Here is a 53,144-nt window from a genome sequence, read left to right as displayed (position 1 = left end):
TTTTCATTGTTTACATGGAAATGACAAGATAAAATCAGATCAGAGGAAGCTGGAGCCAAAGATGCCTTGGATGCCACATTTAGCATGTTTACAGTTGTCAAATATCTTGGAGGCTGTTTTCATTTTTTACCAGTGTAAAATGAACATTTGTGACTTTGCTGGAAAGCAGATCAGATTAGAGCACACAGTGCAGATAAAGCCCACATCATATAAGGGGAAACAAACTAATGCCATATGGAGGTTGGGATGAATGTGTTCCTTTCAGGGCTCTTGTTGTGCATTCAGCTTTCTTTGATGCCTACCACATTGTGCTCATACAAACAAACTTGTGGGCACACATATACACACACATAATGTATTTAAACTATACGCTGTTGCCTTGTCTTCAATTATCTCTAATACACAGCACAGTTCAGTTTTATGTTCTTTGTCAATCACTAAGAATAGCAAACGCAACATATGTGGAACAACTGTATTTCTACATGGTGATTATTTGCTAATGGTGTTCAACCACTGTGAGCAGTCAAAACGGCCAGCTTTTAGATTGTTTTAAAGATTATTGTTAATGTGGCTTTTGTTTTGTTAGGAAGCATATGGTCCAGAGCAACAAAAATCATCTGACGTCTGAGGTCTGGACCAGATCTGCCTCAGATCACAACTTAGGAAACTGGGAGCTGTTTACTGCAAAGTGGGAATATTTTTGTTTCAACTTTTCACAAAAAATACAGTTTAATAATAGGCACTTACATACACTACAATTCAGAAAATAAGAAGAACCTGCTACTTAAATGATAATTAATGAGTCTTAATTCACCTACAGGAGAACAGTGAAACACATTAGCAAACGGGCTAATTGGAACAGACAAGGCAAGTCAAGCAGCAGTCTGACAGATGAACTGGTGTCGACATCTATAAAAGCTTCCTGGACTGATGTGGATACCAGTCCTAAGGGTCGGGTCATCCTGTCATGGATCGCCGTGTGGAGACCTGACCCCTGGTCCACCAGCTGACATAACCCAGCACTGCTTATGGCTTTTGATCTCAGAGACTCACCAGTGGCTTCTTTGTTGCCTCGGAGAAATTAGAAAAAGGGAAAATTGAAAAAGAGACAAGCCCAAGCAAGTAAAGATCATCGTCACTTCCTGCCAACACCTTTGGCTCACGCTCATTTTAAGGTTAAAATGGAACAAATAGTCATGGAATTGACTGCATGGTGTAGACTTTGTGACTTCCTCCATAAAAGTAACCATCCAGGGACTTTGACTATATTTCAATGAGAGAGAAAATAAAGAGGAAACTGTATAACTCCGCTTTATTGTTACATTAATGACAAATCATTGCACTGAAATACATTTTCTCTGCATGATTTTATCTTTTTGGGTCGAAAAATTACCTCCGTTTGAGATATCTGATTTCAGCTGACAGTGAAAGCAAAGTTAAGATAGCCTCTGACTGACCGGCCGAGACCTTCAAGTCTCCACTGGAAACGGGAGGCACACAGTTACAGAGAGAGTGAAAGTGACAAATAACACACCAAGCATGTACTTATTGTTTCATAAACAGTTTTAAATAACTAATTTCCTTCCTGTTTTTATGTGATTGAACCACAAACATGGAAAAAGAGAGGTCAGATGAATCTACACTTCCTCAAACCGTGACATGAAGGAAATTACTTCAGCTTTGTAAAACAGCACCAGGAGTTACCCTTCATCTGATTCTCTTGGGTCAAGAAACATTTGTTTTCAAAGCTTGCAGACTACACTTTCCAGAGTGTTGGTGGTCCCATAACTAAGTATAATCACAGATGTGTCTGTATTCCTCTCTCTCTCTCTCTCTCTCTCTTTGTCTCTTTCTCTTTTTCTCTACCCTTCAAAGTAAGTGCACTCATTTAAATCCAGATCTTATCATCTCAAAGTCCATCTGCTCTTCGCCTTGACAATGGCATTAACACCTGATCATAAAATCAAGGGGATACAGTTTTGACTGTTACAAATATCCCTTTATATCCCCTGAAAAGTGGGAAAACGGTACTGGGACAAAACACAAACCGGATAAAGATATTCTTTTTGAGGTTATGCATCACTCACTTTATTCACACAAATAGTGCAGCAGTGCTTGAATCATAGAGGGAGAGTTGATGGTTTTCGAAAAATGCTCCCCTCGGCAGAGCATAAGTGAATGCACCATATCTGCAGATGGGGCTCATCATTTTTACTCAACCCAAAAGACTCAGTTCCAAGTCTTACAATATTGTGATTGATAATCTATCTGCCAGGACAGGAAAAGTCTAAAACTGATGGTATGAGACAATCACACATCACGCTACTGCCCCTGATATTCAGCTTTAAGAAATTAATGATGAACACAATTTTTCAAACATTGAAAATGAGGAGCTCTTGCATGTTGGACAGTTTCTGGAAACATCATATACTTGGAAAGCAGAGGGAATCTAACTTTTTTGAGTTAGAGTTTTTGTGGATGGAATTACATGTGTATACTATATTTTGATATCCATGTACTTCACAGACCTTGCATTTATGAAATCTTTTTTACCTGAAGAGAAATTTTTAAATATGATTTTTGGCCATGATATTTTTCATATATGATGTGTGATGCATTTTTTTCACATTTGCTCAAAAACATTCACAAGACCATTGATAAAATGTGTCATGTACTGGTATTAGTATTCATAATTAGTCATTGTCCTTGGCAATTTTTATATTCCAAATATTATTTGAAACATAAGAAATTATTCATGTTTTAATTCTATACTTGTCATTAACCAGAAGAGAAAGTATCAGCAGACCTAGTATTATTAATTCCTTATATGTTAATTAAATTAGTATCCAACCCCCAGATGTCATTTTATCAATCTGTACAATGCATCAGGCGTAACAATCCATTTTCCAGAGAATTCCCTGTCCTTTGCACTCTCAAATAAACATGCCTCTGGCTAAATGTACTGTAGTAAAGAGGGTTTTCTTTGTTGTCATAAATTGGCTTAAGCTTTTATTTGTGTTTGATTCATTGCCCACAAATGTGTGAAATGTGTGTGATGGGAAAGTGTTTATTTCTCACTTGATTATGTTCTATTTTTCCTTTAATGTGTGTTTCCCCTTCCTGTGTAAACGGCTGACCCATGTCCTGTCAACTGAGGCCGATGTTCTGTCTTTTGAGCTAAAGTTGTTTGAATGAACTGTACGAACTGATTCTGGCCAACAGATGCAGGCCGGAACTTGGTGATCTTCTCAAAGATTCTTGAGGACAGGGACTGGAACTTGAACTCTTTGTCTAAACTCATGCAGTGCCTACGTGACCACAAGTGTATTTAAAGACAGGATTCTTTCATTGACAGTGTCCAGTCTGTGAAACCTCTGTGGTGGAGAGAGACTGCACCCTATTTGGCCAAATTGTACTGAAGGGCTCGTCTCTTTCTCTTTTTGATGATCCTTTCTGATTATTGCTGGTTGTTCACTTTCATTCATTTAATATACTGTAATAAATTCTTAGAATCTCAGTAGACTCATTGTTGTCTTTACTTCCTCACCATAGAGGAGATTTTTGCCTCTACAATGGGCTTATTCACTAAGGATGGATGTGTATTTACCTGCCTACATGCATGCCACAAGTTTGACCAAGCTCTCTTTCTCTTTCTCATTCTTTCTGTCTCTCCTGGGGAAATGCTGAACATTCCTAGGGGCTGGAAAATGGGGACCTCTGAGTCAATAAGGTCATGGCCTCTTGCTAAATGAGCTGTATCTGGTTCAAATGGACACTGATTACTTAGAGGAGAAGGAGTTCCCATGCGGACAAGCCAGTGAAGGCATCGTAATGGCTAAAGACTGCTGATTCAGTGCCCGATACCTAAAGTCTATGTACCAGACCCAACAAAATATTGTTGTTACAAAAGTACGCACTTCATGTCACCAATCTGGGGACATGAAGACTATTTTGAACTAATAACAGAGGTTTCAATGCTCTATATAAAAGGAAACACTGTGGAGCTAAATTAAATGCATTTGTTTCAATAGTATGTTTAGTTATAAAGTGCTGGAAAGCACAGAGGATCTTTTTCTCCCCTAATTTTTGCTGTCTCAGTTTCTCCCCACGTGCACTTATAGAGTGTTAAAATATACTTGCACTGCTGCATGAGTTTTCCATGATCAAAAATCCAGTCTGAATGGTTTGCTCTGTTAATGATTTATTAAAGCACCTTTAAATACTGTAACATGTGCTTGGTTCTTTTCATTTGGCATAAAAGTTTGTCAGAGACGTCTGGTGCAGAATAAGGGACCACTTGAAGGCTCAAGAACTGTGGCTCCGCTTGTGATGTTTACGACATCTTGAGGAGGAAAATTTATCATTTACCCACCGAGAGAAATACAGGAAATGTCTCACTGTTAGATTTTTCTTCTTTGCACCAGGTACTGTATGCATTTGATTATGGTTTCATAGAAATGGTATAATATTTAAAACTAACTGTAAGCACTTAACCACTTTTGTATAGACTGGTCGTCCAAGATATATTACTTTTCTTAACATTTAGTGACTATAATGTGTCTGGTGTAGCTACAAATAGGCACACACAAGAGGCAAAAAGTGAAGCATTTAAAAAAAAAAAAAACAACTACACATATTTATAGACTGACTCAACATCAGAAGAATCTTCTTCACATCTTAAAATGAAAAGCATTGTATTAAAACACAGCCTTTCCATGTGGTTCTTGCTTAACTCTTCGGATAAATACTTGGAATTTCTAAACTGCAATGAAACAAATGGAATTAATTTCTCTCCGTTGGCAGATTAAAAAAAGGGGGAAAGATTTAAAACAGACATTACTTGTGAGTTAAGATATACCTAGATGTTAGATGTGCCTGTGTTATAAATTGTAACTAGGTTATGTAGTTTAAAAAAATACCAGGATCATGGCAAAAGTTTTCCGAGAGGCATTAAATCTCACTTTTCTGTGCCAAATTCCATCACATCATGGCGCCATATAATATCATGTTATTGTATAGAAATATAAGGAACATTTTGTTTTGGCAGCTGGAGATGACTGCGCTCCAAACCGATTTCAAATATTTGAACTACCAGAGGCATACTGTACATGCTGAGCTGGGATGCTATACTCTAACCATTGCCTTGAACAGTCCCAACTGAGATCACATTCTCACCGAGATGCCAAAGTTAAGCTTAGTTAAGTTTTATTAATATATATTTCACTCTGATTTTGCTGCTGCCTGGTACAGTCTGATTATGTGGACTCTGTATGATTCATGTTCACTGGTCATGTCGTACACAATTAGCTCAAAAGCAGGCAAGCCTGCCCACTGAGAAAGACAGCACTATGTTTATTGTTTACAAGTTGATTTGTGCCCATAAAAATGTCACTGACAGACATGGTCATGTCAACCCTGGAATTTAGACTTGTGTCAGTGTGTGTTTGTGTGTGTGTGTGTGTGTGTGTGTGTGTGTGTGTGTGTGTGTGTGTGTGTGTGTGTGTGTGTGTGTGTGTGTGTGTGTGTGTGTGTGTGTCTGTCTGCATCTTTCTAAAATTTCATCAACAAAGGCGTGAGATATGAAAAGCAGAGGACCCAAACATCTGCCAACATATGCCATCTTCCCTTAATCCGTGTGAAATAATCTTCTGTCTGGTACAAACACCCTCAAACAACCACATGGATGGGAAACATATTGTTCCTGTCACATATTCAACTCCATGTGGTATGTTGGTAATGAGAGCCACAGGATCCTTGTTTATAATAACCATCTTGTTGACGGTGGAAGACTGATTGAACAACTGTAGCTGAAAGCACAGCTCATGACTGAGCCATCACCGTGACTCATGGTGATGGCTGTCCATGTGGGACATTTGAGTGGAGACAGAGAGCTTTCCTTCAGTCTGAATGTGTCACATGCAGGTACGGGCTAATCTCCTGGTTTTTAACATGTACAAGCTCTTAAGGACTGTACATCTACTAAACAGGGCACTAGTGATGAAATGTAACTAGGCACATTTTTCCATTAACTTCTACTTTACACTTCAACTCCACCAACTTTCAGATTGAAATATTGCACTTATAGTATCTCACTGCCATAGTTACAAATTACATTGAAAAAATACGTTTTTACAATACACACCTATAAACATAATATAAAATATAATGAGTTCTTAATGATTAACCAAGCACTTCAAGCATTTTAAGTACTCTTAATTTTGATGCTTACTTACAAGTACATTTTACTGATCATAATTCTGTACTTATTTACCTGAGTGACAATTTGAATAGAGGATCTTTACTCGTTATGGAGTATTTTTATATTGTCATATTCCTACTTTTGCTCATGTAAAGGATCTGAATACTTCTTTGTTAAAGGCAGCATTAAAGATACAAAATTGATGGGACAGTTTATAAAGTTTATAAAGTCTAAAATTCATAGAACATGACCCACCCTGAGGCCTATATATGTCTTTAGTGTGAAAGAATATGTGTATGCTATATGGATGCAGACAGGCCATGAATGTACTAGGGCATTATTGGATGACAATAAGGTTAGTAGAAATAGCTTGTCATGTGGATTCAAATTCTACACTTGGCTTGTGCTCTAAGGGGAAATCGGTCTCAGCCTCAGTTACATAATGTTGACCACGTTCACTGCACTGCTGTCATTTGTATGGATGGGGTTACTGTGACACTGAGTAATCTTTAATTACCTCAGTGACAGATCAGTTTTAAATTGCCTGGCTTTGTTCCCACATCTCCCAGGTTCTTTGCTATGACCCAGCCTGAGGTGTCATCCTCTGTAAGGCACACAACTGTGCACCAAATTTTAAAACACCTGACTACAAGACATCTTTATATTTAATTGCTCCTTTGTTGCCGTCTAACAGAAAGCTGCATTGTTACTCTACTGTCATTTGTATTATCTGCTGGTAATCTCTGTAAATTACAAGGTATAAAAACATCTTTCTCACCGTTGCTCCCTTAACACAAAGCACTCCGGGCTATACACAACAGCTCAAATGTTTCTAACTGCCAACGTCGTTGGATTTCTTAATGAGCCACAGTTAGCCTCATGTGCCTGTTTTTTATGCTGTCAAACGGTGAGGCTGCAGAGCTGTTCATATTGAGTAACTGGGGATAGACACCTTACTGAAGGAAGCATTCGTGACAAAGGGCGCACTCGCTTATGGCAGTTGCTTACACCCCATGTTCTCACTGATTTAATATTTTGTCTAATATTGTCGACAAGCGTGATTATTTTAAATGAGTTTGCTCAACAACAACTACTGTAATCAGGAAGAGACTTTTTATTTACTACAATCAAGTTGTTTAAGGTCCAACAGAAGAATATTTGAACCTCTCCAGCAGAAAGGCTTTTTTGCAACTGACACAAAGCTTCATTTTTGCTGTCACACGCTGACATTTGGCATTTATCATAAATTTTAAAATGTGGAAATCTAGAAGGTCACCTATCAGATCCTCTCCAGCCTCTGACACATGCATGATATGGAGGTAAAAAAAGTACAGAGGGAATTATTTTTCCTTCTTGGTGATTTTGGAACAACCATGTTTGGGGTTTGAACCATGAGCCAAAACCACATGAGGGCCAAAAAGCAGTTTAAAAACAATATACTGCTGCTGTCAAATGATAACGCCATTTTGTCCAAATCTCAAAAACTGAAGAAAAAACATTTTTTTCCTTGTTGACAACCATGTAATTTTATAATTACAGTGATCGGAAAAGATTTGTGGTGGTTTGTATGAAGACAGATTAATTGTCTTCACTGTCATCCATTCATATTCAGTGTCAGGTTTACAAATAAACCTGACGTTGATGCACTTAGTCTACTGCCATTTATCATTTAATTCAACGCTCAGAGGCCTGTACAGATATTCCAGCCTGCTGCATAATGTTGCTCTTTATAGGGGTAACGCTGCCCGCAGTTTGTCATGTGTTAACATTTATCCAGGAAAGCGCCCGCTCAAGGCTCCAAAATAATGGGGATTGTTTAAGAAAACTTTAATGGAATCTGCTGCTATTGTTAAATCTCATTCTATAAAAACGTTTAGAACAGTGTCCTGCTGAACTATATGTTGAAAGAAGACCACAGTGCACCATTTTATATACATGTACTGACCTCAAACATACAAGTTTTACTGATGGGGGTGGCGGGGGAGAAAAATGGGTCTGGGTTTCAAAAGATTTAAGAAAAGGATTTCAGTCAGACATAAGGTTTAGATTCAGTATGAGGAGGGAATCGCTCCTTCAAGGATTGTAAGAGAGTGAGCATGAGCTTCTAATCATGTAACAAGGCTGCCTCCTGTTGGTTTTTAAGTAGCACCACAAAGGTTTATAAATCAAAGCCCCAGCCATGGACTGACTCCTTCATTAGTCAAATTAAAGCTTGGTAACGCTGGAGCTGAGCAAGCATTCACGTATGCCATCATTGTTGTTCAAATCCAAATCTACTCCAGCACTCAAATGTCTCTGAATAAACTTGTAATGGTCAGACAGTCAGTTCGCCCATGGTGTTAGGTGCTTAGTCTTGCAGCATAATCTCTTAAAATGTAATATCAACCTTCTCGATTATCAAATACCTGAAAGTTCAAACTCTAACAAAGCAGACAAACACCACCACGATTGGCCAAAGAAAAACCAGCTACTTTCAAAGAGAGTTTTCTGTACCTAAATATTGCCAGATCAGAATTTATTTAAATGTAATAAAAATGTACCATTATGTGTCCTCAAATGTTCCTCAGATGTTTCTTGAGGTTTATAGTTACGTAACGTGATATTCATTTACACTATGGACAAAATAGGAAAAACAGAACAACATTCTCCAACACAATAGCAACATTGTAGTGACTTACACTGGTCACAAAATGCTGGCAGAAGTTAAATACAACTTTATTCTTGTCTTTGAATCGAAGCTTGAATCATTTGTCAGAATATTCTCTGTGTGGCATGTGTATTCTTTTTGTTTGTTTGGTTTTTTTTTATTCTAATAACCCGATTGCAACTTTGATTTGGCAGAGATGGGAGGGAATAGAGCTGCAGGGATTAGTCAATTAATCATTTAGTCGATCGACAGGAAATTAATCATAAACTATTTTGGTAATCGATTAAACGTTTTGAGTCATTTTGTTAAATGAAGAAATGCTCTTACAAAACAAGACAAATGGAGACATCGTCTTGGGCGCTATGAATCGAGAAAAAAATTTTGAACAGATTAATCGATAATGAAAATAACCCTAGATTGGACTGGTCCACACAATTTGCAGGTTTGGTTCCGTTGCCTCGGTTATCATTTCACACTCCGGATCAACAGGTGGCGATGTTGTCAGCGTTTCGCCGCCCTCCCTTGACGGTTTTGCACAACAAAGCAAATCCAACATGGCAGCCCAGAGGATAGCATGTTCAGGGTTAAATGCCCTTTATTTCACTGTCTGCGCCCCAAAGCAGGTAACGTAACTCGTTGTAGTGTGGTATTTTGTGGTTCACGGTGTTTTTATTAATACTGCATCGCATACCTGCTACAGAAGTAAAGAGAAATCAGCGCTGACAGTTTTGGTGGTTTAAGTAGCTTTCTGGCATTAGCTTCGCAGCTAATGTTCAGTAATACATCTGATATACTGTATATATCAGTTTATATTGCTGCCAAATAAAGATATGTTTGTTTATAACTAAAAACAGTGGAACAGTCTGACCGGGTTAAACCTTTCTCACGGGTTGTGTCTGTGGCAGCTTATATAAGAATTTTAACCACTTGTAATGCTAACGGTGACTTTAACGCCTCCTTACCTCCAGCTTTCTTCACATCTGTCTCAGTCCGTTTTTTCAAGTCAACTGAACGACTGAAGCAGATGTCATCAAGTCCTTTAGAAACTGTTACTGTCTTAAGTCAACGAATGTGTCTCAGAGACTCCTATTGAAAAGTTAACATAGGGACATACACCCACTGTCCACTTCATTATCATTTTACTATCACCTGTACAATCTGTTGCAATTTAATGCAGCAACTTCGCAATACATTCTGCGTTTGCGAAGAAATTTCAACTACATGTGTGTGAGGTCATAGTTAGTGGTGTTGGACTGGACTACATTCTTTCGAGAGGTGTTCCTAATTTTTCGCCCTCCCTATTTCCAGACATGCGCGCAGCAGAGTAGAAAAGAAAGAAAAAAAGTCAACAAACATAAATACACTAACTAACTCTAACTTGACTGACAGCGTCAAAGAATAGCTGAACATTATAGACATTATGAAAGTAGACTTTATGGCAGAACAGTTGTACTGGATTTTAGTAGATTGTACAGGTGAACTTAGTGAAGTGGTCACTGAGTGGTCACTCAGGGGAAAACATCTAAGGGCATCCTTGTAGTAGTGGGTAGGGACACAAGTCATGGGTGGAATATGTCAAGGAGACAGGTAAAACGGAGACTATGGTACGGTTCAATTATAGAAAAAACCCTTTATTTCCTTTTTTTTTTTTTTTTAAGTTTATCTTGAAGAAGTACAGTGCACTATATAAGAAGGTGAAAATTTGCACTACCAACAATCAGTTACTCCCTCCCCCTGATCTCAATTTGGACAATACTACTACAGCACAAAGGAGTGTTTAATAAAAAGAAACATTGTCATCCAATGGCCATTTTAGTTTGATAACATAGATGTACTGTATAGCCTGCTGAATGAGCTCTATGGTTCTCTTACTTGACGTAACTGTCTCCCCTTACTTCCATGAACTAATGCCAATAAAATCAAGTTTATTTGTCTAATTAAAAGACATATTTTCTCCTTTAATTTCTCTCAGTAAACTCTTGACAAATGACAGATTCTTCTCAATTTTTAATTTTGTTGCCATCAATGTTGGGTATACATATTTGATAGCTACATGTAATATTAACTGAGGCTACAATGCAGATGAGGGCTGAGGAGATGTTGTCCCAAAGAGCATGCTGCTTCTGTTTTTGTCCATAGCACATAGTAGTGCGGGTGAACCAAAATTATTAGATTTGTAAACACAAGCAAACAATGTTGTTGGGGATGTTTCTGTAAGTTGGTAGACCTGTGCTCATATTACCGCTGGGTAAATCTATGCCCTTGTGTTGTTTTCAGTCTACCACCTGCAAAAGGCTTCAAGAACAGCCTGTAACATTAGGCTCAGATCTTGTTGGACATTCACTTTTAACTATTCACTGCGTGTGTGGTGCACAGGAACACAATATTAGCTTCCCATCAGTAACAACTGCTGGAACATTGTGTGCAGGCCCTGAGGAGCTGCTGGGGAGCCGTGGAGCAGGTGAGGGGTTACTATGTTGACTGGAGGATGCTAAGGGACGTCAAGAGAAGGCAGATGGCCTTTGACTATGCTGACGAGAGGCTACGGATCAATGCACTGAGGAAGAACACCATACTACCCAAGGAGCTTCAGGTAGACTGCATTATTTTTATCTCTACTTGTATGAGTGACACACCAAACAAGTTATATATGATGTGAGCAATATACCTGAGTAAGTATGTTCTGATCATGTTGTAGTGTATCGACTTTATCAGTCGATTTAAATGGGACCTTCAGGTTGCTATATTGTTGTTCTTCATTATGTTATAAACCACATTTGTGCTTTCTTACATTTGAAACATCTGTGCATAATAGATAATTTAATAAGCATGCTGTCCTATTGATGACTTTTGGTATATCCCATTGCTAATGTGGGATGAAATCCCACTCAATTTTGATATCGTTAGTTGAAAAAAAAATGCAGCCTGCATCTTTGTGCACATCTCAAAATAGCTGAATTTTGTTAATTGTCACAACTGTGTGTCTTTTGTGGTTATTATGGGAGATAATAAATGAAAGTCAAATTCTAAAGTTATTACACATTATTTAAAATACAAAAGAAGACTGATTTTATTTCTAAAATCTTTGCAGGAGGTGGCAGATACAGAAATTGCAGCACTGCCCAGAGACAGCTGCCCTGTGAGAATACGCAACAGGTGTGTGATGACCTCCCGACCGCGGGGAGTGAAGCGGAGGTGGCGACTGAGCCGGATTGTCTTCCGTCATCTCGCTGATCACAACCAGATGTCTGGGATTCTGAGAGCGAGGTGGTGACTCAGGATCCATTGGACCCTACAGACGGATTGGATCGTGAAAAACAGGCTGTTTCATTGGTTATGATCAGAAGAGCAGGACATCAGCATTCAATACTGATTTGTTTCGGGCCTGTTAGTGTCTGGAGTCTTTAGAGGTATTGACTTTAGTAACAGTTCCACCACCACCCACAAAAGCCTGGAAGGTGTTCATTTTTAAAGTGAATCCACTGAGGTTACTGCAGCAAGTTTTCAGTATTTTGTATATGCTGAAGAGAACATGAATATGTCCTTTCTGTAGATTGTTTTTCCTTGTTTCCTTATGGCTCTTTTAAATATGAAGAACAAAAACTAACATTTAAAGAGAAAATGATCAAGTGCATTTTCAGAGGTGCAAATGTCCATGTTACTTACTATACTAAGAAATGGATGAATAAATATTGTTGCACATTACTAACCTTCTTCATGACTGTCTTAGTTTATTGTAGAATGTAGAAATTGATGCAGAGATTAGCAATGTTTTATAGTGGTATTTGTATAAATATGGTGGAGAAAAATGTGGTTTTCATTTCCTCAGCAAGGAAATTAGTTAGTTACCCTCACTGTGTGCTGACTGCCTAGGCATCACCTAAACAGAAAGCTGTTTGTCTTGTAATAGTGCAATATTTAATGCTAGCTAGGGTAAAGACAAGGAAGTTTAATAATTCTTTTCATTGACTTTCAAATATACTGTGTTATTATATCAATTTTAACAATATGTACATTCATTATATTCGATCATACTCTATATACATAGTGTAAAAAGAATAAATAGAAGTGTTTGGTGAATGGCAAAAAACTCTGCATCCGTCCAAATTATGTTAAAGTGTTAAATCTGAAAGGCATAGTAGAAAATAAAGTCATGTAATAACTACTTAAAAGAAGACTTAGTGAGGTAGTTTCATTCTTATATTGTATGTATGTCAACACATCGGTCCGGCAGATGGCGGTAGTGCACTTACAGACTGGCTTTACGATCACCAATACTGAAAAGAAGAAGCAGAGGAACGCGCAGCATACTCAGAGTGGTGGAGAGCCAAGCTAACATAACTGACCAAATCAAAGCCTAAATGGATCTAACCGAACAGGTAACCAGCATGTTTTATTTAGCTTTGTATGCACCAAGAGAGCAACATCAGGGTTTGTATGGTATAAGCTGAGATGGCTGATTTTACATGATTTCACTTGGAGCAATGCTACGTTAGCTAAGGTGAGGTAAGTTAGCTAGTTAGCAAGCCACTACTAACCAGCAAATTGATGTCTGTTATTTTTTATCTGTAGTTTCGGGAAGCTTGTACATTTTTTAAACTAAATTTGAACGCAGATTTGCCAAAGATGAAACAGTTCCTAGTCATTTTTGGCGGTGTCTATCAGTAGCTAGCTAGCTAGCATTAAGCTAGCTTTGAGTGGGGTTTACCAGAACATTCTAGAAATGTAATACTAACATAGCTAATGATACCTAACGTCAAAGGTAGTTATTTGTCATTATGTCGTCGAGATGAAAATGGAGAGATTCAAGATACTTTTTGACTTAAAGGGTGTACAATTAGATCTAAGATTGTATCAGGTAACTAAGCATGTGGGGCCAGTCTGTGGCATCTTCTGACTACCAACTTCCTTAGCCTCCCTCACGTGTAGTAAAAGGATAACCGACTTGTTTCAAGCATAGCAACTCCAGAGAGGCAGTAATCTTATTTCAGTGTTCAAAACTAGAAATATCACTGTAAATAACTATGATTTACCCTGATAGGTGCTATTGTGAATGGTGCCAGACATTCTTCCATAGTGGGATAGTAATGTTGGTGTGATAAACGCTTGAGTGTGCAATTTTATATTTACAGTTGCAGGCTGTTTTGCATTAGTTAAGACACTGGGAAATTATAAAATGTAATTCATATAAACAATTTTCTAAATGATTATTTAAGACAGTACAGTGTCTAAACGATTAAAATGCTCTCCGGACGCTATAGGGTCATATTATTGATGTTTTGTTCTGACCAGTAACAAATCATACCCTTGTATTCTAGATACAATGAAGTGAATGAATTAATGCAATTTTTATTATTGACATGCATGTAACTATGCCCAGCCCACATTGGCTTAGAAGACATGGTGAATTTATATTGAGCCAGGAGTACACGCAGTATTGTTTACACGTTTTCAAAAATGGTGAAGCAACTTATCCATCTTTAACAATCAGATCTTCAGATCATCATTGTCTATAACAGAATTTTAAAAAATCACCAATAAAAATATATATAGTACTGGGGAAATCAGGATAAATACTAATTGAATAATCCATCTTTCCTAGTTTTTCCAAGCTTTCGAGACTGTTAGCAAACGTAAACACATCAAAATTCTGTTACCACTCCAGTTTTTGATCATCTGTACAGCAGGATATTTCAGTTTAATGGTTGAATCGGTCTTTGAACCATTTCATGAAAAATTAATGGATAATCATCATCATTATAATCATCATCATTTGTACAGTACAAAGGAAAATGGGAATCGCTTTCCATTCCACCGAAATCCCATAATCGGTTTTCCTCCGGAATATTTTCTAATCAAACAACCTCAGTGGCCAGAGGAGGACTACCAGCTCTCAACTGTTAAACTAAAGATGGTTGGAGCTAGATAAATGAAATGTAACATGATTCAGGACCCTTTTTTTTTTAATATGCATACATCCTTAATTTTGAATTTGACAAGATATTTTCAAACCATTTTTCTTCAAAACTTCAATGAAGGTTTTCTTTATCAAAGCGAAATTAAAGCAACGCTTTGTGCAATCTTTGTAAGGCAAATATTAGGCAAGTATTTTTAACCTGCGATATGATGTAATTGACTAATTATTAAAATTAATTTTCTGTTGATCAACTTATGGAGCGGTTCAGCTCTGGAATGTTTACTGAAGTAAAGTGCCCTGTTTGGGGTTTGACACCTTATCTAAATAAGGTGTCAAACTGCTTATAAACTGTTTGATTCGAGGATGTGCATTTCTCAGTGGTCCGATGCTTTCCCCAATGCAGATCAATCAGTTGGAGGCAGACTTGCTGGAGCTGGGGTCCCTCTTGGAAAAGTCAGAGAGGAAAAGAGTGCAGGAACTGCTAAAACAGGAGCAGAAGAAGGTGGAGAAGGAGCTTGCAGTCAAACAACAACAAAAGGAGCAACAGGCCAGAAGACAAGCTGATCCATCTGCAGCTTCTAAAGCAGCGTACACAGTCAAGATCACCAACTATGGTATGGTGCCATTGTTCACTAAGACTATCAGTCATTTGTGAGAGAGTGCAACAGTGAAGCTGTGTCTGTGTCTGTGTCTGTCTGAGTTTGTGTAAGAGCTAAAAACAAAAAAGGATTTGAGTTGTTCACACTATGGCATCTTCTATGCAGCTTGGGACCAGTCAGAGAAATTTATCAAAATTTATCTTACACTGAAGGATGTGCACAAAATTCCATCGGAAAATGTGGAGGTCACCTTTACAGAAAGGTAAGATGATAACCAGCGACATATATATATATATACACACACACACACACACACACACACACACACAGTCTTTATTATTCATCATGTTTTGCTAACCATACAGTTGTATTTGCTCATTCACTCTGTTGCAGGTCATTTTCTGTTCTGGTAAAGGATCTGGATGGTAAAAACCATCAGATGACAGTTCTCAATCTGTTATATCCAATCGATGAAAAGGACAGCTACAAAAAGGTGACTAAAGCAGATGCATGTGTTTAAAGGGATAATTTGTATTTTTTTTGGCATAGACAAACTAAGGAAGTGAGTCTTGAATTTGCTGATGAATCTGCTGGTAAGACAAAAATAAGCAGCATTAAATGATTCTAATTAATTAATTAAGTAATTATGGCATTTTAAATAATAACATTTTCCAAAAGGTTTTACTCTTTCACAACAAAACATCTTAAATTAATTTCAGACTCTTGGTTGCCCCATCACACCTTTTTACATATTCAAGCTGTTTTGTTTTTAAAGATTTTTGCCATATTGTCATGCACACAAACATGCTTTTGTTATTGCTTCAACTCGGTTTGAAATCTACAAAACATGTTGTGCTCTGATGTGGCTCACGTAGAATTGTTTAGCCACTAGAGGGCAGAAAGTAGACTCTAATATACTGTATTGACTTCTCCAGGTCTAACATCTAAGGTATTGGCCAGAGCAAATCAAGATGGCCATCTTGATGTCACTTTTCTTGCCAGCTGTTGAATGTAGTCTCAGTGTTCACTTTGCATTTTACCCTTGGCTTTGATCTACCAATTCCTCAAGAAAGTATTTGGTTATCTTTGTCTTTCTGAAAGGCCCGTAACAACCTTTTCTCCCCGCAACAGATAAAAACAGACATGGTCCTGGTCATGTGCAAGAAGCAGACAACAAAGAAGTGGGAGTGCCTAACAAAGGTGGAAAAGCAGTCTAAGGAGAAAGAGTAAGTTCAAAAACTATTGAAAAATTTTAGTTCTTGGAAATTGCATTAATCTGGAATTTTAATTGAGGTTACGGCCACTGCGTGCGCAAATGAATAATTTTATAAAAACAAAAGTCCAAATGCATCATCAGCAGCTAATGACACATTGGCAGGAGTAGTTCCAGGAAAGATGAACTGAACCATAGTTTTCTAAAAGGTTCAGACTGCTAATTTTCACATCTACATCTGGTCAGTCACTCAAAACGGCACTCGTTGTGAAGCACATTGAAATGCAGTACCAGATCTACAGTATGTGCCAGGTGTTGCTGTGTATTAAGCTATGAATACTCGTAGCTTGGGTGCGCACACAAAATGAGAATTAGAATCCAAAAAATTCAGAAAAACATGCACAGATTCTTACTGTATTGCCCTATTGCCTCTCAGTAGTAAACCCAGTCTTGACGAGAACGCAGACCCCAGCGAGGGCCTAATGAGCATGCTGAAGAAGATCTACTCGGAGGGAGATGACGAGATGAAGAGAACCATCAACAAAGCCTGGACAGAGTCCCAAGAGAAGAAAATACGAGGAGATGACATGATGGACTTCTAAACTGGGCTCACTGCTTTTCTACGGCAAGACCAAGTGAGATCTTCCAGGGCTGCAGTGGAGATGACTTGAATATTAAAATGTAAAGGGTTAAAACTGAAGTCTCAATATATGAATTATATTTCTACAAAATCAAAAATTTAGGTATACAACTCATAAATAAGGTGGCAGGAATAATGTGCTAAGCCCTGGATGACCTCATTTTGACCCTGCTTTAAAAACCAGGCTGCTGTCATAATGCATAAACCTGTCAATAAATTATATGGAAAAGTCCTATACAAACACAAGGGTGCTGTTAACCAGATGTCAACCTAGACAGAGCAAGAAATCACAGTTTGCTTTGGTAAACTTTGTTTTAAAGAGTTAAAGGACCACAATGCAGGAGTTTGTTTTGTTTTTTGTTATTTTCAAGATAAATGTCTGTCAGTAGTACAAGGTTTGTATTGGACCAAGGTAATTGAAAAATGTTCTGTAAAGTCAGTTCTGGGCAGAATTCAGTGTAGCCAAACGGAACTGATATTTAAGATGTTTTCAAGCATACATTTGCCAAAGTCACGCACATACTCCTTCAATGAAGACAACCAGAGGGCTCATCAGACCGTTTTTAGTCTACATATCAGCCTTTGATGTTTTTTTTTTGTTTTTTGGGTCATTCCATAAATAGATCAGATGATAGCTGCAAAGACAGTACTTCCATGCATCAGTCCAGTGTAATCATTCACATTACTGCATGGGTAGGTTTGAAATTTAATGTATTTTACTCATTCCTGTTACATAGTGTAACGCTCTAAAACACATACTTTTTAATTCCTTAATGTGAACTGTTGCATTTTTATTGTGATGGACAGTTTCCTACTTATCGTTCAACTGTTCACATCGTGATTTTCCCTCCAGTATTTGTGAATATGTAAAAATTTACATTTTAATCAGATCTTTTTTTCTGGCTTTTGTCATCATCTTACATGTATTGTTCAAGCAGTTCAAACCAATAAACCTTGAACTGAGTCCTCTTTTTTCCTCTGTTTGTCCTCTGCTTTTGAGGTCAGAATAGATTTTATTCTGTTTAGTAGCTCACACCACACACCTTTTCACTGTGTCTTGAAGTGTTGAATCTTGTGTAGTTATAATTTTAGATATGCCTTCACTGAGGCCTGCCTGCCCATCAAAAAGTTCATTTTTTTAAAATTTTTTTATTATAAGACTGTGTCTGGATAAACTTAATCTTTACTCATTGCTAAAACTCCCAAAATCCCAATTTAAAAAAACAAAACAAAACATTGCACGATAAGATTTGCCTAAACATTAAAGTACATAGGAAGTTTAGCAGTAATCCAGATACTATTTGAGGAAAAATGGTTACTGTTACAGGTCACCTAGGTGACTGTGTTAGATGCAGCACAACTTGTAATGGTTAATGGCCTCTCTTGATTTTATGAACAGTCACAACACAGTTGAATATAGAGTCTATACATGGAAGTCCTGGGGGGTATTGGCTTTCCAATTTGTGTCCACCAGGTGGCAGCTGCGATCACAAGTTCAAATACGATTCTCTGGGGATTACACACACACACACACACACACACACACACACACACAGGAGTCCAACCAAAGTTTTTTTTAATGGTAGAAACGTGAGCTTTTATTTCGTAGGGCTTCTGAAGATTTTGGCAGTTTTGCTAAATAACTTAGAGACCCACTGCAATATTTTTATGATCAGTGGGTCCTAAATAATTATTCAATCATGTAATTGTTTTGGACATATAGATAGGAGTCGTTTTCTATGAGCCCTTGTAATATTTCCATGTTAGTTTGGTTGCATGACTGCTCGGGACTATGTTGTGCGGTTCCTAGATCGGGTCTGCTCGCTGGGGTCACTTTTCAGCTGGAATTTAATTTCAACATACAGAATGTTTACACTGTTATCAACCAGAGAAGCGCGGGTGGATGTGCCGGACCTGAAAGGCATCAGGATCCATGTAACGCGCAATATGTGTCTTGGTAGGAGTCTGGGTATTTCTATGAGAAATGCGCTCTTTGGTGTCACGGACAGTGCGTGGGACCAACTGGGAATGATAATAATAAAGGAAAGAAACATTTAGGCCGGCTAAAATATTCACCGGCACACTTGCATTTCTCAACACAATCCCCTTAAATAATGAAGGAGCAAAAGTTAAAAGCCCGGGTTTATCTCAGGAGATTAAGTAAAATGGGAATGTTAGAATAAGGACAATCCTCGTCACAGTTTTCACCTTCGCCCCATTCAATGAACGTTGGGTCCGTAGATTGAAGATGACCCCCCCGCATCGTGCCGCTGGCCTGGCAGCAGCACTGAGCCCTGGGCCGCATCGGCGCGAGGGAGAGCGATTCTTTTTCTCGTGAGCTGTTTCATTCATATATATTTTTTTTTTTTTTCTCACATTCCCGACCGTGCTTTGATTGAGATTCTGTCTGAGCAAATCGTCTGGACTTTCTCCACCGGCGCACCACCTTCCCCCCGCCCCCGGCCCGGGTGACGTCGCCGCTCGCATATATAAGCGGAGGGAGCCGAGCTCAGACACGCCAGATGGAGACGGTTGGCAGCGGCAGGCGCATCGTTACGCTCCAGACCAACTACTGAAGCGAATAAGCGAAAGGGATATACACACACACACACACATATATATCTACAAATAGATATATATATATACATACATACGAACTGATCAGTTCTACCACTGTGTCAAATGGATACCGGCTGTTTCACCGCGGCGCAGCGTATTTCGTGCCACACCATGAATGCGGATTTATTTAAGCCTGTTCCGGAGCGTGGACCCCAACAGTCCTCTGCCCCAGTGAAAACCAGCAGGAATAAACCCGAACAAACCAAGCCCGAGCTGGCCCAGGTGGTGACAGACTCCAAGACGGGGAGATCCTACAGTAAAGGGAAGCTGTTAGGAAAGGTAAGATTTTATTTTTGCCTACATGTGAATGTCTCGCTTCACAACCGGAAGCTTTTTTTTTTTTTTTTGAGGCATTTTATCTGAGGCGACAGATGGATCAAGAATCCGTATTTAACAAATGGCTGTTTCAGGTAGATGCGGAAGCTGTCGGTGATTTGTTTTTTTGAAATCCATCATCGGCTTTATTTCCAGGTGTGTTAGTTATGCGGGAATGGGGAATGACCTCGTGGCGGATGTGACCAATCTTCCCCCGGCTGTGCGCGTCACTGCTGAATGAATGAAGCTCAAGGTGTGCCCGGCTCCTGAGCGCACGCATGACCGGCAACACCTTAGGAGACCCGAAGTTGTCATTCGCGAGACTCCTCGCCTTTAAACGGCATCCCAGACGAGTGTTAAACCAAAAAAGAAAAGAAAAAAGAGAGAGAAAATCGTCACAATGTCGCCGCCGTCACGATTTTTGACACAGTATGTGCAGTGTATGAGTGGAGCGACCGTATCAACGTGTTGCTCGTCATCGATACGCTGCGTCGGGCGGGCAGCCAAGTCGTCTTTTTTTTTTTTTTTTTTTTTTTCCTTTCTCTGCTGCCTGCCGCAGAGCTGGAAACGTCTCCGTCAATTTCACGGTCAATGAATGCAGCAGCCTGGTCTGCCTCGTCCCTCATGGCCCCCAAATCTATAAAACTCCCGATTGCATCGTGGAAAAAATGAATGAGCGAACATGATATTTGGGGAGTGACTGTCGGTTTTAGAAGCAAGTCAGAGCATCCAAGGCCACAAAAGATGCTGGTTACGTTGATCATAAAATGATTCATCTGAACGATTTACCACTTTTTTTTTTTTTTTTTTTTTAACAATTAAAAAAAAATGTCTAATCCTGGAGTGCATATGTCCTCACCTGCTTAAATGACTCCTGGCCTCCACATTAGAATTGGCTAAACCATTGCTGATTTATTTTGAATAGATATAGACATTGGTCCTCGGATCAAAGACTTGCCATTGAGGCAGATTATTTATGGCCATTGCAGGTTTTCAACCTGCTGCTTTAACTGATCAGTGTTTGTCTCCCCAAAGGGTGGCTTTGCCCGGTGCTACGAGATGACAGACCTCTCCAACAACAAAATGTATGCCGTGAAGGTGATTCCACAGAGCAGGGTGTCAAAACCACACCAGAGGGACAAGGTATATGATCATACCCACTTGATTATCGGTGTGTATCGCAGGGAGCACATTGCATAAACTGACGTCAAGGGTTTGACACGTGCTCTCAAAATTTTTGACAGATTACCAATGAGATCGAGCTGCACAGGACCTTGTCACACAAGCATGTGGTGAAATTCTCTCATCATTTTGAAGACCAAGAAAACATCTACATATTCCTCGAGCTCTGCAGTCGGAAGGTGAGACTTCAGAATTCTCCAGAACAGTCGGCACAGCTTGCATGTGTTTTGCTTGCACCTATGCAGCTCGCCTAGTGTCGCTCTACGGTGGTGCAACAGAATCAAAAGTGTAGTCATTTATTCATTTATTTATTTATTTATTACCCAGTATCATTACATCTAGCGGTCAAATAACTATTGATGTAGAGTCCCAGGCACCTACCTCATTTCTATGCCACTGCGGCTGTGTGTGTGTGTGTGTGTGTGTGTGTGTGTGTTATGTGGGTGCAGCAGTGTTGTACAGTCCCACTGATGGATGCGGGGTTGACAGTTCACTCATTGCTTTGTCTCTGCAGTCCCTAGCACACATTTGGAAGGCCAGACAAACACTCACAGAGCCAGAGGTGCGATATTACCTCAGACAGATCATATCTGGCCTCAAATACCTCCACAGCAGAGGCATCCTGCACAGAGATCTCAAACTAGGTATGTGATCGTAATGCTGAAACCATGGCGTACGCACAGACAAGCATCCCAGGAATCTGCTGTGACTTTGGGCAGGCACATGTTATCTGTGGAATGCTGACTGGACAAATGTTTTTGTCTCTTTTAGGCAACTTCTTTGTCAATGAGAACATGGAACTACGGCTGGGAGACTTTGGCCTTGCTGCCAAGCTGGAGACAGTCGAACAGCGGAAAAAGTTAGAATTTTTCATGTTTTTATTTTTATCTATAGGTGTTGACCACAAACCCTCAGATTGAAGAAAAAAGTATTTGAAAATTATTATAAATGGCTCTTGGAAAAATTTCTCTCTTAACTCTATTAAATACCAATTTCTTATTAGATTTTTGAAGTTAAAGCCATACACATTACTTCTTGAGGGGTATCCATATCTTGAGCATTGTAGCATTAATAGCCATTTTCTAGGCTTGCATAATGCACATAGACCTAAAACCATTACATCAGTTATTAAGCACATTCTTCCTCCCACCACTTCCCCCTCCTCAGTAAGTACCTAACTAAACCGGTTTCCAAGTAGCAGTTGAATGTAGCGCATAGATCAGACTTTCAATACCTGTGTGACACCTTCCTGTGGAATAACAGAAGAATGACTGACTGTGACAGAAAAAAAAAATTTCAACCACTACTTCCTTGTCTACATGATAAATTTACAAAACAGAAAGTGAACAGAATAGTTTGAGGGATTAAATCTATCCTATACTTTTTTCAGAACAATTTGTGGGACTCCCAACTACTTGGCCCCTGAGGTGCTCAACAGACAGGGCCACGGCACAGAGTCTGATGTTTGGTCTCTCGGATGTGTCATGTGAGTGTTTTTGTTTTTGTTTTTGTTTTCTCTTTTGCTAATTTTAACCCAGAGTTGGTTGCTCTCTCCAGTCATGTAAAATAAAATGTGTCTCCTTTTGGAGCTACATGCTTTGGTTATATCTTTATCCAATCTTTCAGTGTGGAAATGAGGAAATTGCACTCGACCAGTAAGATCATGTTAAGTGGGGATTATTATATTTTCTCTCGATTTGACAGTTGCCTTGGTTTTGCCTAATCAGGTATACGCTGATGTGTGGCAACCCTCCTTTCGAGACTCTTGACCTGAAGGAGACATACAAATGTATAAAGGAAGTTCGGTACAACCTGCCATCCACGCTCTCCCCTGCGGCGCAGAAACTCATCTCGGGCATCCTGCAGAAAAATCCCAGCGACAGACTCACACTGGATCAAATTCTCAACCACGAATTCTTCAACAAAGTATGTCATACTGTCAGTTTAATGAAACAATAATCAAATGCTAATGCTTGTTTGGGGGTAATCTCACATCAGTACTTGAGGTATCGTTGCCTTCTACTTCCCTCTTGCATCTCCCTCACCTTTTTTGTCTGCATGCGCTCTGCCTCTTTCCTCCTCCTAGGGTTTCACTCCTGATAAGCTTCCCCCCAGCAGCTGTCTGATGGTGCCAGAGCTCCACCCCCCCAGCCCTGCCAAGAAATTCTTCACTAAAATGGCCAAGAGCTTCTTTGGCAAGAAGAAAGCAAAAGGTAAACAGCAGTGCAGCCATCAAGTCACCAACACAGTTGAAGGCTAGGCCATTCATTGTGCAATAACTTGTCCATTTGTAAATGTAATTATAGAGCCCCTCTTATCTTGTTAATATGGTTTTCTTACATGAGAACTATCATTTTAAAACATTTTTTAAATGAAACAAACAGTTTTATTCAGTTTTGGTTTTCCTTAAAGCATTTTTAAGAACTACTGTAGGTATTTGAACACTCCCATTCTTAAACGTATTTATTGTGCCTACAATGTACAAATCTTGTTGTTGCAGTGGAGAAGATTCCATGCGAGGAAAAAGATGACAAAGACATTTCCAAGCTGGTGTCTGGCATCGTTAAATGTTCAATCAACCGCCAGATCAGCTACAAGACAGTGGGAACCAGTGAGGTACATCTTTTTCTACTCTTTTTACTTCTGCAAGGAAAAAAAATTGTGGTCTTGTTTTTTTTTTTTTTTTTTTAAATAGGGTAATTCCAGCTACTAATGAAGTAATAAAGTCCAAGAGCAGTTTTCAACTGGTCTTAAATCTGCAGAGAGAAAAATGATGTACATATTTTCATGACAGACATCATCAATTTTATGACTGATAATTGCTTTGCATCAAGTGTTTTGAAGTAAGCTTAAAACCTTGCCAGCATGTTCATGTAAATGGTAAAAACATCTTATAAATTAAACTGCGATGGAAACGGGGTGAGCAAATGTCTCTTTTAATTATGAAGGAGAGCTGGAGTGTTCTCCTCAGAATAGCATTGCAAATACGAGCTTTGAAGACCATCTTGGACAGACTGAATATGGGGCAATCATATCATTTGAACAATGGATACAATTTTTAACTAAAGATATTTCAAAAGATTCATCTTTTTTTTAAAATGATTATGGAAGGTTTTTGATGTTAAGCTTTGTTTCGCTGAGATTGCACTATGAAATGTTGTATCGTCCCAAAAGTCCTTCAGCTTGTCAACAGACAAGTGAAAGTAAAAGGACAAATGTAGCACAGTTTATTATGGTGGTTGTAGCAGTTACTGTTCAGTAAGACACTGTTCACGTACACTTATACAGGCCAGTTTTTGTAGTATCAGGCTACTGTATACTTGGTTAAATCTATCCTCCTGCTTTTTCTCCACTACAACTTTCTTTTTTTCTCGATGTATTCATTTTAAAATATTCTGATTCACAACTGGAACTGAGACGAAATGCTGCAACAGCAGGAGGCTCAGTTAGGCCAGTCCCTAATCAGGGTGGTCTATCTGCTATTCGTTGTAGTACTCAAAAGTACCTTGTTTACTTTTTTGTGCATATTGTATGCTCTGCAGAAAAACATGTCATGCTAAGAAACAGATTACTGGCAGATAATTTAAAAACAGATTTGTGGCAATATGACACTAGAAACTACATATCACATCAAAGTTGCAGCATGCCTGCGAGCGTACAGAAGGAAATTGCGGTACAATGGCAGTAATATCCTAAGAATGAAATAAGTTCATTGTTAATTCTGTGGTTACTTTTACTATCACTTTTGTTGTTTCTCATGTCCATGAATGTGCGTTGAATTGTGTATCTTGTTGCTGCTCAGGTGCCTTCTCCCACCAATCAGCTGGTCAGCTCTGTGCCTCTGGAACAGACTCCTGCTGAGGAGGAATCCAGGAAGTCAATCTCTCGCTCCTTCAAGGGCACCATGGCCAGCAGCAGTGAACGTAGGTTTCAGTACTTCTTTTTTGTGTGTGTGTGTTTGTGTTTTTTAAATTGCCTTATCTTTTATTCTTTTGTAATCCATGTTTTGCTTGTTTTCTCTCCAGCATGCGAGGATGTGCTGACCCCTGCAGCTGTTGCTGAATCGGCCATGAAAGTTCTCAACAGCTGCCTGACCACCATGCCTGCAGGTAAGAGAGCACTAAGCAGAGTGAGGCATGAAAGACTACAAGAGTACTTTTGGCCTACTGCTTAATAATAATCTTTGGCAAGTTAGTTCTGATGTGTGCTGAGTACCATTTTACAATCTTGCCTTATGAAATTTTGGCTAAAGAGCACCAAAACAGCACACACATACTGCTTCACTATAGTCTTGTAACAGGAACCATTTCTTACTTTCTGTGGAATGAATGATGCAGAATCATTCAAGTTTAATCTGCCAGATCTTTTCCTTGCCTAAGCCATTGCTATAAATCCTCCATTTACGCAGGATTATTATTGTTATTATTGTTATTATTATTGTTATGCTATGAAATTGTTCCACAGTCCCTAACGTGTTCATCTCTCTCCAGCCACCAGAAATCCACCCTGTTTGTCCAGACCACAGTCCTTCCTGTGGGTGACTAAATGGGTCGACTACTCAAACAAATATGGTTTTGGCTACCAGCTGTCGAACCAAAGTATCGGTGTGCTCTTCAACGAGGGAACACATCTCAGTCTTTGTGACCAACGCAAGTAAGTGCCTTAAGAGTGGGCATCATGTAATCATCTACATTGTTCATAGGACTTGACTATTATATAAAGGACTAGACTTGGCCAAGTAAATTGTCTTCGAACTATGCTTACAATTTCTACATAGCCAAAGTACTCACTCCCTGATCATAGGTTTTTGATCATAATTAATTGGAATTTTGAGGGAATATGTCTTTTTAATTTCAAAATTTGTCTTCATCAAACAATTACATTTTTTAAATGTCGCCCCCCCCCCCCCCCTTTCAACAGGACAGTCCACTACTGCTTGACCAACAACAAACACTTCAGTTTCCCTGCCAACTCGCTACCTGAGCAGCTTCGTAGCCAGAAACAAATTGTAGAGCTGATGGCCAACTACATGGAACAGAACCTCATGGAGGTATGAAAAAATGTGAATGTTAATTTTTTGGCTGTAGTCATTAGTTTGTTTAATCAAATACTAAATGATGATCATGTGTGTGTCATAATTTGAAAATAATTGTTTAAAAGTTCCTGTGAAGAAAAAACCTTCATAACTAAATTCCTGTAGTAGATTTTCAAAGTTGTCTAAGTGCAGTTACATAAGAATTTAACCTGAAATCAAGATCTAAACTGAATGTTTTCTGTCCTTTTTCAGGGTGGAGATCTGCATTGTGAGGAACAGGTTTCAGGTGCTCCTCCTCTGCTGCTTCAGTGGGTGAAGACTGACCACGCTCTTGTCATGCTCTTCAACAATGGCACTCTACAGGTTCGAAAATACTCAAACTCTATAGAGTCCTAGATAAATTTATAAAACATGATGACACTGTACACAAAGTTACATGTGACAAAAAAGTTAGTCCTATGCACTAACCCTTTTTGGTAATGGTTGTATTGCATTATGGCCCCCCTCTTCTTACATTCGTGCTCCGTTGTCAATCCTTCCAGGTTAACTTCTACACAGACCACACCAAGATCATCCTGTGCAAGTCATCGGATGACTCCTACTTACTCACCTACATCAGCCGGGAACGCGTCTCATATACTTACCTCCTCAGCATGCTGAATGAGATGGGCTGCACCCCTGAGCTACGACATCGACTCCGATATGTGGTGCAGCTGCTCCAACACCATGCTGATGCCTGAGAGCACAGCTCTCTGGCTCCCAGGCTGCCTTAGCGGCAGATGCCTTAGCGGCAACCTGACTGGTTGACACCTTATTCTTAGGCAGCCTGACTGGTTGATATAATTTCTCAAGGCAGTGCTAAGAGGGGCTGAGAACTGTTCAGTTGAAGGATGGAAGGCTGCTCAACTCCTCTGGGCAATATTTTTGACTTGACTGGTGCGTAGGCTGCTGAATATCAAATTGATTGACCTTGAAGAACATCAAGTAGTCAGGAAGTTGCCCAATGCAGCATCTGCCCAAAGGGTTTGTGCCTCTCCAGCTTATGCCTCAAAGGTATCACCTGGAAGGTACTGATACCTGAAATAAGAGACTCCTACTTGGCCTGAAATGATGGATTCCTCACAGGCAGATACCTAAATGAACACCCAAACTCCCAATTAACTTCCCTCACTCACTCAAAACCACTGCTTCTTGGCTGGATCTTTTAAAGCCACCACACAACCCTGCAGCTTTCAGCTTCCCTTGATAGCCGATAAGCCAGGCATGGTTTCTCAAAGGTTTCTAAACACTAAAATTGTCCTATTTGCTTGCAACGGAACAAGGATAATCTTGCAGCTGGAATGCTTTCAGGCTCCATTTTCCAAAAGTATTTTAGCAACAAGGTCATTTTACACCGTTGACTTGCACTGGACCTGTGATCTTACAGCAGAGATGCTTTGGGAAGAAGTGTGGTTTGACTGGGGAGAGAGACCCTCGTAACCTTGGTTGGTTTCTGGCCTCTTTGGACTATGGTGCACACAATCATTTTTTTCCCCTCCTTTTTAAACAGATTATATGAGCCAGCTATAGGATCACACTACGATCTTGACCTTACATGCACAAATAACATTTCTGGCCTTATTTGAAGATGGTGATGCTAAAGTTTAGAGAGTCATTGCTTCTTCTGGTCCAACCTCACTTTTGTCTTTTTGTTAGGTAGTTATTGGAGACAAATTTCACTGATGTGGTACACAGCATATTAAAGGGGCTATGGGAGCAACACAACTTTGCACTTTTTTTTTTTTTTTTTTTTTTCCTTTGTATATTCATCTGGAAAGCGAAACCTTTTACTACCACTTGTTATATTTTATTTGTTTTTAACTAGATACCAAAAGGCATTTTCTTTGTTGGTTTTTTAAAATGATTAAGTTTTAAATTCACGTACAATAGGTGAATGTGTGTGCTATAAACGTGCTGGTAAACAAAACTGTTGGAATATGCGGGTTGGGAGGGTGTGGGGGGGGGGGTAAAAGTGCCTTTCTGAGGGATGTCTGTTTAGTGCAATAACAACCCTTTGTGAATGTCAAGCTGGATACAAACAAGATTCGAGATGGGTTTTACAGGTGGGATTTACTTTTGTACTTTGAGTCAAGTTTAAAAGTAAGTCCACTAGCACTACACTCTCACTACCTGGTATAAGCTTTTAGAACAACTGGTATCATAAGTATATATCCCAGTAATATCTACTATGAAAAAAGAAAACATTGTACTCCGTTGTACTGTACTGTAATCCTTATCGGTTTACATTGCTTTCTTGACGCAGAGTTGTATCCTAAAAACTGTGACCTGAAAGTATTACGTACGTGTTTTCAAAAAACCCAACATTGTGAAAGCCATCTGCCAATTCAGAAAATTCTTTATTTTTTGGCACATAATGTCGTGTTTATTTATTTTTTATTTATACATGTTTTTTTATTTATTGTTGTGTAAATGTTACAGTCTTGACACAAGGAATTTTGATCACTTTTTTTGTATGTAATGTAATTGGGGGAAAATGGGACAAAAATAAAGTTTATTGAAAATGAAATTGATTTGCACTCATTGTTACAGGCTGAAGCATGTTTCATGTTCATTTGTCTTAATTTTAAAGTAGACAAAGTAAATTTGAAATGGTATCTGGCATTCACTCGATAGACAGTGATGGCAGGATGAGTGGATCATAAGCGTACCTTTGCATGACTTGTCATGCCCATAATACTGTCACTAGCAGTTAATGCCTCATGGTCACTGTTTGCTACAACAGATATAGTATTTGCCATAATACATATTGTATCACTTTACCACGGTTGCATATAATACTTGGTGCTTTATTGTATTTCTTTGGAAACCAACCTAAGCTTCACATATACTGAAATCCATTTTTTTTCTTTCTCCAGGTAAAAGTTTGGGTGGGTCAGATGGACAATATGTAATTATAACAGTATTATCTTTCAAACATTAATGCATATCCCGCATATATGGTCAATTTTGTTTTGTGGATCAAAAATCAAGGCAGTTTGTAAAAAAATGCCAGCCTAATGGCTTTTCCTTTTGCCAGAGGTCCTGGAAAGAACTGTCCTCTCACTCCATTAATTTTTGTGAGTGTGTTTCAGCTGTTTTCACTGGCTTTGAGGCTTTACAAGGATGTTATGGAATGGCACTCTGAATAAAATTGCTGTCTATGCAGACGATATTCTTGTATATTTAGAAATTATGCATGAACTGACTCTTGTTTTCATGAGTGAAATCATACTAATTAAAATAAATGTTGTCCCCTGATTACTGTATCCGCTGCAATTCTACTCTTATTAATGCCTTGTCAAGTAGTTAATTGAAAGGTAAGGAAGTCTGCAAGATCTGTTCAATGTTGCAGGAAGCCGAGGAAGAGAGTAAAAATAATGATGGTGCAAACTCACAAGGGCAGCCTTGGTAATGCCAGTAAACTTTAGTTGGGTATGCTGTGACTGTTCAGTCTGGGGTTGACTCACATATACTTTGATTCAGGTTTTATTGTGGACACTAGGATCTATTTCTCCACCTCTTGTGAAGCTTGTTGAGTGGATGTAAGTTTAACTTCCCTGAGAAAGCCAGAAACATTTCTATGACTTATCACATCACTGTGGCAGAAAACAATGCATCCTGCTAGCTTCCCACAATTAATACATGTTAGGGAAGACTGGCAAGACACCTTAGAGTGTCAGAACAGTGTTAACCGCAAGAAAGTCTTGCAACAGATTAAGGTATACTCTGGTTTTGAAACTACAAAGTTAAAAATGAAAGAATGAAAATATATTCCTATCCCAATATGTTATGTTTGCAAAAACACACATACATTACATTTCACCTGATGAAGGTGCATTGCCAAATGTTGTAGCTGTACAAAACATTCTGTTAAAAGTATCAATTTAGCAACACCAGAACCAACTGCACCTTAACTACATCTCGTGTGTGCTAAAGACATCGAATAACAAACATCAAATGACACAATACTACATAATGTAGCCAGTGTGTGTTGGTCTAGATCCTGGGCTCTTCTTGGTGGGGTCAGTCCTAAAGGAATTTGCCATTTCCTTCTGATAAATGTGGAAAAAAAATACAGGAAGCCAGTGTAGTCATGTTTTATCATGTTCCATGTGACTCAAAAACATCTAAAACCAGATCTACTTCCTACTGTAAGAGACAATCTGTTCTTTAAAAAAAAAGGATCCTCTAAACATGACTATTCTCATTGCTCTGCAGCCTTGAGCAGTAACATCACTGACACCTCTAAGCAAGTTCCTCACCAGAGTATCTATGCACTGGCAACAATAACTTCATTAAGTATTTTCTACAGTCCAAAGCTTATGTATTCCATATAAAAGCCTGGTACAGACATGAAAAATTAAGAACTCTAAATAGTCTGTTCTGTTTGACACATTACACTATAGCTCATTGCAGTGTCAGAACAGCCCAGTGTAACTTCATTTAGTAAACAGCATTAAAGGAACCAAACATGTCAAAATCTTTTCTTACTTTTCTCACTATAGTAATTTAAGGTGATGTAGTATAAAGTCTATCAGGGAAATTAGTAAACACAATATTTATGCATTAATGTAGGTAGAAACCTGCCACACAAGGTCAGAGCATCATCATGACTTTCATATAATGGATTAGCCAAAAAAAAAAAAAAAAATTTAACAAAACAACAAACAAGAAGATCACACAAAATAGTTGGGGGGTATGATTTTACTGTTTAAAACTTGTGAAGCATGTTGTATTGTCTGTGCAAGACAGGGACACATTTTTTCCGTTTAGTTCCTGCTAATAGTTTACATACCTATGAATACCTTGAAAAGACAATGAGTCCAGCTGTTAATTATACAATTACAGCTAACATCCGGTTCAGTATAAATAAGTGCTGACAGAGGGTTAGTAAACTGTCAGCCACACTTGGTAACATTACCTGATGCTGACCTGGCTGCGATGGAAAAACCTGTTAAAAACCTTATAATACTACTCTCTACATGTTGCTACTCTGGGGGAGTGAGAAGGAAACAAGGGAGGAAACATTTCACATTGAGGTCAAGTACATGGATATGTACACAAATATGTGATTTCATACCTGTGCACATACAATCATGCATGTTTTGAATTTGGCCAAAAAAAAGCACGGACGCATAAACAAAACTCACTCATATACCACAAGCATTACACCAGATGAGTAACCAACAGACCACACTGACTATCAGGCAAATGCATGCACAAAAATCCCACAATCTCTCTCTCTCACACACACACACACACACACACAGCCTGGCTCATTGCCACCCTCTCAGCTGTTGTTATGATGCTGCACTGCTCTTTTCAACCATGGACACAAGCAGAGAGGCAATGAGAGCCAATGCGGCCTTGGTAGTAGGTTGTTTTGTGGTGTGTGTGTGTGTGTGTGTGTGTGTGTGTGTGTGTGTGTGTGTGTGTGTGTGTGTGTGTGTGTGTGTGTCGGTGTGTATACAAAAAAAACGGCCAGATAGACAGGACTCACTTGGCACCTGCTCTATGAAACCCCATAGAGACAGAGATTTCAGGCTGGAATCTGGGGTAGGAGCAAGAGATCACAATGCTGCTTTGCTGTGACTCTGAGGCCAAAATGTGCTGATTCAGCATCTTTAATTGTAGCTTGACATGTTCACTTTACTCAGCTCAGCCTGTTATTACCTCAGAGGTGTAAATGGGACTCTCTGCTGTTAAATTCTTTCTGAATTCTATAGCACTGCTATGGTATGCCTTCTGCACTCAAAATCATGTATGATATAATTCTTGCTACTGATCAATAACACACTTTTCATATACCTGCCTTGCATGTACACGTTTAGCCTCAACTGACTGAATGCTGAAAATGAAATGAATTGTTTAATCCCTTTCTATAATGAAATGTAGGGATTTTAGCGCAGTATTTGGGTGTAGCATAATTACATAAATCATAGCAACAAAACCAGGCAGTGTATCCTTGATGAGGGTGCAACAAACGAGGGTGGAAAGAGAGGGGGTTAAGACATGCAACAAGGGTCCCCTAGCCAGGAATTGGGTATGAGTCTTAAACATTAGAGTACCAGATGCCCCAAAAATGTCATAATCAATTGATAACTTTGTTGTGCTGGTGTGATGATGGAAGATATGCAGAGAGGGAGACAAGCAGATTCAGTAAGAGATGCGTTTTGTGCTGATTTGCGCTTATATTGGAGAGAAAGAAAGAGAGAGAGAGAGAGAGAGGTATGAAGTTTGAGCGATGAAGAGAGAAACAAACTGTTATCTTTTCCCAAGTTACAGATGCTCTCTGCTCACACTGGCAGTTACAAATAGAGGAGGGAAGCTTGCTGTATTCTGAATATATTCACAGGCCTGCCTCTTTATCTGCTTTTAACTGTGCACTGCTGTTCTTCTGAGCTGCAGTCCTGCGTAGGTGGTCCATAGATGCCCAAAATCAAGCTAAAACAAAGAACTTCAGTGTGGCTGTTATTAAAAGGATAGTTCGTGTTATATATCCAATTAACTTGGGTCTTTCTTTTGCAGCTGTTGGCTATGGTAACATCATACTCACCTCAAGAATTGCTGAGATCTGAGACCATGGCAAAATCGCTACACCAAATTCAGGACAGGAAGAGAAACACGAGTGATCAGACCCTCCCACAAGTTATAAATAAACTAACAGTACATTATTGTCTACCACTTTATTTGGAGCTAATACTGAAAATGAATGCACCCAGAATATTTGTAGTAATCCCTCATTGCACAGGAAAAGCATGTGTGCACAATTATAGTAGGTAGAGTAGGTCAGAGTTGAACCAGGACATGGGTCTGTAAACTCTGATGGATGCCTACAGCGGACCGTTTGGGTCATCATTTTACTATTTGTTTTTTTTGCGGTTCAGTTCAGTTTGGCTAACATTGGGGTTTGTTTCAAACATGCAACATTGTCTGGCGGCTTGTGTTTCTTGTCCAATATCACTATTTTGCAATGTTGCTGTGCTCCTAGATCTCAGCAATGTTGTCAGCGAGTATATTATCATAACAGATAGAACCAATTGCCAGACATATGAAAATAAGTTCAGTGTTTGTAATTAACTGGAATGATCCTTTAACAAGCGAGAATGTATGATAATATATACCCGTATTCAGTTTGTTAAAGCTCTTATGTTTGCTGAAATGCAATGCATTTCATCTGGTTGGCTTTTTCCAGGAAAAATCCACAGATTCGAAGGAAGCAATGCATTTCATGCTTCAAGCAGCACTTTGTTTGGAATAAATAGATGATCTTAGTAGAGAGCATGAGCAGCAGTAGCCACCAGGACAGAAGCTACAACAGAGAAAACAGTATCATAAAAACACAAACATCAAGAACAAGGATCTGAACATATCAGTGTATGGTGTCTCTGAATGTGATTTCTAGGAAGTGCAGGGCAAAAGCAGTGTTCAACACATAAAAGATACATCAAAATGGTTAAAAATCAGACATTTCTAATTGGGATATGGAATTGTGTGTCCTTGATAAGAATTTGGGATATATCCTGGAAAAATACTGTTTCACATCCACATTGGAAAACACAGAGTCAGTACAGTGTGCAGCAATTTCAGCATCAAACCAGCTCCTCAACTGTACCAAAATGGCGATATGCCAACTCCTTTCAGCAATATGCTTTCTCAGCCCCTTTTGGCAAAGTCATCTCCTTTCTTCCTGTACCTCTTATTTTGTTCAAATGATCATGCCCGCAAATACCGCGGTTCACAAAACAATGATTAATAGAGTTGGATGGGTCATAAATTTTTACTGAAGGGAGATAAATTTGTTTCCAAATCTGTTGATCTAAATGAGGTTGTTTCGTCATTGCAGGGATTCTGCAGCGTGTGGGACGGAGGCTGTGACTTTGACAAGTCGGAACTTGTCTGGATGGGGCTGATGACACTCAGTGGCTCTGTCTCTGTCACAGGCTGCAGGCAACAGGAACTGGATCTGAATGCAGATTGTAAGTATTCTTCTGTTTATCATTACACATCTAAGAAATGTTGTTGTTGGGATTCATTCTTCAGTAAATGCTACAGTAAACTTGAAAAGTCAAGCCTTTCCCAACATCTTTAAATTCAGAAATTGTGATACATGTGGATAATTACTGTGAGATGCCAAAAAAAAAAAAAACACCCACCCTTTCCTCAGTGGTGTTGAAATGGGTGTTTCCACAGTGAAAGAAAGGAGAGAAGCTTGTAGACATTACAGGAAGTCCTTTCATTAATTGGGAAGTGTGTGTATGTGAGAGAAACACTCTGATTTAAAACATTATTTATCTGCTGCTTAAAGCATAGTTTTAACCAGAAGATTTGTTGTTGTCACACTTATATTTATAAGCAGGTAATTCCCCCTAACATGTTACATGATATCATATGTTTTCACAGTGAGTCACCCACCCACGCCCAAATCTGAAATGATTTCCTATGGGTACGATACACCTGTAACTTCGAGGCCAAAGGTACTGTGTAGTTAGAAAAATCTTGAACTCCATTGAGACTAAAATAACAGCCCTCTTTTATGGGTTGTGCAAAGGAAAAACAATTTTTGCTTATTAGAATATAGTAATTATGAATACTCTGCAATTATCAGAAGTCATCAATGTCTAATTAATATATTTGAGTACGGGGTTCATTTTATAGTCATTCTGTTCTTTTGGGATGTTTCTTTCCATCGTTGCTTTAATATGAATGTCTTAAAAACCCTTTCCCTTGTCTGCCTGTGTTGAATGGCAGGTAACAACAGCAGTAGCCAATCAACAGGAGGAACTGAGCCTGTGTCTGTAAGTATATCATCTGCAGCTTCAGATTTTACTCTATCACTTGTCTTAAACTGTTCCTGATAAATCAGGTGGGCCTAAACATTCAAGCTTTGGTAAGTTATTCAGTGAGCAGGCTTTCCGATGCCCTCGTTTTGTTCTGCTCTCATGTCTACATCTCTGTACAAAAATTCACCAGAAAGCCCTAATGTTTCTCCCAGTCTCCCCATTTTCCTTTATTGCTCTGGTCCTGTGCTGGTTCTTCAGACTGCTTTATTCACTACACACATGGGGAAAAATGAGTGTCACAAATTAAATGTTGGCTTTGTGAGCTAGCTGTAGAGTTTGTGTGTTTCTGTGGGGAAGTATGTTTAAGTGTGTGATGTACACATTTCCACACTGCTTTGTCTTTAAATAGAGTTAAGAAGAACAGTTGTTTAAAGATTGCTCAAAGTGATTATGTTCCCACTGAGGATTCTTTACTTTGTGGTGTTGTTTTTTTCCCCTCACATTTACAGGGAAAAAAAAAAAAATCACCATTACTGCGGTGACATTAAAAATCAGTGTGAGGCAAGGCAAAGTGGGTGGCATTGAAAAGGAGTCAAAGGAGGGGATGTCCTTCCCTTCCTCTGTTACTGTTTCACTGACCCTTGGCCACATCTTTTTTTGGTTGCGATGTGTGTTTGGGTTGGCTGCGGTCTATCCTTCATGCCGGATCCTGCCGCTGATGTCACATTCCTGCATGTTGAGGCTACAAGGAGTGCATCTCACACACACTTATGTACGTCACACACCAGTCCTACAGGAAATGTGTGTTTCCTTTTACAATTCTCCCTCTGGTTACCATTAAGAGCACAAAGGAAAATGTCGTCCACTTTCCACTCTTGTGCTGCCAGACTGAAATTTTCTCTACATGTTTGAGTGAATTAGCTACAACCACACATTATTCAGAAAATAAGATGAAGTTGTTTCCTCTCCTAAGCAATCACATCTTGGGTCATTTATCTGAATTATTTCAAGAAAGAAAATCTACCCAATATTTCTGAGCTTTGAATACAGCTTAAAGCCTTTGTCACACATTAAAATGAAAACAGTATTAAAGAAAAATAATTACCTGACAGATCTGATAAGGCTACATGTCTCACTGTTAACTATGCTTCATTGGTGTTATGATTTTGTGAGCTACCAGCCATCTTTATTGTTTAATGTCTTCTTTTCCCCAAACTATAGTCAGTAAGGAGAGTTTTTAAGAGAGAGGACTGGCTGTACTAAGCACATATCAAGCAACTACATTGGACTGTTCCTTAAGCAGTTAGTTACTGTTGCAACACTTTCCATTCTAGCAAGGCAGATAATGCAGTTTACAACGTTAACACTGGTAAATTTACCACTTGAACTTTGCGGTATTTTCTGAAACAACACCCCAACCAGCACAGTGATTTGATAAACGGTTTCAATCAATATGCTTCACTTTTACAAGAGAAAATGATTTGAGGATGAGGAATAACTGATGAGTTTGGCATATGTAATGCCATCTGACGAATGCTGGCCTGGGGCTGGTGGAGTATATTTTCCCCAAATCGACAAAGAGTAGGACAGATACGCTATACTGTAACTCTAAACTGCTATCATAACATCTTGCCTCCCACAAAGCTGATCCTGAACAGGTATTTTTCTAACCTGTAACCCCACAAAATAATGTAGTTATCAAATAATGTACCCCTTGGAAATAATGATAGGTTAACTAACTAGCTTACTACAACTAGGTTCTGCAAGTAGGAGCTTAGTACCTACTACATAGTAATGTAGTTAGTCAGACATGCTAATGTGTGCAGTATATGTTAGAGCAGATAGGCTCACATTTACATAAATTCCTTACACTTTTGCTGTTGTATTTTTGGTTTTGTAAAGGCAAAAAAACCAAAAACAACAACAACAACAAAAAAACTCCAAAGTCATCCAAACTCTTAAGACACTGAGTATTGCTCTTATTAGAGCTCTACATGTACTGTGTCACCATCTTGAGTTATCCAAAGTACTGTGGGACAGGCTTTAAGGGTATGGTCAATGTTGCCCATTCAGGACGTTTTGTTGAAAAGAGCATACAATAAAATTAAATATCCATTTCATGGTAATTTTGGTCTCCTATAGACTTCCTATTCCTTTTCCAAGATATTCTCTATATATAAAGATGGACGCCTTTGGAATCAATTAAAACATGTATCCTGTATCTCGTTTCTCCTGTTTAATGTTTTTTTCCTGTTTTTTTGCAGCGCTGTTCTTGTCTGTCTTTGGTGATTCAGCTGAGCTCATTATTCATCCTCGCTAATGATCAGGCACAATATCCCCTGCTGTGACAACAGAACATGAAACAGCACTAAAACCAAAGTCAATGCATCAGGAAGTCAAACATCTGGAGGGAGACAGATGAGAAAAGAGAGAGAGGAAGAATTCAGCCAGACATCTACAGCTGTGGGACAATTTTACCTAATTAGTAACTTCTGTTTTCTCAAGAGCTTTCTCTCTCCCCAGCCTCTCTAAGTGTGTGTGTGCCTGTGTGTGTTTGTGTGTGTGTGTGTGTGTGTGTGTGTGTGTGTGTGTGTGTGTGTGTGTGTGTGTGTGTGTGTGTGTGCGTGTGTGTGTGTGTGTGTGTGTGTGTGTGTGTGTGTGTGTGTGTGTGCACGTGTGTATGTGAGAGAGAGAGAGAGAGAGAGAAGGAGAGAGGGGCCATTGTAATGCTCTTTCCTGATATGAATTCTAGCCAAGGCCTGTGTAAATGTGTGTGGGTACGTTTCTGCTCTTGAAGGGTTTTTGAGCTCATGCTCGTTTCCTCTTAGGGACAAGCATTCCTGAGTCATTTGCATCAGTGTGATCAGGCCCTTTCCCTTCCCACGACTCTGTGTTCGGACCTGGTGCATCCTAATGCATTGTTCAAATCCGCACATTCATTTCCCAGATAGATTTCTTAGGTTTATGGCTTTCCCATCAAGCACCTTAACAAATGATGTATCCCTCAGGAGGCATTGTCTGTTCACACAGAAATAATCCCAGTTCATTCACAGCATCTCAGGTGTCACCCACTACCTGTTTCCTGGTTTCCCTCTGTTTTCCCCATTTTACATCTAATTTTGTGTTCTTTTCAGAAATTTTCATTCAGTGGTTTTATCGAAATCAGAACACAAAATTTTTACTTTTCTGAAGTATCCTAAGCCCTAAGATATTGGTGAAACTAAGTGGGGAAGACTTCTACTTGATCTACTGTGGCTTGGATTTTACCTAATTTGTATGTTGCTTTGCACCAAAGTGTCTACCAACTCAGTAAATGTAAATATAAATAAGGTTTTTTGAAGGTACCCTGTGGAGGTTTTGACCATCAGAAGGTGTGGAGAAAAGTTTTGATTCCCCAGTTTATTTTTATGTTGTGCTCTGCTAGCATGCAGGTGAAGTGATGCCCTTTCTTTCATGCTATTTCAATGATAGGCAGTCAGTGGCACAGGCATAAAAAATGATTTTTTTTCATTCAAAAATTAAAAGAAAATCTGAAGTTAGTTTCCTTTTTTGACCTTTATGGATTTATGTAGAGGATCCATACAGAAAACATCGGGAGAGAGGATGGAATCAAACTGGGGACACTGCAATTCTGCAGTATTCTTCCCAACCACTTAGCTAACAGGATGCATGTTTTAAATTATAAAAAAAATGACTTTATACATATAGGAAGGAAAATGCATTAAACATGTTTGTAGATCTCAAGGATACACACAATATGTTTTTGTAAGAAATGTTTAGACATTAGTTACTTATAAAAAATGTTACTTTTAACAACATACTGCAGATCTTATCCCCTCTAGTACCTTAGCCATAGTTATACTTTTTTCAGTTAAATGAACTGGTTTGATTATCCTGTCTCTTCCTCCTCCTGCTGCCTCCAACGTGGCTGTCAGTCAATCATAACTCATATACATCGGCTGGCGCTGTGGCACCAAATTGATTCACTTCTGCCATTTTTCACAGATTTTATATTGGGCTGAATTGTGTTAAAAGCTTGTTGAAGTCAGTTGAAAAAAAAATAAAATTAGAGCCAACATTTTAAACAGCTAACAGCTTTGAAAACAGCTATTTGTATGAAACAGCTAAATTTTTATACTTAGGATTTTCTCACACCCATTTTAAAGCTGCAACATATCAGATTTTCATAAATCGTGTGCTTTTTACTGCAGACATAAGCTCACTGTAACACTAGAAAACGTTGCTGCTGCCAGTGAATATACAGTACAGTGCACTCAGAGCAGATTTTAAAAATATGCACATCACTTCTGTAAAGCACTGTCTATTGGTAACAGATTGTAAACAGTAAGCCTACATCAGGTAAGCTCTTCAGTCCTCTGATATCTGATGCAAGTTTGCTACTAATGACAATATAGCTGTCCAGATGGCTTTCAGCCCTTTGAGCACCGTGCCAAGTCAAAACTGTGACTGTCCTTCACTTGTCTGAGTGTGTGATTGAGCATGCACTTGCTAGAGATACACACTTAGACACACAATAAGCTCATGCATACATGTCAAATTCAAAGAAGAACTATTAATAGTTTTGAAAAGTCCTGCGGGCTATGGTCAGTGTTTTTTACTTCGTTCAAAGATTAACTATGAGCATCTTACATCCTGTTGTACACAGACACACACACACACACAGACACACACACACACACACACACACACACACACACACACACACACACACACACACACACACACACACACACACACACAAACACCCACATAGATACTCACACCTTCCTGTTTGTCAGTTGCAGAGGAAGGCAGATACAATGCCCACACAACAACAAACTTGTGAGATGGAACAAAATAAAAACACTACCGTCCTGCCATGTAATTTTTCCAGCAGTTATGATAAAAGATGCAGTTGGAGTATTTCAGTTTACTTCTTTTCAGTATCAGTATTACTATCACACAGATGTTATTTAATCACCAGTTGGACTGCTAATATTATTTCAGTTAACGAATCTACTTGTTGTTCAGACTGCTGCATTGAGTAGAGAATGTGGCTACACCTTTAATCAACAAATATGTCAAAGTACTGCAGATAGATTTATTCTCAAAATCTTTTAAAATTTCTATCCTGCTTTCAGTGAGTCAGTGCTGCATCTGACATTCTGGTGACACCTTGTTTTTCATACTTGGCAGCTGCATCACATGAAATGTGATGCGTAAGATGTAAGAACTGAATGTCAGTCGTCTATGCAAATTTCTGCTGGGAATAAAACTGGTTGAGGTTTTTTTTTTTTTTTAATGTTACCTGCAATTTGTTATTTTTTTTTATTTTTTATCAGCAAGTTCAAGAATGTGAATTCTCAATAGCTAACTTCTGAACACTTACAGTGTTAACTTACTTTACTAAATAGCTCCTATTGTCACTGGACTAGTGTTATTATTTCTTCAACTGTGTATTTTCTTCGTCAGCCTCCCATTACATCTTTCTGGAAACACAATGTCCACACCCTTGAATTATGAGGAGACACCTTGTGTGAGTGGCTGTTAATCCACTAATGTCTTTGGTAGGAAGAGACTCTGCTGACAAGACAGAAACACACACAGCCTGGAAACAGATGGCCTGGAGACAATGATGCAGAGGATGTAGCCTGCTGAGGCTCCAGATTAAGTTTTCTAAGGGGATTTCATAGGGCTAGTACTGTAAACTGATGATTAATTATATCAGTATAGGCAGTTTAAATCATTTATTGGATATTTGCTCAAGTGTACAAAGAATGATCCTTTTCAAAAGCAGCATCTCAGAAGGAAGGCTTGTAGATATGTGCTTCATCCCAATAATAACTATTTTAATTCTTTTCAGTTTGCTGGGTCATCAATCATCACCACTGAAATTGTCAGTAAATTCTTGTACTGAAAGTGAGATTCAGCATAGAAGAAGCACAAGCAAGCAATCAGACCACACTGTGGTCAACAACACTCATGACAGGAAGCATGAGGGGACAGTCAACTCATCCCCTGCTGAATGAGATCATTGAGAATGGACAGATCAGCAGCTCCTCCACTTACATGACAGCTGATCAAAGTCATTCACCAGCCAGGTCAACAGCTCATATGACTGGTACCAAAACTGAAAAGTGAATAAGCAGCGCCATGAAAGGACAAGCGAGGCAGTGATTTGTCTGAAGCTGTAATTGTTCCGTTTTTTTTTTTGCCTCAGATCCAAACTTAATTAGTTGATCAGTTATTTTGTTAATGACACATTTGACCTTAGAAAAGGACCTGTGAGGTGAAAACAAATGCCGCGTCATTTCAGAGGTTGCCCTTTAACCCCAGAGACAAGACCATGTTGACCAAAAGCTGCTGTTCTGAGTCCACACAGCGTCTATACCGCAGCTTCTACTGTTGATGTGTAATTGATATCAAATATACAAAAAACCTTATTTTTACATCCAAAACTGATTCAGTGTGATGTTTGACTTTGACAACCATCAGTTTATACCATCAGTTATACTTGACAACAATCTCAGTTTATACCTTTAGTTTGACTTTATTCGGGTCATTTTGACAAACTAGCTTTTTGTGGACCTTTCAAGTATATTGCAGTTTTCATCAGCTGATAACGTTTATTAATTGTCATAGAGATGGATCTGTTAATATGTGAGTTTAGTAGCTGTTTGTATTTTTGCCCATTGAACTTTTAGAACTTTCATGCTTAGTTTTGTTTATCTTAGCTCAGTCTGGAAAATCCCATGTGACTCCTGGATGGAAAACTCTAGCTACATGTGATGATCATGTGGTACAATCACATGGGAAATAATGTAAATGTTTTAAACTTAAAAAAACATATGACTTTGGAAAATTTTCATGTGATAACAGGACAAGTCTTAGTAGAAGTGTGATAGATATAAAATCACATGAGAATTTTGTGCCTGGTATTACCTAAAAAAAATCCGAAAAATAATCTCTGCATGGGCATGATTGACTCCTTTGATCCAGCAACTCACAAGATCACAAAATCAGATTTGGACCCAGCCTCTTTCAGCTAAATGTTTCTTTTCACTCCTTTTCACCATATAATCTCTGAAGGCTACTTTCTCTTTTTGACAATCAAGACACTGAAAAGCCTCCTACTACAAGTATGTTTGAACTCCAGTCCGTCTGTTGTAGAATAAGAGCTTGTTGTTTGACAAGGCACCCTGGGCCCTCTCACACATCTCAATGGGACGCTTTGTGCTATGTCCATTTCTATGTGGGGGCTGTTCGAAAAACCCCAAGAGGCTTTATTGGACCCTAATTCAAAGTCAAGACTTGATAGAAAAAATCCAACTTGCCAGAGAAGAAAAATCTGTAAATTGAAATACTGTTAATTGAAATGATCTGGATGTCGATATTAAGAAAAAAGATCACAGATAAGATGTGAGATGATTTGCCAAGGCATGCATGTGATATTTTAATTTCACACACTTTTATTTCTGTCTCTGTTTCTCTTCCTCTGTTCTCTTTCCCTTTCTGATCCCCACAAACCCAAACAAACATTAGTGCTACAGAGAGATTCCAGACCAGACCGACTGATAAGAGGGGAATTCCCACACTGTGGATCATTTGAGACACACATATGCTCAAACACACACACACACACACACACACACACACACACACACACACACACACACACACACACACACACACACACACACACACACACACACATATACACAGCCACAGAAAGAGCCAAGTTTCACCATGACACAAAGTTCAGCTCAGATATGTCTGACTTCAAGTTCAGTCATTATTTATTTCTGCATTGGCTCTAATTTTTGGAAAGATGAAGGGAACAGGTCTGATTTACAACACGGGAAGCACCTGCAACGTGATTCCCCTACATACACTGATTTTTAGAGACAGAAGACTTGTTTATGAGACAGAACTTCTGCCCATAAAATCCCCGATTTTCTGTGAATTTACATAGAAACATAAATGAGGCAGCAAGTCTCTTTTCTGGTTAAAGGTAAATCAACCTGACTCATGTTTATTAATAAGGCTCAGCAATCTATGTTACTACACACAGAACTTAGGGAGCACATTTTAAAACTTTTTGACAGAATAATATAAAGCAAAAAATGACCGTCATTCACTGTCTGTGAACAAAACCCCTAGGCAATCTGACAATACACATAAAGAGATAAGAAGAATTTAATCTAATCCAGATGGAATGAGGGGAATACCCGCAACCTGACTGACTGGAAGCGAACTCAGCTAGCCGTGATAATGGGATTATTGTGCTATATTTCGAGCTGTCCTGTGCCAACAGCTAGAATAGTTGTATGACTTTGTTTAGTACAGTAGAGTTTTTGGACCCTGTGAGCCCCTAGAGCTGAAACCATGATGAAAGAATTTTCTGTCCACCGCCTATTTTGGATCCCGTCCTGAGTTAGTCTGAGAAACAGGATACTGTAGATGGGAGCAGTTAACCACAAGGGACCATATGTTACAGATGTTCATTTGTTTATCTTATAGGTAGGGTGCAAGCAATTTATCATTGCAATGGAAGAATAAGCCTATAATTACCGTAGTTTATTTACGTTAAAGTGTCGAAGAGTTGTATCTTGGCCAGATTGATCGAATTTAATCTAGAGATGAGAAATGACCGAGAAAGCTGATGTGGAAGCTGATTTAGGCAATAACACATTACATTACATTTCAGTAATATGGTTACTTTTTTTAGTATAGCGTAGTAGAGTGCTTACGATTGAAAATCTCACTACAATTAAAGTAACCCCAGTAAAGCCATAGCTCTCTGTATTTTGACATTTTAAGTAGTTTGCTTGTTTGCTGTATTACCAGGAGTCTGATGGTATGCTCAGTAACGATTTGGTCTCTGTGTCTTCAGCAGAAAGACCGGCGCCTATAAGCTTGGCACAGCGGATGGAGGCAGTGGGAAGCACCTAACTTTGCCAAAAAGAACTCCATCTAACGCTAAAGTCGTTTTATTTATACGTTATGTCTTGCTAGCTGCCTTGCTAATGTTAGCTATTTGAAATTCAGGAATCAGTTTGTTCCGTTAGGGTTGGGAGTGCGATGACGGGACAGGGGCTGGCTAGCTGTTTATGTATATAAGCTAGCTGCTGGTCAGTAAATATCTCTTAACTATAGGCTGCTTGTCAAAACACAACTCCTCCTTTTCTGTTTCTACATATGTTAAATACAGAATGTGTAACTTGTTTGGTAGCTTCGGATTAGTTAAAAGTCAGCTTTGACTGAGCTGTGTATGGTCATAGAATAATGCAACAAGTGTTACTTCTGCTGTTGTGACAAGTAAAGTAATGAAAAAATTCTTCAATGAGAAATAAGTAATGGATTGGATTTTTTCAAGTATCTTGCCCAACACTGTATAAAAGAGTCATAAAGTCAGCGAACTGACTTAGTAGTATCAGTTACAAAGTAATATCTATCAAATATTTTCTAGCATTAGCTAACATTAGCCACCGTAAGATAACGGTTATAATCAAAGTGAAACCAGAACTTATGGGTTCTGTTCCAGTAAGAAAACCTCATTCAAAATCCCACTAACATTTGTAACTACGTTAACCTACCTTTAAGGAACACCATTTCCCATAAGCCCTGGGCTAAACATAATGGCTTGACAGAAAGGACAAGGTTTTGAGTGAGGCAAGGAGTCGCAGCTATCTCAGACATGTGTAATAACAGCAGCACAGAGAGGACTAAATGCTGCTGAAGTTGTTCGACTTCAGATATTACAAGTACTACAAGCCATTTTCACTTCTGAGTTTGTAATTTATTTGACTTTATTTCTAACAGCACCTGCACTATTGACGCAGGGAAATTCTACGAGGAGGAAGTAGATAAGTCACTTTTTCATTTAATGATATGGCAAACATTTGTCAGATAAAAAGCCAATGTGTAGGAGGGACAACAATAGTTCTTTTAGTCAGCAAAACACCCAACTACCCAGCTCTGGATCTCCCCACCGCAGCCTCCACTGCTTTTCTTAATGTCCTTTAATGTATTTCAATAAACTGCGGGGCTGTCCCACGGGTGCCACCTTCTTCAGAACAACTAACTATGTATACTCACAATAAGTCTTTCAATAAGGGGATCCCAGAAAATGACGCCTCACATCTGACTTGTGTGTATGTGTTTGTGGAGGTGTGTGTGTTGGCGTGTAGGCGAAACTGTGAGAAGTGAGTAGCTACCAAAGGTAGAAAGAACCAAAGGTTTCTCTGCTTGACGTTGCGGGGTTTACCTCTTTTCCTGTAATCTTTTAAGGGTTTACCACTGTGCATTTCCCTTTTTAAACCAAACAGTGGGCCAGAAGAATACTGCAAGATAATGGTAGGAAAGAACATCTAAAGGACAATTATAACCACTAGAGCTGAAAAACATGTCTAAAGGCAATTGAAACAGCTCGTATCAAAATCGCTTATCAGACTAAAACACAGCTAAATAGCTGAAACTCTAAATAGCTGAAGTTGGCAGAGCTGAATTTTATGATGAGTGACAGATAAGTCTGGTATTTATTGCTTCAAATGTCTGCTGATGTTGTCTGCTCATGAAATTGTATTAGTCTGTTTTCATTTACTCTAACATATTCTCACGTGGCTTCATATGACATCTTAGAAAAAGCTCAAATATTTCTTTCCTGTAAAAGAATGATGAAAATGAATGTGAGTTTTTAATGTTTGGGACAGCTCTTATCTTGGTTTCAGTTTCTCTGTTCTTTACCCTTTAGTTAATGTATGCACACTTAGCTTTATATAGTTACCTGTCTCAGATTACAAAGGTTCCAGGGAATGAATAGAAGGAAGTGAAAGGGCAGTCAGAGAAAAGCAAAATGGTAACACAGTAAAACTATGAAAATTTTAAGGGAAGTCTGAATGTCATTAGATCAAAATCAGCTCCCCAGAACAAACAGGTGGCCTTGGCCTCATTAAAAAAAACACTGATATCCCAATTTTCAGACACCACCACAAACACTTTACTAAACAGTTATTGATGATCGCTTTACTCTGTGCACTTTCCTATACTTATACTCAGTCAGAGGAACCTCATTTGAACTCTCTAAGACTGTTGACAAAAGGAGGGAAAGATCCTATGAACCATTGTGGTTTTTCAGAGTAACTGACTATGACCATGAGTACATTTTAAATGAGCTTTATGTATTCATTTAGATTGAGTTCTGTTTTCCCCAGGAAAAGTACCCATACCCTAGTATCAGAGCTACTTTAGCAGGGGTATACTCAAAAAGAATTAGTTCATATGAACAGGAGGCAAAAATGTTAATAGCTGTTCAGAAACCTCAAAGTCTGGATGAAAAGCCAGCCAACACAGAGAGGGACGAGGTAGAATAGTCATTTAAATATGTGGATAATGACTACCTATCACGGAAGACATTCATAGTGTTACATTAATTTCTATATGCGATCAGAGACAGAAATAGTTGTGTAACAAATAAGAAAAAAAAAAAAGAACAAACCCTGCTTTCTTTCTCACCTCCAAACACTCAGCAGATCGCTGCATAAAGTGGGCTAATATGTTGGATTGTCAGTTTAAGAAAGTTCAGCCCCCAAATTCTTAGGTCCGAATGGTCTGGGAAGAGGGAGTTTCAGATGCTGTTTGATCATCAGATAAATACTTTTGCGTAGGTCTTCCTCTGGCAAATACCCACTTAATTCTGAGCCAGACCATCCTTATTACAAGATAAATGAAAAACATTAATATATAAGTAAAGTTGTAAAGTATAATTCAAAGACGTTTTAGGCAATGATTCAGAAAGTAGACCAGAAAAAAGGCACAACATTCATATTGATTTTTGATGGTCTCCAGGACCCAGGTTTTGTGGATGTGCACACAACTATTCTAGTCTGATCACCAATAACAGGACACACACACACACACACGCACGCACGCACGCACGCACGCACGCACACACACACACACACACACACACAAAGGATTACATAATTATCATCACATTGTTTTCCACACACCACTGATAGACAGTGTCATGGTAACAGCTCATTCTGATAAAGGATTGACAGAATGATTTCCTCCTACTCCTATTTTATTATCACTCTACAAAGTCTGGTATTTACAACAATCCAGATATACAGTATATCTCTCCATAAAACTGTTATGAATTAACTCTGACACAGACTATAGGCTTGGACAGCGTTTTGGTCAGGGAGTTTGTATCGGTCTGTGTCGAGCTCTATTATGTTCTTATGCACTTTTTTTCTGTAAGCAGTCAGCACTCCCACTCTGAGAAGTGGCAGATATCCCAGTCTATCTAACTAAGTCCTACACAAAAGGCTGTGTTCAGATCTTTCTTGAATATTCATCTACAGCTGGTAAGTGTGTCTGATCTCAGTTGAGGTTGTTGTTAATTAATCTGTTCCCACCAGTGCCTAAGTTAAGAGTGACTCCTGAGGAATTTATTGCTCTATATAGTGTCAGCTCAGCCTGATCTTAATCACATGTCACGCGTGTGTAAATCACAAGTCTTCACTCGTAGAGTATGACTATACACACACACACACACACACACACACACACACACACACACACACACACACACACACACACACACACACACACACAGAAATTCTGCATTTACAACTGCTCATCTGAGTGTGAGCCTGAGAATGAGATAGAGATCGCAGTAGGATGCAGACAATGACGCACACGTACAAGCACACACATATACAACAATAAATACAAAACACCTAAGATTGCTCACATCAGTGCACAAGCTAATTTGATGCGTACAAGTCTGTTTACGCATATCCCTGATGTATAAAAGTGTGTGTACGTCTGCGTTCTCCATCCATGTCCATCCGGGGGTATGCAGTAAACACCAATTGGCCTTGAACCAAACCACATATGGGAGTCTTGATGCAAACTTTATAATCTTGATCCTTGTACACCCACCATCCGCCATGACCACAGGGAGGTGGTCATGGCGGATGGTGAACCAGTGTTGAACCTAAATGTAGCGTTTTAATCTCTCCGAAAAACGGTGCCTCTGAACATAATCCAGTGAGTGATTAAGTTTGACAGCACGGCGTAATTGTTGAAAACAATCATATAATTCTATATAAATGTCATTTCTAGGAGACAGGATTGGAAACAGACCTCCGAATTGCTGGCCACACTGGTGATTGTGCTGTTTGATCAATTTTTGCAAAACATTAAATTAACTGCTCTTAGCAGTTACCTCAACCACTGCAGATTCTGTAACTTCTGTGTCAGCTGAAAATGACACTGGACAGACAAAGATGTCAGTCGCTACTAACTGATAGGGGCAAAACAAAACCAAATACCCCCACCCCAACAAGAAAATTAAGATGAACACGATGTCAAGCTGAAAGAATATGAAGAAAAACAAAATGGAAATGCAGTCTGTTTTACTGGGCCAGTCATTTATTGTAGCCACTTTCTATTGTAGCCCTACGTACATATTTAAGCCCATATCCGAGTGTTGTAATAAGCTTTTGCAAGAATTCTTTGAAAGTCAGCATTAACTTTAAATCTAGTACCACACTGTAAGTGTCCAGTCATTTTTCTAGCAGCTAATTCTTTCGAATGAACCTCTCACTCTTCAGCCCCCATGTCGCATCGAAAATGTCTGTGACTATTAAGGGCAAGTGTGACATTAGTGGCACCTTCCGCCCACTAACACACAAACAAACGCACACACACTCAGACACAGAAATGAGGCAATAGCGCAATACAGGATGTGTTGCCATGGTAATGTGACAACGCATAATCACACTCTGAGTATGTGTCTAGGTGAGTCACCCAGTGTAAATCCATATTCTTATCCTCTGAGTGCTTCTTTCTTCTACATATAGCTTCACGTGTGTGTGCATTTGTGTATATGTGTGTTAATATTTGTAGTTAATCATGTTAAATCAGTGAAGCTAAAATTCATTACTAAACTTCACTGGTCACCAGTTTTTGGACACCAGACAATGGTTTTTGTTGCATTTCTCCCATTTAGCTCATGGATTGGTGAGTTTGTTCTTCCATATGTGTGTATGTGTGTGTGTGTGTGCGTGTTTGTGCGTGTGTAAGACAGAAGTATCAAATAGTTACTTTATTAAGACGTGTCCCTAATGTTTTCTCCAGTGACCACCTGCTTCCCTCTCGCTCTGCTTCATTCTTATAGTCTCTCCCTCTCTCTCTCTCTCTCTCTTGCTCTCTCTCTCTTTCTGATGTATTTTCCAGAAAGTAGGTCCCTGCTCTTTCATCCTGAGGATCCTCCCCCATGCTGAGTCTTGTATAGTTCCATGTGCAAAGCTGAAAACAGTAGGGTTGAAAATCCTGTTTTTGATACTACAGTGCAAGCAAAAAGCCCCTCTTAAACATGCACCTCATCACGTAAATACACCGGCAACTTTCTGTCTCATGTGTAAGTAGTAAGGCAGTCTCTTACAAGCTCAGCCCTTATACCGTTTCTATAACATTTTATATAATCTGAATTGAATGCTGTGTAGCTGATTAATTGTTAAATCAACACAAGGTTAAATAAACAAGGATATTAAATGTGCGGCTTTTTCCAACTTCTAAGAGCACAATCAAAAAAAACCTGTCATTCTATTATCAACTGTTACGCTCAAATCAGTTCAGTAAATTGGCAAATACTGTGAATGAGCTGACCTTAAGTTGTCACTGAGATACTTCAGTCTATAAATTGTGTTTTCATTGACTTTTTTTTCCCATGGTGCAAGGCTACCACTCGCTTTCACACGTTAGGTGCCAAACATTGCATGAGTATTGCAGCTCTATCTTGTCATGTTTGAATAAAGCCATTTGTGCAGACAGGTTTTGTTTGAATGCTAAAAAAGCAATCCCTGTAACAGAAGTCATGAAGTCAGCAATGTTACAGAATTCATGTCTAAAAAGGACTTGCATTTTTAATGGTTTTTTACCATTTTTTTTTGTCTAATCCTGTATATGTAATGTGACCACTTTTAAGGTTTCTATGTAAATATGTTTTCCATATAATATGTCGATATAGATGGGATGTTAAATTATTTAAAAGAATAATAAGTGTAATATTCAGTGTTTTTCCCTGAGACCAGACCATCTGCAGCTTCCACAGTGCACTGCACCACATACTGTTTTATTAGCGAAGGAGGGGTTAAGTGGGTGTGTGTTGCTGGAGCTTGAGTAATCTGTGTATTTGTATTTAACACTTGGTGAATCATGGCCTTTGCCTCACAAGGGCAGATGATCTGTGGCTGGCTGGTGTGAACTCTTCACAGCTACTCTCTCAGGCAGCTCCAAACACGTGATGCTGGGGGTCTGAGGCAGAAATCACACGTTACGGTTTTAAAGTGCATATCTCGCTCAGCTCCACCTTTCAGATGCAGTCAAAGGCAATGCAGCAAAGAGCAAGTAAACAGCTACACAGAATTCCTCAGCTAGTTCTGGGAGTGGTGGTTTTAGTCTCCAGCTGTGATAGCTGCTCAAGTTGTCTAGTGAATGAACGGCTCTGGAATATGTCCCCGCTAGTGCCTGTTTTTCTACAGTGTAACAATGTTTACTTTCCCACGAAGGAACAAAGTGGTCGATTGCCAAAATGTATAAAATTTAACTTATTATTTTAATTTGAAAAAAAAAATCCTCATTCAGAACATTTTTTCAGAGAAAACCAAATGCCTTTCTTCTTGCAAGTAAGTCATAAAAATCTTTATTTCTTTGCAAATATATGTAAATCAGATGTAGATTTGTCACAGTGTGCCAGTGGACATAATATTGATGCACAAAGTACAAAGCCTTTGTACTTCAAAATTTTAATTTATGCAGCTTTGGAAAAAGGTGCAGTTGGGTTTTCACTTTAATTTCAAAGAGAATATTCTCATTTAGAGCAACTCCCTTCAGAAAATGGCAGACGTTCAAAATCCCAATCTCATTAAACACTGAATACTGCAAAGTAACTGAAAGCATGTCTGCAATGGCAATTGAATAATAAAAAATATCAACACAAACATGCAAATAGACAGACATTTCAGAACGTCTAACAGGTTTGGTACCCACACAAAAAAAAATGTCTATCCATCCGTTTTCTTTACTTGCTTATCCTGTTCAGGGTTACAGGATTCTCCCAGCATGCACTGGGTAAGAAACAGCATAACGTCTGGAAGGGTGTCAGTCTGTCACAGGACAAGAAAACAAACAGTAAAAAAATAAGGTTCAATCTTGTTTAATTTTCCATAGCCATGTATAGCTACATTTTTTCCCGTATGCATGATAAGGTATATACATACTTTAATTAGATGCAGGTGCTTCAGGGTAGTAGAGAAGTAAGAGGTTGTTTTTTTATTGCGGGTTTTTCAAAAGCACGATGTGTGTTTTCCCCTTAGAATAATGACTTGATTTGTTTGAGGCTGAGGTAATTCTCAAAGAAACCTTTTTATGATCGAATATTCAGCTCTGAAAGAGTGGTTGCAAATTACGTAAGAAGGAAGACAATAATAAAGCTGCTTATGAGTCACATAAAACTGCTCGGTGATGATAAGACTTTCCACTCGAGGGAGGATGAACACCCACAATGTGTAGAAGTAGTCGACTGTCATGCAACTTGCAACATGTGCAATGCGTGCACATGTGTGGCAAGTGAAAGCGTGGCACAGCAGGTAATGCTCAAAATAAAGTAGCATCTTTGTCGGTTATTTAGAGTTACTTCATAGTTTTTCGAAAAAGAATTGGTGCCTTTGCTACAGTTCATACTGCCACTGCATGTATGACAAAATTACCCTTACTTCAGTGTTATTATGATACGGTATTTGTTACACATAAAGCCAACCTGGGCTTATCATGTGACTGGTCAAAGAAAACCTGAACTAACTGAATTTAGGAAATTTCTTGGACAAACATAATCATCCAGACCACAATATCAGTGGTCACCGGATAAGTGAAAGTGATTCGTTTATAGGAAAACATAAACATGAATGTGGAGAAGAGGTTGAACCACTGACCAAGGAACTGACGAAATTTAATCAGGTAATCATAAGGACACAAATGAAATCCTTGCATTAACACAGGAAAACATAACAAAGAAGAGATTCCACTGCAGAAATGCAGTGGAAGGGTATTGTGATCTAGATACATACATAATGGATCCAGACCAAACTCATACAGGTATTGTCTATAAATGTTACCATGCACTGATGGTGAATAAGCACTTATATTAGCTTAAACATAATATAGACTACGGTGTTCATGAAAAAGTACATTACCTTTGTGCCTTGACACACTTTGCAGATTAAACACATGGCTCATATTGATCTATACTTTTGTTATTTTAGTATCTGAAAACAAACATATTGATTATGACATTATTTGAAGAGAAGTCGTATGTTTGCATATTAATTCCTTTCTACAGAGGCCCACAGTGACTTATTTATCAGTTTATGAGATCTGGCTCAAACCGGCAAACCGTATGATTGACCCTCTGCACTCTGCTGTAATGACTGGAGCTCTACAGTAACCAATCACCAACAAGACAACTATCCTCGTGGTACCCAAACGAAAGCTGACAGAAAATATTAGAACAGAGCACATCTGTTTAGGTGGTCACCAAGTATTTCAGATTTAGAGAACAAAGGGGGTAGCTACAATGAAGTGCAGCTAATTTCATTGCATTTGCGTAATGTTTAATAAAACTCAATTCTGGCACAGAATTAGTAAAGGTTCATTCGTTATGAATCACCAATTGTTTTATATTCTTTAGCTTCATTAGCTATACTTGACTGATCAAACCATTCCTCACATTATGGACCCAATGGTTTGCAAAGCTAAACTTTTAATCCTTAATCTCACTTCACATTTCATGACTACAGGAAAGTCACTGCCAAAAAATTATTTTAGCTTTAAGTCACAAAGGACAACAGAATTTTAGTCTTCCAATTTTTTTTGCCCCACATTG

General features: G+C 38.8%; 3 protein-coding genes and 1 long non-coding RNA gene across 5 annotated transcripts; all 4 read left to right on the top strand.

Annotated features, from left to right (window-relative positions):
* The first annotated feature begins 9,327 nt into the window (after positions 1 to 9,327).
* Positions 9,328 to 12,551, top strand: mrps14 (mitochondrial ribosomal protein S14). Its single transcript, XM_040142881.1, has 3 exons — positions 9,328 to 9,469; positions 11,275 to 11,439; positions 11,938 to 12,551. The coding sequence occupies exons 1-3, from the start codon at positions 9,401 to 9,403 to the stop codon at positions 12,118 to 12,120; spliced, it is 417 nt and encodes a 138-aa protein (XP_039998815.1). The 5' UTR covers positions 9,328 to 9,400; the 3' UTR covers positions 12,121 to 12,551.
* Positions 12,552 to 13,085: 534 nt separating this feature from the next.
* On the top strand, positions 13,086 to 18,184 carry LOC120798469 (calcyclin binding protein). 2 transcript variants are annotated; one of them, XM_040142724.1, is made up of 6 exons: positions 13,086 to 13,225; positions 15,167 to 15,377; positions 15,528 to 15,624; positions 15,756 to 15,855; positions 16,494 to 16,588; positions 17,015 to 18,184. In XM_040142724.1, exons 1-6 carry the CDS (start codon positions 13,208 to 13,210, stop codon positions 17,175 to 17,177), a joined length of 684 nt encoding a protein of 227 aa, XP_039998658.1. In that variant the 5' UTR covers positions 13,086 to 13,207; the 3' UTR covers positions 17,178 to 18,184. The 2 variants fall into 2 exon arrangements, with proteins under 2 accessions (XP_039998658.1, XP_039998657.1); XM_040142723.1 differs by having other exon boundaries at positions 17,012 to 18,184.
* Positions 18,185 to 19,745: 1,561 nt separating this feature from the next.
* Positions 19,746 to 28,932, top strand: plk3 (polo-like kinase 3 (Drosophila)). The gene is made up of 15 exons (XM_040144303.1): positions 19,746 to 20,113; positions 21,185 to 21,292; positions 21,394 to 21,510; positions 21,846 to 21,975; positions 22,103 to 22,190; positions 22,722 to 22,817; positions 23,059 to 23,257; positions 23,418 to 23,544; positions 23,832 to 23,947; positions 25,134 to 25,254; positions 25,357 to 25,440; positions 25,822 to 25,984; positions 26,252 to 26,381; positions 26,619 to 26,729; positions 26,909 to 28,932. The coding sequence occupies exons 1-15, from the start codon at positions 19,898 to 19,900 to the stop codon at positions 27,104 to 27,106; spliced, it is 2,004 nt and encodes a 667-aa protein (XP_040000237.1). The 5' UTR covers positions 19,746 to 19,897; the 3' UTR covers positions 27,107 to 28,932.
* A 5,422-nt stretch (positions 28,933 to 34,354) lies between these two features.
* On the top strand, positions 34,355 to 35,203 carry LOC120798545. The gene is made up of 3 exons (XR_005708716.1): positions 34,355 to 34,384; positions 34,809 to 34,882; positions 35,157 to 35,203. It is a non-coding gene; the product is annotated as an uncharacterized LOC120798545 (long non-coding RNA).
* The last annotated feature ends 17,941 nt before the right edge of the window (positions 35,204 to 53,144 follow it).

Source organism: Xiphias gladius, chromosome 14, assembly GCF_016859285.1.
Source record: "Xiphias gladius isolate SHS-SW01 ecotype Sanya breed wild chromosome 14, ASM1685928v1, whole genome shotgun sequence".
Lineage (NCBI taxonomy): Eukaryota > Metazoa > Chordata > Actinopteri > Istiophoriformes > Xiphiidae > Xiphias > Xiphias gladius.
Note: the sequence above shows the minus strand (reverse complement) of the source record. Positions and strands in the feature narration are given on the sequence as shown.

What these genes read in the sequence shown, in the direction of transcription:
- plk3 (XM_040144303.1), top strand. Translation starts at nt 19,898, where the DNA reads ATGGATACCGGCTGTTTCACCGCGGCGCAGCGTATTTCGTGCCACACC. An exon ending in AGACAGTGGGAACCAGTGAG is followed by an intron (nt 23,948 to 25,133) that starts GTACATCTTTTT and finishes GTTGCTGCTCAG; the next exon opens with GTGCCTTCTCCCACCAATCA. An exon ending in CATGGCCAGCAGCAGTGAAC is followed by an intron (nt 25,255 to 25,356) that starts GTAGGTTTCAGT and finishes TTTTCTCTCCAG; the next exon opens with CATGCGAGGATGTGCTGACC.
- mrps14 (XM_040142881.1), top strand. Translation starts at nt 9,401, where the DNA reads ATGGCAGCCCAGAGGATAGCATGTTCAGGGTTAAATGCCCTTTATTTC. An exon ending in CTGTCTGCGCCCCAAAGCAG is followed by an intron (nt 9,470 to 11,274) that starts GTAACGTAACTC and finishes CATTGTGTGCAG; the next exon opens with GCCCTGAGGAGCTGCTGGGG. An exon ending in TACTACCCAAGGAGCTTCAG is followed by an intron (nt 11,440 to 11,937) that starts GTAGACTGCATT and finishes AAATCTTTGCAG; the next exon opens with GAGGTGGCAGATACAGAAAT.
- LOC120798469 (XM_040142723.1), top strand. An exon ending in GAGGTCACCTTTACAGAAAG is followed by an intron (nt 15,625 to 15,755) that starts GTAAGATGATAA and finishes ACTCTGTTGCAG; the next exon opens with GTCATTTTCTGTTCTGGTAA. An exon ending in AAAAGGACAGCTACAAAAAG is followed by an intron (nt 15,856 to 16,493) that starts GTGACTAAAGCA and finishes TCCCCGCAACAG; the next exon opens with ATAAAAACAGACATGGTCCT.